This window comes from Bidens hawaiensis, unplaced genomic scaffold, assembly GCF_021521415.1.
Source record: "Bidens hawaiensis isolate Kalapana, Puna unplaced genomic scaffold, B.hawaiensis_p1.1 tig00036971_1, whole genome shotgun sequence".
Lineage (NCBI taxonomy): Eukaryota > Viridiplantae > Streptophyta > Magnoliopsida > Asterales > Asteraceae > Bidens > Bidens hawaiensis.
Window position 1 is genome coordinate 14,630 of NW_027505453.1, and position 72,089 is coordinate 86,718.

Here is a 72,089-nt window from a genome sequence, read left to right on the forward strand (position 1 = left end):
TCCGGCCAGATCTGCTTTTTCCGGCCACTGTAACAGATTTTTCCGGCGAATCACGTTTTTCCGGCGAGCTGTTCAGATCCAACAACCTGATTCGTTGTTACTGTAGCTAATTCGTTAAGGAGTCTAACGAATATATTGTAGCAATTCGTTAGGGAAAATTTAACGAATTAAGAGTTAATTCGTTAAGGTAATAATCACGAATTAAGTTACTTCGTTAAGTTAATTCTTTAAGTTAAAGGTAATGAATTAAGGCAATTCCTTATGCTAATTCGTTAAGGTATTGGTAACGAATTAAAATGATTCGTTATGTGTATGACGAATTGGAATTCTTAACGAATGGGAGGCCATTCGTGTAACTGTTATAACGAATTAGAATGGTAAGTTATAACAAATTGAGCAGATTCGTTAAGTATGTAACGAATCAGTGAATGGTTGACGAATGGTGGATATTTATAATGAATTGGAGTTTAATATTTAGCGAATGGAGAGCACGAACTAAGTTAACGAATTGAGAGGTGATTTGTTAAAAAAAAAGTAAAATGGCGGGTAAATTTTTCTTGCGCGAATTTTTTCCAGAATACTCCTCGTAAGTGAGTTTTCATTTTTGAAAATTTTGGCGTTAATATTTATTTTTCGAAAATTTTCGGTGAATTTTTTGCGGGAAAATCGGGAAAAATTTTCTTATTCGAAATTTTTCTGGGATGTTCCTAATGTATTGGGTACTCTTCTCTCAAATTTTGGCAATATATTTTCCGGCTGACTATTTATCCGTTTCGACTGGCCGAGGGGGAGATCTCATGTAATTTAAGAAGGAGTGTGTTTGTTTGTGAACCTTGAAGATTATTTAAGACCTTGCCGAATTTGTCAAGAAAATGAGGAGATAAAACTTTCATTTGAGATTATTTTGCTTGTATCTTCCTACGTTTGCAAGGTTTCTTGAAAAATTACTGCAATTCGGGTGGTAATTCATGACTACAAAGCTACGTTTAACAGAGTTCAAGACTGCAGTTGTTTTTTCGATTGGTGATTGATTTGTTCAAGATTGAAACCTGACTATGTGGGATACGAGTGTCTGTTCGTTTACTTCTTTTTGAGGGACTTTGATCCTGACTATGTTGGCTACGAGTAAATGGCGGATTACTTCTGTTGAGGGGGACGATTCTCGAACGGGTTAATCTTATTGAAGAATATACGAGTCTTGTCATTCGATTGAAAATTTTGATCATTTGGGGTTTATTAATGGAGGTTGAAACTCTGAATCTTATGCCCAAACATTAGTGCATCTTTGCGAACGGGGTGTGGAAGAGCTTCAAAGAGTATATTTGGGATACGCGTTATCAAGAGAGGGAAAACCGAAGTGAAAGATGTTGAATGATCGGGTTGTTCATGAAGATGTGTGACGAGGTTAAACGTAAAGATATGTTTTTCTTTACCGGTGCTGATGGATAGCTGATGATTTGTTGCTGATTGTTGAAAGATTGAACCATATCATACGTCAATGGATGATCGGGATGATCTCCAAGAGTTGCTCACGTTGAGGGGGTGATCTGATAGAGAGGCTACAAGTTGTTGGTTTGCTGAAAAGATTTAAAAATTGTCCGTCTGCACAAGCCCGAAAATCATCAGTCAAGGGGGTGTCTGTTAGTGCATGGTTTGGTGACTGGTGATTTGCGGTTAAAGTATTCAAGATTAAAGTATTCGATAGCTACGGAAAAGGGGTGTCTGTTAGTGCACGAAATTGTTGCCCGTAGCATTTAATTGTTTATTTATTGTAAATGGCTCATTCGCTGTGGTTTGTATAGCGAATGAGGTCCATTCGTTAGTAATCTAGGCTAGTTCGTTAATGTATCAGTCCATTCGTTATGGAAGCATAAGGAATGAGGGCTAGTTCGTTAAGTTAACACCATTCGTCATGGAATGTTGACGAATGGAGTCTAATTCGTTATGGAGGCATAACGAATTACGCTTAACTTAACGAATGGAGCATGTGGCCTATAAATAGGTGGTTCCATGCTCATAATTAAGGGAGTTCACACACATGAGAGATGTGAGGTTCTCCATAAGTTATTATTATGTAATTTATTCAATATTTATCAATAAAGTAATAATTTAACGTTTAGATCTCATGCATAACCGATGTATCGTATTAGCGGCTAGATCCGTGACGGGTTTCTACAATTTGTGCTCGTTTGTGTTCGTCAACCGTTCGTGAACATATTAATTTCCTTAACGAACAAACACGATCATAAAATCTCGTTCGGTAAGTGTTCGTGAACCGTTCATGAACACATTATTTTCTTAATGAACGAACACGAACAGGTTCGTGTTCGTTCGGTTCGCTTACAACCCTAAATGGAATTAAGAGGGAATGGAATGAACAATGAAATGAAATTGATCATTACCATTCATTTGTCTTGTTTGGTTAACCTATGTAAATGAAATGAATAATTACTTTATGTTGTTTGGTATAAGAAAAAAATTGTATGAATGAAATATAAATAATAAAAACATTCCTATCTCAAAATATATTTGTTTTTTTACAAAAAAAAACTAAAAAGGTGACGGTGGTGGTGGTAGCTCCGGCGACGAAAATGGTGGTGGTGGTGGTGTTGGGGTGGCGATGGTAGCATTGGTAGTGATGGCAGTGGTAGGGTGGCAGCGAAGGAGGTGGTGGTCAGGCAGCGACAGTGGTGGTGACGATTATGGTCAGGTAGCGGTGGTAGCGCTGGTGGGAAGGTGGTGGTGGTGGGGTGGCGATGGTAGCATTGGTAGTGATGGCAGTGGTAGGGTGGCAGCGAAGGAGGTGGTGGTCAGGCAACGACAGTGGTGGTGACGATTATAGTCAGGTGGCGGTGGTAGCGCTGGTGGGAAGGTGGTGGTGGGGGAGGTGGTGGAGACGGCGGCGGTGGTGGTGGCCGAGGTGGCGGTCAGGTGGTGATGGTGGTGGCAATGGTAGCAGTGGTGTTTGTTGTTAGGTGGTGGCGGTGGTGTTGAGAAAATATGGTGAGGGAGGAATGGAATGAAAAAAAAAAGAGATGGGAAGGAATGGTTTTGATGGAATGCGATTCCATGTGTAATGGTTGATTTCATTCCATTGAGCAACCAAACACCACTTTCTTCATTCCCACGTAATGAATCTTTCCATTTCCCTTATTATTCTTGCATACCAAATGCTACCTTATAGTTGACGAAGATCTCATTTTCAATTTAAGTTATTTTTATATAGTATATACAATTGACTATAAAAAAAAGGTTTTTGAATTTTTCAAATCACAAAATATTTATATGCATATAACATATTTAACAAATCATGTACATGTGACATGTCATATACGTGTATTTTCACATAAATATTTAATGTGACATATCATATGTATGGTTTACATAGATAATAAAAATAACAAAACATGTCATCTATACATTTAGGTACTCATCTTATACCTCCTAGTGGTTATGGTGTGCCAATTTTAACACGATAAATCCACTTTAACTACCTAAATTAACTTAATTTTAAATAAAATCTACTTTGTTTCATCTGGAAACTTAATTTTAACTTTATTTCATCTTGAAACTCAATTATTTTAAATTACCATTCTATCTAGTCTCATTTATAAAAAGGAATATCTCATAGAATAATAATCAACTTTCAAAAGTGTTTTAATTATGTCACTCATGCATATTTTTCTTAAATCGGGTCATTAAATCTTCAAATCGAGTCTCATCAATTTTTTTGTGCGTTAAGAAAAAATGGATAATAAGATGTGGGGGTCGGAATTTGCAACATATGTAGTTATATTTAAAAAAAATTAAAAAACGTTAATTATATTAAAATTCAAAAATAAAAAATAAAATCCACGTCGCCACTCAATGTCAACATAAAAAAAATAAAAAGATTTCCTATATGAAACAAAAAAAAACGCTAAAAAAACATGTTAAAACCTTTAATTTAAAAAAAATATGAAACTTGGGTAAGTTAATTGAAACACTTTTTAAGGTTAAATGACCTAATTAGAACACTTTTAAAACTTGGTAATTATTCTATGAAATTGCCCATTTATAAAAATCCATGTTTTATCAACTCCCACAAATCATGAATTGGCATTTGACATGTATCGGAATCAACATCCCAGAGTCTAAAAAATCATAAAAGTCCCGTAATTGATGATGAGCTACATAAGGAAATGAGTTCATAGAATTCAAATATAATCAAAATGATTAAAACCTCATTGATGAACATTTCTCAGTTTGTGTAGGTCATCTTTCCGCATGCCATCCTTGCACAGGGCCATCGAGTTTCAATTAAGCCTTCAAACTGGTTCATTGATAGGACTCAGGTCACTCAGCTAAAAGTCATCCTACATCAACACCCAAATCAGTATATTAATCGTCAATATAGAAAGCTAGATATGATGATTTTGCGAACACCTTATTTTGCCCAAATAAAAGATTCAGACTTCCAGTTGATGTAGCAAGGTAAGATTTTATTGCTACATTTGATACTAAAAGGCCTCAATATCATGCAGCAGAATAAAGTATGTCAATAAAAAAGAGCTTGAACATTCATAACTTTTTCTTGTAGTCAATATGACACCCTAAGCTTCAAACTTTATAAGAAAAAAATATGGTAAAACTATGAATAATCACTGTAATCAAAACTTAACAAAGAAAAGCAGCCTCTAATCAAAAATTCACAATACATATCCTTATAATTTAACTAAGAAAACACATTCATCCTATAAAATACAAAGATATTTTAAAAAAATCTCAGTCCTCATCCTGTTCTCTATATTCTTTATTATTATTATTAGAGTTAGTAGTAGTAATAGTAGCAGTAGTAGTAGTAGTAATTTCTCTCTTCAATTTACAATCTTAGCTTATAACTATTTTGTCTTATTATCTTTATTTTTTCTAATTTATAATAAATTTAATAGAACGGGTTTGGGTCAAGGTGAGTCCGTGTCTAAAAGGTGGCCTTTTGGTTTGGGTTCGGATGAGTCGACTTAAAAACAACAAAATAATGAAACTTTTCAAAAAATTATGAAAGCATATATACTCTGCCTCATTTTTGACAACAGATCATCCATGCATTAAACTGGAAGGCTGGAAGCAGCATATTTGTAAAAGTGATGTGTATATATAATACATGTTTGTGAACATACGGCTTGGTGGGCTGTGAATGCATATGCACGTTATCTCTTAATACAACTGACAAAACAAACTTAAATTTCAATCATAAAAATAATCCAGCATATTCATATTAAGCAACTAATCAATCACAATTATACAAAACAAAAAGTTAGAATAAATGCATAAACTGATCCTGGTAACCGCCTTGAAGAAACACTAAGTGAACCCTGGGCAGATTACAGATAATCTGGGGGTTAAATAATGTTTCCCACGAGGATGAGATCTAGCAGGGAAGGTTGTTCTTCAGGGGACCTGCAAAACAGACACCGTAAGCTCGTCACTGAGAAGGGGGGGGTTCCTCCTTGTGACCACCCTCCGGCGTGAGAATCAGACTAGATTGCTCTGAATATAAGTGTATATTAAGAGATTGCTAGATAAGATTGAGATATCAGATGATGTCCTTACCATTCCAAGGTGTTGGAGTATTTATAGCCGAAGGTAGGTTTCCTAGAAGGTACAGCCGGCTGAATAGTATTCATGTTCCACCAACAGTGGACTACGCACAGGCCATGCTGGTTGGTGGATAGGCTACGGCCAACAGTAAAGGTCGGCTGTATACTGTTCCTTTACTGCCGGCTACGCACTGTTCCACCAACTGTAGGCTGCGCACGTCCCATCGTAAGGGTTGGTGAGTAGGCAGCGGCTAATAGTGACAAACAGTACTAGAGGGTGCTCCTCCTCGTATTGTTGTCGGTGAGCTGTCACCCTGTGATTGGTTCATGGGCTGCTCTGGTCAATTTGTCTGTTCCGCCCATACCTTAGTAGGTATAGTACGAAAGACCTTCCAGAAGCATACGGACTGGCTCATTTAGGCGGGAGTATTCCTGCCTTGCTCATTCCTTCATGTGACTACTGAAGTAGCTAATGCCTTGTGCGTGTAGCCTTGCTGTTAGTGCGGGTAGCCTTCCCTGATGGCTTGTATCCGCAGCTGCGGGAACAGGCGGGGTACTTCACCATTGGGAGGCTTTCCCTGCGGGTACAGCTGGCGTACTGCGCGTAAGGTTCTTTGAGCATGGTGGGTCCTGCTGGAGCAGTTGGTCATTGCGCAGACGTCCCTGTTCAAGGTGAGTCTTGCGGGTCCAACTGGGCTCTGCTGGGACCTACCTCTTCAAGTCCCCCCAGTCCAATGTTCTTCTCATGAATTATTAATAAGTGAGGTGAACTTTTGGACTTAGCAAGGGGTTTTGAAAAGGGTTTAGTTTTTAGGTTTTCCGTGGTGATTCTTCCCGCGGTTTTCCTGATGTCACGCAGAAATTCCCGACTTTTCTGCTTGATCTTTGGGTATGAAGCGGGTAGGTTTGTAACCTCCTCGCACGTCAGGAGCGTTGAGTCCCACTTGTGTGGATTCTCCATGGGGTCTTGGTAGTTTTCAACATAGTGATCAATTATGCTAAAACCACCAATTCCATCTTGGAGTTTCAAACAATATAGTTCTCGACGTTCCCGTCATGCGGGGATGTTATTCCCGTTTCCGCAAGCATGGCCCAGAAGATCCTTCTTGGTTTGAATTCCCTGCAGAGTGCTAAGTATGTGAAGGGTTTTGCCTTGACACTGTACCCGCACTTGTCTTACGGTTACTTTATTTCCAAGGTATTCCTGGCGTCAATTCCCTGCGGGTGCTAAGTATGTGAAGGGTTTTGCCTTGACACTGTACCCGCACCTGTCTTATGGTTACTTGGTTGCCAAGGTAAGGGGTATTTTCCCGCTTACTTTTGAATCTTTTTGAATTTTGAATTTCGAAATTCGAAGAGTTGGTGGAAAGATAAGAACAGTCCAAACATCTGAAACGTCGTGCGACGGTTTCTTCTGACTGTGTCAGGATGTGCAGGAAGTTATGGTGACGTGACAGTACATGGTCATTCCAGACGCTTTTTCAGGCGCGTGGGCGCGATTTTTCGGGCGCGTGGCCGCGAAATTAATGGTAAGCGTCCTGTCAACAGCTGTTGCCAGCTTGCTTTTCGCCACGTGTCATAGTTTCATTGCACCTTCGTTTTCTCTCTCTTCCGCATTAATTTCATCGCATTAATTGCGATTAGTATATAAAGGGGGAGAGGGTTCTTTGTAATCCACACTTTCACTCTTCTCTTCATCTTCTAAGCGATTTCCGGCGAATACTCACCTTTTCAGGCAAGCATTCCCTCGAAATCGTTTTCTTCTTTCTTTTACAAGATGTCTCGTGATCTCGAATCTACGGCCGACGACAAGAGTACTACTGGCGAGTGCCAGTGTGCTCTACCTGGCGATCTGTATCGGTACGTCGTCAGGAAGTTCATGCTCGAGTCTCTCGAGCCTGAGTTTCCTGAACCCCACCAGACGGAGTACGATGCCCCCAGAGGCAAGATCGGGGTTTATGCTGCATTCTTTGTCTATGGGAATCTTAGGTTCCCATTGACAAAGTTTGTTTACCGTGTCCTTGAGAGGCACGGCGTTCATTTGACCGAGTTGCACCCCATGGCGATCGCCAAGATTCGCCACTTCGAGTGGGTGTGCCGGATTTTGGGCATTGAGCCCTATGTTGACCGCCTGATGACCTTCTATACTTGGAGGTGCATCCAGGGGTGGTATACGTTGATAACCCGGGTTAAGGGTTTGAAGAGTTGCGCGACCGAGCGCAGTCTTCGCGCGTGGAAGCGGGAGTTCTTCTTCATATCCGCTTGCGCCATCCCCCTTGCCATGAAGTTTAAGAACGGGCAAGCTCTTCCCAGCCTTCACGCCTCCAACTACGAGGAGGCGGAATGGTTTTCGAGGATTTCCCGGGTCCAATCTCCGGTTTACCTGTTTGCGGAGTCCGGGATGGTGATGTTGGGGATGAGCCGGGTGTGGAAGGCGGCGGATGCGCAAAAGGTTCCCATCGTCCTCGAATACGGTTCGAACTCTGTTCCTTACGGTATGCTTTGTTTCTTTCTGTTGATTCTGAATTTCTTCTAACTTTTTTCCTGTTTATTTCAGAGGGGAACGACTTGCAGTCACTCCTAAACCCGCGAGAGGCTGACGGTCCCGCACGGATGGGTACTCGCGCTCTAGACGAGAACGAGTTGCCCATCCTCGAACAAACTGCGGATCGGTTCGTGGAGGTCTACCCGCTAGGCCATGAGATCCTGAGCGCCAGGCGGCCAGGTAAGGCGCTATTCAACCCTCGACCCCTCAATGTTGAAACCTCTGCTGGAATTCCTCTAATCGTATGTTCTGATGAGGAATCCGCAGATGGTCCTCCGTTGGTGCGGAAGAAGAAGGCTGCCGGCGGGAAGGGAAAGGAGAAGGTGGCCTCCACTGCCGATCCGGCGCCTCGGTCTGATTCGGAGACCGAGAGCGAAGAGGTGGCGGGGAATCCCGGTGGTGATAAGACCACCGCTCCGGAGGCTGCGACTGTCACCTCCGGAGAGCTCAAGAAGACGACGGTGACCGGCGCAAAGAGGCCGGCTCCATCGGGTTCGTCCCTGCCTGTCCGTACCTTCAGGCTCAAGAAAACCCGTAAGTACAAACTTCTTGTCTTAACTTTATAGCTTTATCATTAACACTTTTCTTCTTTACGCAGGCGTGGATGTTGACGCATTCCAGGGTGGAGCGCAGAGGAGTACCTCTCCGCCAATGACGGTAGGCTTGGTCAGCCCACCTGAGGCGACGACCCAGGCGCCTGCGCCTGCTTCCGCTGGTTCAGTTGCTCACTCCTTTGAGCCGACTGTTCCAGCTGAGATGACGTCACCGCCGGCTGTGAGTGCAATTTTTACAGCATCTTTCACCGAGCCGGCGGTTACGTTTGCTGCGGATTCCGCGGCGGCGACCGCGGCGGCTGCTATCATGCCCCCGTCATCGGCAACGACGGTCGATCCATCAGGTACGCATGGGGCTTCTCGCCAATCTCTGCCACCTTCCCATCTGCCTGACCTCTTGGATGGATTTCCCTTGGGTTTAGGTGATGGGTTCGGCGGCTATCGGCCTGTTATTGACCCTACAGGTGCGTAGGGTTCTTTTGGCCCATTTTATATATATATATATATATATATATATTTTATATCATCTTTTCCTAACTGCTTTATGTTTTTTGCAGTGTCGGATTCCAATGAAGTGTATGTTCCACGATGGAACATTCGCCGAGGAACAACCCTTCGCACCCCTGTAGAGTGCGTGGAATGGGCTCGTCACGCTGCTCCCAGTGGTGCGTTGGGGGAAGCCATGGCTAGCTACCAGGAGGGTAGGCTAAGCAATGAGCTTCGGGTTCTCCTGGCCCGGATGCAGCCGCGCGTCGAGCTGCTTTGTCGTGAAAACGACAAGTTAAAAGCAGCTCGCCTTAAAGAAGTGGCTCAGGCGCGGGCTGTCCGGGAGGAGAACCAAAGGCTTTCCGCAGTGGCTGCGGAAAAGGAGAAGGCCTTCAAGGCCCTCGAGGTTGAAGTTCAGGCTCGACTCGAGGCCCGTTCCAAGGCTGCCCAAGCTGTTAATGAACAGCTTCGGCTGGCTAAGGAGACTGCGAGGAACGCAACCGAGAGGGCCACCAAGGCTGAAGCTGTTGCTGAGCCTCTACGCGTGGAGAATGAAGAGCTTAAAGCCAAATTAGAGGCTCTCCAGCAGGCTCATGATGCCTTGGCGATGGAAGACGCCAAAAAGCTCCAGGAGATCTTGGACCAGAGGGGGGTGCTTGACCATACTGAGCGGAAGCTAAAGGGCGTCGAAGAGGCTGCGGCTAAAGAAGTGTTGCTTGCCAACCTCAACAAGAGTGAAGCCGAACGCGCCCGTAACGAAGCTCAAGCTGCCCTCCAAGAAGCTCTGGTTGCCAAGGAATGGCTTCTTCGAGAAGCGTTGTCTCAGGTATGTTTAGCTTTATGTCTTCACGCTTTTCTTTGTAAAATAGAAAAGGTTCTGATACTTGTATTTTTTCTTTGTAGGTTGTGCATCGGGTCTTTTCAGAGACGTCTTATGACGATGCTATGAGCGCAGCCCTCAACGCTTCTCATGAGGATGGGGAAAAGGCCGGCTTCCTGCTTGGTCTAGGGTTCGTTGAGAAAGGCATCCCGCCTTCCAACTTCCCTTTGTTTGATGTGGATACTGAAGCTGTTTATGACCAAGCAGTGAACCAGTATGCCACCTTCCTGCATCCGGTGGTGGAGAAGGTGAACGAAGTCGCTGCTGCTGATGATGGGCTTGCTATCCTTAGAGCTTTCCTTGAACCACCACGCTCTACTGATGGAGCAGGTCCAATTGGAAGTGGTCCTGAAGCTTGATTCTGAAGATCCCTTTCCACCACTAGCGTAGATTTTTGCTTTTGTATAGCTCTGTAATATTTGAATTTTGATGAAATAAAGATTGTGTTTGTTCTTTGCCTTGTTTATTTTACGCATGTTTTAACTTAGCAATTTCTTTAGTACTTAGATAAGTTAACTTTTTAACGTGGTAAATTATAAGTTTGTTTCGCTTCCTCTTTCATGATTGTGCGGGTATGACCGTCACTTACACTTAGTAGGATGGCTTAACTTTACTTATATCTGACCTGCGTGGAAGTTTTCCTCATCTTTTCCTTTGAAATTTTCTAAGTGTTCAGAATAAGTTAACCTTTGAACGTGGTAGATGATAGGTTGAAGTTTTGCTTCCTTGTTCGTGATTGTGCGGGTAAGACCGTCACTTGCACTTACAAGGATGGCTAAACTTTACTTACATCTGACCTGCGTGTAGGTTTTCCTTAAAACTTTAACATTTTTAGCGTTGTGTTTATGCGGGTTTTGCCGCCTTCCACACGTAACGACTTACTTCTTCCCCCATTTATGCGGTGAATACCGGCACAATAGTGTGGGAAGTTCATAAGTATAAAGGTAAGGCTATCAACACATTGTGAAAGGAGAATCATTTCCATTAGAAGTGGCTCTAGGCCTTTTCTTTACAAGTTTGGAATTGATCTACATATAACATTTGCGTAATTGAGCTCCATTCCATGTTCTTGGGATGGTAGTGCCATCGAGCCTTTCGAGCCGGTATGCGCCCTTTCCCAGGACTTCTTTGATAATGTATGGCCCTTCCCAGACCGGGGCCAGCTTTCCCGGGCGTTCTTGGTTCGAAGCCTCGTTGTTACGCAATATGTAGTCTCCTACATTGAAGTTGCAGAGTTTTACCCGCGTGTTGTAGTACTTTTGCATTTGTCGCTTGTAGTTCTCTTCACGCACTGCGGCTAAGTCTCTGCGTTCCTCGGTTAGCATAAGGTCTAACCGTCTTTCCGCATCATTGTCTTCTGGCTGAATCAAGACCCTTGGTGAGGGTAAACCAATTTCGACCGGGACCATGGCTTCAGTGCCATAAGTGAGACTGAACGGGGTTTCTCCCGTACTGGCCTTCTTCAGCGTTCTGTTTGCCCAAAGGACGTGCGGAAGCTCGTCCACCCAGCCGGATCTGTGTTCCAAGAGTCTTTTCTTTATGCCTTCGACGATGCTCTTATTTGCTCTTTCCACCTCACCATTACCTTGCGGGTGTGCCACTGAGGTAAAGGTGTGGGTGATTTGAAGTTCTTTCAGCCACTGCTGTAGCTTCTTGTCAGCAAAGTTGGTGCCGTTATCGCTCACCAAATTCTGTGGAAGTCCAAAACGACAAATAATAAATTCCCAAATAAATTTTTTGATATGTTTCGCGGTTGTTTGGGCTAAAGGTTTTGCTTCTATCCACTTGGTGAAATAGTCGATGGCTACCACTAGGAACTGAACATTTCCTGCTGCTGTAGGAAATGGGCCTGTCACATCGATGGCCCACTTCTGAAATGGCCATGAAGAAGTGACTGGAACAAGTTCATTCTTCGGGCGGTGCGTGTTGGGTGCGTAAAGCTGGCAAGACCTGCATTTTCTGATGTATGCCAGTGCATCCATATGCATCCCCGGCCAAAAATATCCCGCGTTGTTTAGCTTAGCTACAACAGCGCGGGGACCTGCGTGTACTCCACAGATGCCTTCGTGTACTTCCCTTAGGAGGTAGTCAGCATCTTGGTTGTCCACGCATCTTAAGAGTGGGCCAAGAAAGTTACGTCTGTAAAGGATGTCATCGATGAGTTGATAATTTAGTGCTTTACAGCGTAGTTTTCTTGCCTGTGTTTTGGATTCTGGTAGTGTACCTGCCGCAAGGTATTTTATTATTGGTGTCATCCACGTTTCCGAGCTGGTTTGGATGACACAAATTTCCTTGTGTGGTACCGAAGGTGCCTCGAGGAGTTCAATGCGGATATCCTTTCCTAAGTGGGTGAAGGCTAATGATGCAAGCTTGCTTAACGCATCCGCAGATTTGTTTTCACTTCGCTTGACGTGTATAACTTTGCAGTCATTGAAATCGCGCATAAGGGATTTTGCTTGTGCGAGGTATAGGGCCATTGTGTCGTTCACGGCCGTGTACGTCCCGTTGATTTGATTGGCTACCAACATGGAATCCACGTGGGCTTCCAAGTTTTTCACCCCCATCTTACGCGCAATTCTCAGCCCAGCCAAGAATGCCTCATATTCGGCTTCGTTATTCGTACTTGGAAAATCCAGTCGAATAGCGTAAGTGTATTCTTGGCCTGCTGGGTTGGTTAGTTTCAGCCCTGCGCCTGAACCCTAGTTACTGGCTGCTCCATCAGTGTAGAGTCGCCAGACATCATTGATGTCTTGTGCTGGAGAGGGTTGAACCTCTTCCTGGCACTCTTTTTCCCGCGATGCAGGCACTTCTGCAATAAAGTCGGCCAGAACCTGGCCTTTTATGGCTGGTCTTGGCTTATACTTTATCGCGTATTCCCCCAACTCAATTGCCCATTTGGCTAGGCGTCCCGATAACTCGGGTTTGCCTAGAACGTTTGCAAGTTTGAAGTTAGAGAGAATGGTTATTGGGTGGCCCTGGAAATATCGTCTTAACCTGCGTGAAGCGTGTATAAGTGCTAAGACTAATTTTTCGAGGGTAGAGTACCAGGTTTCTACGTCTGTTAGGACACGGCTGACATAATAGATTGGCATCTGGATGCCTTTTCGCTCTACTAGCAGAACTGCCCCGGTTGCTCTATCTGTTGCGGAAAGGTATAGGATTAACTCCTCTCCCGCTTTTGGTGCCGTGAGCGTTGGGAGTTCGATCAAGCGTGACCGAATCTCCTGAAAAGCTGCTTCCGCTTCTGATGTCCAGCGGAAGTGCGTTTTCTTTAAACAGTTTCTCAACGTTGACACGAAGGGAAACGACTTATCTGCGTGGTTTGCCAGAAAGCGATTAAGTGCCACTAGTCGTCCATTCAGTGTCTGGGCTTGTTTGATGGTAGTAGGTGATTCCATTTTGATAATGGCTTCGACCTTTTCAGGGTTCGCTCTGAAGCCATCGTTAGTGACGATGACCCCCAAGAACTTCCCTTCTTCCATTCCAAAGGCACACTTGCTCGGGTTGAGCTTCATGTTTATCTTCCTGAGCGTGTTGAAAGTCTCTTCGATGTCCTTCAACATCGCTTCTGGGTCAGGGCTTTTGATGACCAAGTCATCCATGTAGACTTCCAAGTTCCTCCCAATTTGGGCATGAAACTGGTTGTCCATCAGGCGTTGGTATGTGGACCCGGCATTCTTAAGTCCGAATGGCATCATTTGGTAACAAAATGTGCCATCGGGCGTCCGAAAAGCGGTTTTGTCCTGATCATCAACGGCCATGTGTATTTGATGGTACCCCTTATACGCGTCCAGGAAGCATTTAAGGCGGAACGGTGCCAACGAATCCACCTTAAGATCAATTTCGGGTAACGGATAACAATCTTTGGGGCATGCTTTGTTCAAGTCCTTGAAATCTATGCACATGCGCCATTGTTTGTTATTCTTCGGTACCATAACGGGATTTGCAACCCAAGTTTGATATCTACTAACGCGTACGATGCCTGCGTCAAGGAGTTCCTTGACTTGGGTTCTACACGCGTTAGTTTGTTCTGGCCCCATTACTCTGCGCTTTTGTACGATCGGCGTAACAGCCGGATCGCATTTGAGCTTATGCTCTGCCTTACTTCGGGGTACACCAGTCATGTCAGCTGGTGTCCACGCGAAGATGTCAGCGTTTTTTTGTAATAGGCGCTTGAGTAAGGTGCGTGTGGGATCAACAATTGTCGGGCCAATGGTGACAGCCTGGTCAGGGTACTTGCCATTGAAGGCCCATTTTTCTGGTTCGGTGATGGTTGGTTTAGCCATCTTTGGTTTGGGTTTAGATGAGACAGATGCGATGCATACCTGGGGAATGCCGGTGATCATCGCTACACCCTCAGCTGTTGGCCATCCCATCATGCCGTGGACTGAGGATACCACGGCGTTGAATCTTGCAATCCCGTCTCTCCCGAAGAGAATGTCGTATGTGTGATGTGGCTTCCTCATCACGACAAAGTTCACATCTTCTGTGCGGGAGTGTTTCCCATCCGTAAGAGTGACGGGGAAAGATAGGATACCCAGGGGGGTGTTTGTGCTGCCTTCAAACCCTTCCATCGAAGCGCAGATCGTTTCCAGGCATTCCTTGTCTTCGTCATCTAACTTGTCAAAGAACTGCCTGTACATCACCGTTGACGAGGCGCCGTTGTCAGCAAGAGTGCGAGAAGTGATGTAGTGCCCCAGCTGGCTTTTGATGACGATAGGGCCTTCTTTGCTGGGTCCTCCTGGCACTCGCGGGAAGCGCACCTCGGCTTCCTTCCACGTGCATGGTTCTGTCGTTCGCCTTTTTCTTCCTCTGATCTTACCATGAACCATGTTGATACTGATGTCAACGGGCTTTCGTCCGTTGCCTCGGTACCGGTTGTCGTTTCTTCCTCCCTTCTTGATTGATGCCACCAGGTGTGCCAGTCTTCCATCCTTGACGAATGCTTCAATAATATCCTTCAAGGATGTACACTCTTCCGTACTATGACCTTTTGTCCCGTGGAAGTCACAGGATTTACTCTGATCCGCATTAGGTCGCTGCCGGATCATTGGAGCTTTTGGCCACGGTAGCTTTTCAGTGGCAAATATCTCCGTGACGCTTTTGGTGAGTGGCGTCCACCGGTGCTTTTGGCTTGAAGGGTGTGTGTGATTTCTTCCGCCAACAAGAGGGTGAGAGCTGGATGAGGTGTCAAAGTTTACCCTTGACTACCAGATACCTAGCTTCCTAGTTTTGTTCTGCCGGGCAATCCGAACATTGTTCTCTCTTGTCCTCTGCGTGTAGTGGTGTGTACTCTGGGGAAGATCCCTTCCCAGTTGCTTTTCCGTCTCAGCAAAGCGTTTTGCCGCCGTCATGATGGCATCCCATGTTGATGGCATGCCATCCTTACCCGTCAATGTGCGGATAAGCTCTGGGTATTCGGCGCCTTGGATGAAAGCTGCGCGAACAAGATCTTCACTTATGTTGCCGAGACTTAGCTTTTTGGAATTGAAGCGGGTGATGAAGTCTAGCAAAGATTCATCCTCCTCTCTAACGCAATTGAGGATCGTCCACTGTTCTTCAGTATATTTCCTCTGCTGGCTGAAGTGCTGGCTGAACTTATTCTGAAAGTCCGCCCAATCATAAATGTGGTGGACCGGCAAGCGATCGAACCATGCCCTGGCCGCTCCGACCAGAGTCATCTGGAACATGTAACACCACGTGGGTTCCGTCCAGTTACTGATGGTTGCCCCCGCAATGAACCTGTTCAAGTGGTCGTCTGGGTCGGATAGACCATCATAAGTGCCAATGTTCGACATTTGTTTGGCACTTCTCGGGGCGATTGCTTCCGCAATGTCCCTTGCGAACTTTGACTTTCCTGCATTTGTAGCAGTTGGTCTAAAGGTTTTGGAGAAGTCACGCGGGTTTCTCTCCGCATTTGTTGGTTTAAAAGCTTCCCCAAAATTCCTTTTTGGTTGAAAGTCCGTTTCCTTACGCTTCCCTTTCGTCTTATGGCGAGGGTTTGCGTCGGTATCGGATTCTTCCCTCTCGTCGTCTGAGTACTCGCACTCACTGTTCATATTGAGATGTTGGCGAGTACTGCCGAATTCGTCAGCCTGTTGAACTGAACGCAAGCGTTCATCCAATTCAGCTTGGAACTCTCTCTGACGTGCTTCGGCCCACGCCTTCACTTGATCTAGTGTTTGGCGAGGGACCCTCGTTCGTTTTTCCAACTGGGCATCAGTGAACCCCAGTGGAATATTTACTGCACTTGCCCCGGCTTGGGTAGCCGGGGTAGTGTTCGTAAGATTTGTATAACCGCCGGTGTTCCCAGTTACTGGGGTTGTGGTCACCGGGGTTTCTTGGTCACTTACTGGTCTTGGGACCGGAGTAACGTTAACCATTTCTTCAGAAACTTTGAAAAACTAAGAATTAGTTCTAGCTTTTTATGCACGGATGGCGCCAATGAAGAAACACTAAGTGAACCCTGGGCAGATTACAGATAATCTGGGGGTTAAATAATGTTTCCCACGAGGATGAGATCTAGCAGGGAAGGTTGTTCTTCAGGGGACCTGCAAAACAGACACCGTAAGCTCGTCACTGAGAAGGGGCGGGTTCCTCCTTGTGACCACCCTCCGGCGTGAGAATCAGACTAGATTGCTCTGAATATAAGTGTATATTAAGAGATTGCTAGATAAGATTGAGATATCAGATGATGTCCTTACCATTCCAAGGTGTTGGAGTATTTATAGCCGAAGGTAGGTTTCCTAGAAGGTACAGCCGGCTGAATAGTATTCCTGTTCCACCAACAGTGGACTACGCACAGGCCATGCTGGTTGGTGGATAGGCTACGGCCAACAGTAAAGGTCGGCTGTATACTGTTCCTTTACTGCCGGCTACGCACTGTTCCACCAACTGTAGGCTGCGCACGTCCCATCGTAAGGGTTGGTGAGTAGGCAGCGGCTAATAGTGACAAACAGTACTAGAGGGTGCTCCTCCTCGTATTGTTGTCGGTGAGCTGTCACCCTGTGATTGGTTCATGGGCTGCTCTGGTCAATTTGTCTGTTCCGCCCATACCTTAGTAGGTATAGTACGAAAGACCTTCCAGAAGCATACGGACTGGCTCATTTAGGCGGGAGTATTCCCGCCTTGCTCATTCCTTCATGTGACTACTGAAGTAGCTAATGCCTTGTGCGTGTAGCCTTGCTGTTAGTGCGGGTAGCCTTCCCTGATGGCTTGTATCCGCAGCTGCGGGAACAGGCGGGGTACTTCACCATTGGGAGGCTTTCCCTGCGGGTACAGCTGGCGTACTGCGCGTAAGGTTCTTTGAGCATGGTGGGTCCTGCTGGAGCAGTTGGTCATTGCGCAGACGTCCCTGTTCAATGTGAGTCTTACGGGTCCAACTGGGCTCTGCTGGGACCTACCTCTTCACGCCTATTCAACAGTTGTCCCTGCAAAACAACACAAACCTCAACAACATTCAAATACATGTTTCATAAATACATGGAATATCAGTAAACACAAAATACAATTTTCAAGCAAATATAACCACCATTTATGGTCAGGTGTCAAAATACAAATTAAACCCGTATAGAAGTCTAATCACTTTTGCCATATGTAATAACTAGGATTGTAAGTTCAAATCTAGCATTGGTCAGTTCTCTTCTTCTATGGTAAAAGTTCGTATACCATGGGTGTCAAATAAGATTAATATACAAATCAATTTCAAAAATCTTCAAGAGATGATGTAGTGTTAGTGGCATGGTTGAACCTTTTTTATATCAATTTCCCATCATAACCTCTTGAAGACCGCTTATCCAGCACAAGCTGTGATTAACCCGATTAGTAGTGTACTAGCATGGTCTAATGAGTTTTCTGATCACAGGTTCTTGTGACTAAAAAAATCATGGTCAATCTCGATAACAGGTTCTCATAATTAATAAAAAAATCATGGTCAATCCCAACCACAAGGGGATGGAGGTGAAGTGGTGGGGCCTTCATAAACAAATAGTTAAGGTTTATAACTTTATTTACATCTAGTTATGTTTTAAGATATTGTTTTTTAATTAATTAAAGTAAATTACATAGAGTATTCAACTATTAAATGTTACATATGTAAGCCCTTAGGTGTAAAGGGACTGAAATACCCTTTTATCTAACAGAGAAAGTTTTAACGATGATAGCTAAAAGGACTCAAATGGTTAAGAATTTAAAACCCGAAGCCATATATGACGAAAGAATATACATCATACTCAGGTACACGGAATGGCCAAACCTCTGGGACTCGGAACATAAATTTACTCAAATAGGTAAATAGTTTAGTTATGCAATTTTCTTGGAAACCTTAGCATAATTATTTATTTATATGTTTTCGGAAACTCAAGAGGCAGCCACGGTTAGAATATATAGCAATGTTCAGTTTTTTTTTATTTCATAAATACGGATCTAGATTTATTCACCATATCAAGTGTGTCTATTAATAATCTTATAACATGTATTTTATTCACCATAGAGGTGCACAAACCGGTTTAAAACTCAAAACCGATTTGGGTTAAAACCGTTTCCAAACCAGTTTCTACATATTCGGTTAACCAACTTTAATTTTTTTTTGAACGACCAACAAATTCATTCATAATGAAGAAAGAAACAAGATAGCTACAAGCAAGATGCTAGCAACAAAAAAACAACCCGAAACAAAAAGACGATATATTTTTTTGGAAACTCGAGGCAGCCACGGCTAGAATATTACATCTAGAATTTATTCACCATATCAAGTGTTTCTTATAGCTTTTAATAATCTTATAACATGTATTTGGGTCCATAATTCCATATATCTTGTTACCATATATTCCAGATTATGTAATGAACCCTTTACATATGAGGATATATGTTGCACCTTCTGTATGTTTTCTTCACGCAAAAGCTTCATATAAATTTTAATGGCGGGCCCTCTAAATATTATATATTCATCATCTTTCAGGTCTCTATCTACACCAATTTGTTTCTTCTTTTGACCACTTTGCATAATCCTTCTTTTAACTGTCCTTTGATCAGCTGAATAATTATCAACAAGTTTTATACATGTTTATAGTTATTGTTAGTTAGATCCAATGAACCATCATAAGCCTTCTATTCTCGGTATCCTGTCAATTCTCGTCTTGCTTTCGTGCAGCATGGAGTCGTTTGGTTGGCCTTTCTCAAGTGGAAAAGCCGGTTCGAGTAAAAACCCGTCAGAGTTTATTGAAACTTCTAATGATCATATTGTTGCTAAATTCTCCATGGAGTCATCAAATAGCAACAAGGGAGTGATGCTGGTGGAAAAGGCGAAGAGAAAGGCTGCTTTGTCGAATTCTTGTTGGCAAAACGCGTATCAGAATCTGTTTGCAGGATGTTCGGAGATTCTAGCAGCCGAAGAGCAACGGTCCAGGCTGGCATGGCATCTTAGTGATTGCTTTCAGAAGGACACTGGGAGGCCTCAGTTTCCGTACTGTGACGTGAAGTATCCGATGGTAAATTGTCTCAAGAAGTTGGATGAAGATGCTCATAGGGTTTATCTCGAGTTTTATCTTGAGACCAATGCCATATGTCATTAGTTACAGTAAGCAGTGTTTTAAAAACCGGTTCAAACCGGCCGGTTGAACCGGTTAAACCGGATTTCTTACAGTAGGCCGATATTTTGAGTCCGGCATTTTTGACCAGTTTGCTAGAACATCGTACCGGCGGTTTTTGTCTAAAATACCGGTTTTTACTGACAAACCGGTTTTAAGCACGGGAAATTTTTTATATTTACAGCCCATATTTTTTCAAACTAACTTTTAACCCAACAATTAACATTCAAACGTGTAAACTTTATTACTATTTTTTAAAATTGAGTGTTTTTGCATTATTTTTTTTAATATGGATTAACTTTTGAATTATATTTTGTTATAGAAATCATTTACTTTTGGGTTATTTTTTTTATTGAAGTTACATTTATAGAAAATTATAAGGTAAACAATTCAACCGGTTGAACCTCTCAGCATAACCCGGTTCAACCGGTTGTACCATTTTTTAGCCTAAACCGGTACAAGTAAAATACCGGTTTTTAAAACATTGACAGTAAGTATTTAAAATTTTTATGAAATTTTATAATATGATATTTTTGTTTTTTTTAAGTTATGAGGTATAATTTGACTTGTAGGAGTGATGCATTCAAGAGACAAACAGAAAGATTGGTGAATGAACTCAAAAGGTCGGCCGAATATGCAGAGGACAAGTTAGATAACATAGAAGAACAAGCGGAACGCGTGTTGCATACTTCGGATAATATTCATAACTCTTTATCTTCAATCGATGTCCAAACTCAACAACTGGCTCAAACATCAAAGAATGTTAAAGAAAGTGTTAATACTGTGTTAGCGCGTTCACAGTCGGTTTATGAGCAATCCGTGAAGATAGCGGACGCTCAAACGGAGTTACAAATTGGTCAGATGAATATGAATGTGAGGCTGGATGAAGGAATGACAATGCTGAACGAATCTGCGAATAAGTTGAGTGAAGAAATGAGTAAATTAAGGAATGAAGCGGTTGAGATTGAGAAAGAAGTCGGTAAAGTTGGAGATGCGATGTTCATGAAGATGGATGTATTACAAAGTAAAGCTGATGATATTGAGAACATAACAGAAACTTCTTTAGACCGACAAAAGGAACTTGTTAAAAGCCAGAGAGCGTTTCTTGAGGTTCTCCGAGATGTCACAACTTTTCAATCCCAAGCACTCGAAGAAAGCAGGTAAGATATATGTATATATCTATGTATGCTTATATATGTGTATTTATCATTCATAGACTAATATAACAACATGATGTTTTGAGTGCAGGGGCACTCTGCAACAGTTGATTTACTTGGTCAAAGTCAACAACAGGAACTTATAGAAAGACAAGAACAACTTAAACAAGCTCATGATCATCTAATCGAGAATTCCAAAACAATATTGGCTGCTCAGGTTCGCCTTATATTGTTTTCATGTTTTTCTTATATTTAAATATTCGTGTGTTTTATTATTCTAAATTTATTTCTTCATGTTGGATAGGAAAGTTTTGAGTCAAAGCAAGCTAGCATGTTTGTTGCCATTAAGAAGCTTTTCAATCTGCACAATGCGATCTTTCTAGAATCACGAGTCGTTAAAGCTTTACTTGTATATTGTATGTTAATCTTCATTGTCTACATGTTTACAAGCACAAAGCAAACCTACAGTATGAGACCTAGGCTGAATATAGGTAAGTAAACACTATTTTTCTCAAATTTTATGTTATTTTGTTTGTTTTTATGTCTTATAGTAAGCATTTTGTTTTTGGTTACAGGGTTATGCGTGACATTCTTGGTTGAATTTATGGTGCTTCGATATGGAAACGACATTGAACAACAATCATGGATCATAAGCATTGTGAGGTTAACATTCGTGATTCTTGCGTCATACCAACTTTTGTATGCCATTTACACTTACAGGTAAACATAAAACTGGTTCCATTTTTTCTCAAATTACATTTTTTTTACAAACTTTGCATTATAAGTTGCTACATTTTAAATTTATGCAGGGACTATGAGACATTGAACCACCATATGTTACAATCACTAATTGATAAAGTTAATGGAATGCAAGGAAACAAACTGTTGATATACGATAATGATGACGAAGATGATGATGTTGACTGGAATTCATGGGTTTAACTCAGAATTACCTGAAGATGAACCGGAAGACCTTGACTATACACTCTTTGAAGGAGTCATGGTGCCTTCAGTTTCTGCTTCGGGTTCTAGAGGATATAATCTTCGTAGCCGCAACTAATAGGTTTAAAATTATGCTAATTTTTATGCTAGGAGCATGTTAATATAGTCTTATGAGACTATTCGGTTTCATATATAAATTTACATACATATACGATATATATGATCAATATTAATCGTATTTAGTCAATAACAAACTTGGCATTCATTATGGCTTGTATTTTATCATTAGACCATGCGTAGTGGTAAGGGGAAGAATGGGGGAGAAGTGTGTCAAGTGACATGCAGTCAGTAAGAAGATGAATTGTATTTTAGGAGTGTAGTGGTGTGGGAGAGATTGAGGGAGAGATGTCACAATATGAATAAAAAAAATAATAACATTGAGGTGGCCCCACCATTTCAACCGAGAAATATTTCTCCATGGCTTCACTTCTCAAAAGAGGGGGGGGGGGGGGGGGTTCCTCCCCAATCTCGCCCTAGTTCTCCACCACTACAGGTGGTCTTATAGAGCTCTCATATTCTCAAGGCTCTTCATTTGTGAAACTAGAATCGATTACCTCTATAGGTTCACCTAAAGTTACAGCAGTTGGTTAACTAGCAGTTGTATTTTCACAATAATATCCGATACACAATTTGTACAAAATAGTTATATTTCTATCATTAGTGTGTCAAGTTAGTTATATTTCTATCATTAGAGTGTCAAATTTTATTACGACAATCCAAAATCGCAATACCATAAGCTAGAGTAGTTAGATACCCTCTAAACAAAATTCATAACCCCTAACCTTTGGACCAAACTCTAAGCCGATAATGCAATAACTTGATGATCCTGGTTGATTAACTTCTTTAATCTTTACTACACTGTATTGTGGACACGAAAAAAAAGTTTTATTAGTTAAAATAAAATTAAAGATAATAAACTGTTTCAAATCATAAAATTTCAAAAAAGTTAACGTATAGTTTTTTTTTTCTAAATAATACTTTTAAGTTGAAAATCACTCAAAAATAATACATATAATCAACCTACGATATATCATTAATAGTTTATGATTAAAAAAACACATTATCCGTATATGAAAAGATAAAATTAATATAGAGATTTACTTGTTTAGTTGGGTTAGAATGGTATAGCTCGTCCAAGATCGATCAGAAATAGGTTTTGGGTTTGGTTTATTAGAAGATACAGGTGAGGAGTCTTGAATATCCCTTCGGATACATCCGATAAAATTGGATTGATACAGAGAAGATTAGCATGGCCTTTGCGCAAGGATGACACACACGAATCATGAAATGTTCCAAAAAAAAATTTTCAATTGGTTTCTTTATCATTAGTTACATCCACACTCAGGTACTGCTTGATTTGATTTGTTATAAACTTGATAACGTTTATGAAAATTTACACTCTGTTGATTCGGCTTGTATTTGTGCAGAAAACTACTGGATAATGTTTAGACTCGGGTATGTTCGGATTTATTGAAAATGGAAAAGTTATGGATTATTCTGAAAATTTTAGACCTCTGGAACCTTAATATTTTTAATGGTTTTGTGACGGCAAAAAATTGGATAATGTGTTGGTGATCATCTTATTATTGCAAGCTTTTTATGAACATTCCATTGGATAATGTTTTCACAGAATTTGAACATTCTAACAGGAATTGGAAGTATTTCGATTTTATTTGTGTTCGTGAACAATTTGTGAACACATTCATTTTCTTAATGAATGAACATGGATATAAAATTTTGTTCGGTAATTGTTCGTAAACACATTATTTCATTAACAAACAAACATGAACAATGCCTTGTTCGTGTTCGTTTTTGTTCATTTACAGCCCTAAGTGTAAGTGTAGTGAGTATGTGAGTGGCGATACCATACTGATACTGTAATGAACAATATCGGTACCACGTCTATTCCAACTGATTAACCGAACACTATCGCCATTATCATAACCAGCACTGATATTCTGTAAAATACATGTCAAAACACTGTTTTGGACGTACCATAACTTTAATTTTGGTACTCTATCTTTTGGTTGCTATACCAAGTGTCGGTACCGTAATGAATCTAATCAATATTTACCAAATTTTCGAGACCAAAACAAGTAACCATAGTCTAAATAAAACAAGTGAAGACGGTCAAAGCAAAAGGACCCACTGACTTGACTTCATTCACTCATCATTGACTCACTGGTGCCTATAAATCAAGGCAGCCAAACAGTCTTGTTACCCACCCCCAATCCAGTATTTGATCAATGGCCTGGGGTCGCTTAGCTGCTCTGATCTTCACATTATCCGCCGTTACATCATCGACGGTGACTGCTAATTCCGATGTAGACGCACTTTCCGCCCTTCGCCGGAGCTTGAGCGATCCTGACAACGTCCTTCAGAGCTGGGATCCCAATCTTGTTAACCCCTGCACCTGGTTTCACGTTACTTGTGATCAAGATAACCGTGTTACTCGCCTGTAAGCCCTAATTTCACCACTTCTCTCATTATTATTATTATTATTATTATTTTTTACCTCAATTTTATATTTTACCAATAATTAAATATATGATTTAGGAAGTAGAGATTATAAATAGCAATAGCAGTGAAACATGAACCACATTGTAAACCCAAAACCCGACCCGTTAGGGTGTGGGACGGGTTTGGGATTCTTAATATGCCCAATTACCTGACCTCATAACATAGCCCCATTCCCCGAGTATAGTGTACCTTAAAAATTCTTATTTATATTTTGGTGGATTTTTTTTTGGGTAGAATTGGATGTATCATATGAAACTTTAAAGCATTAACTTGTTTATAGCAATTATTTGTCGTAATTGATTAATCATTGCCACCATTTTATGGTAATCATTCTTTGTAAATGATTAATATTTACTTACCGTAATTGACCAGTTATAAATTGTTAAAGCATGATAGATACCTGGCAGGTTTTCAGTCTGTGTACCCGGAACCTGCAGTTTTGTGATACCCAACGCATAGTTACCCGACGGTTTTGGGATGGACTTTACTAACCGGTTATGGGTTTGGGTACGCCTAAACCCGTTCCTAACCCGACCCATTGCCATCCCTAATTGTGAATATGTGAGATAGGCTGTTCAAATTTCAACCCTCGTTAGTCATTATTACAGAGCTTAATTTATAGTGTTATTATTATTATTAATTTTTTACAGGGATCTTGGATTTTTGAAATTGTCTGGTTCTCTTGTACCTGAATTAGGAAAGATGGAAAGCCTACAATATTTGTAAGTTATTTGTTTTGTTAATTTTAACCAACTGGAATTGACAGTCATATCTATGGTTTATATTAACTGTTTAATTAATGCAGGGAGCTATATAGAAATAACATTCAAGGTCCGATTCCTGAAGAGATCGGTAACTTGAAGCACCTCATAAGTTTGGACCTTTACAACAATAATATTACAGGAAAGATTCCGTCTACACTCGGGAACTTGAAGTCGATAGTGTTCTTGTGAGTTTGATTATATATTTATATACAACAATATCTATTACATTAGTTTCAGATAAAGTTATTAATGTCTTGTTTACAATCGGCAGGCGTCTTAATGATAACCACCTAACTGGAAGAATCCCAAGGGAGCTCAGTGGTGTTTCAAGCTTGAAAGTGTTGTACGTGCTCGTTCCTTAGTGTTTTGTAATCTTGTATTTTAGAACATGTGATTAAACAGTGTTAATAAAGTGATTTGTGTGTTTTGTGCAGTGATGTTTCAAACAATGATCTCTGTGGCACGATTCCGACCACTGGCCCGTTTGAACATATCCCTTTGAGCAAGTAAGGCTTTCCCATTTCGACATTTTTTTAATATTTGATAGTTTGTGTTGGTTTTGTTTTTAGCTTATTGAATTGTGGTATGTGTTTTGCAGCTTTGAGAACAATCCTCGTTTGGAAGGGCCTGAGTTGATGGGGCTGGCAAGTTATGATACAAACTGTTCGTAAAAGTGTTGTTTCTAGTTGCTTTGTATGGCAAGTTTGCTGCTTTTATAAATCCGTGTTTAAGTTGTCTTAACATATAACATCTGGGGATAGTTCATGATATTATCTGTAATTTCAATATGTTATTTTGGGTGTATGTTGTCTTGAAAAGTGTCATGTTTGGTGGTAAACAATCGAAGTTATCAGGGGTGCTTACAATCTGATTCAGCCGGTTTCAACTAAAAAATATAGGCCTAAGGCTAAGTGTGAACCATAGTTTTTTAAAATAGTAAACCAAACCAGGCGGGCTAAAACGGTTCGGTTTCACAGCTTAGGTCCATTCATTTTAAATCTTGAAATGTGGTAAATGTATATATAAAGACTACATATGTATGTATACTTTAAAAGTGAAGATTCATCATGAAGGACTGAAGGTAAATAAATAATATAACCCATACAATTATATAGGATGAAAAAATTTGATTAGCACATTACTTTTGTTTTAAGAAGGTAACTGATTGCAAGCTACAGTCAAACCCACAATCCAACATCACACTTTGCGCTTCTAAGTTCCATCATCTCGTTAACGACAATCATATATTTAGCGCACTTAAAGAAACAAGACTATGAATCTATCGTGTATATTCAAGAACTGCATCTGTGTTATATTATTTTTACAGAGAGACAAAAAACTAAGAATGAAGAAAACTAAAAAAACTTGTTGATAAATAATCAACCAAAACCATTAAGAACCATATAAGTTCAGCTCACTGGCCTTACAATAAATAATACATAGAACACCTTCCAAGTTGAACTTGAACATAAAGTTATGGCACTAAGTGCTCATCTTAAAATTCAGCACCTTAAGATGGTTAAAGGTGAGGTAAATTAAGTTAATGCAGCTAGCCACATATTAACAAAACAACTAAAAAGGAATTAATTTCCAAAATTAAACATTTTGATTGCTAATTACTCCAGGTTTCCAACAAGAAATCGCATAAATAATCCGTCCTTTCCACCCCTGCAAAAGCCAATGGTTATCTTCATCAATCAAGAAATCTTTATGATACAAGCTGACTTTCTCTGCAGCCCGTTTGACAAGAAACCGCGAGAACGGAATCGGAACCAACCCGACCCTCAAATTACGAACATGCCACTGCTTATACGTCTCGGGCCTCTCAATCCTCTCCCACCCCTCACACGCTATCACATTCAAAGCTTCTCTGCCAAACACCTCTGTTTCAAGGAGCATTCTTTCGGGCCGATCGCGGGCCACATTTGTTTCAAGCATATCAAACAAAGCCGAGAAATGAAAAAGAGCCTCACGAAAACGGGTCAAGAAAAACGGAGCATTGTATGACCCGTTTAGAATCCCATGGATAAAGATATCCGGATTAATATTCTTAATAAAGTTTAAAACAATATTTCTCGCACTATCAACCACCACGGTTTCATCAAGCAAGTTTTTTGCCCGATACATACAATTAACCACCAAAAACTCACCTTCATCGAGCATTAAATCCTCAACCGTCACATTTTCCCATCTTTTAGCAATCGAATGATATTCAAACGGGACTTTGAACAGTTCAGCATACGCCTCTAACCGCCGGCCCGTTTCATCAATTCTTTGGGCCGGTCTAAACCCTGGCTGAGGAAACTCAATTCCAGTAATCCGAACCCGTGGTGGCCCACCTTTTCTCGATGAAATCCGTTGAATAAAAGTGGGCCATTGAAACCCGTATAAGATACCAAAATCTATAATATGTACCTTCGTTGCATTCTCAGCTTTATCCATTATCGTCCTGTTCGAAGCAAAATTTGAAATCTTTCTAAACGGGGATGACGCCATGTATAAATGGTAAGCTTTTATATAGTCAGCAGCACATGTTTTCTTGCTGACTAATGCTTTGTGGATTTGACTACCCGTGCCAGCTAAGCGGGCTTCGAGCCCGGTAGCAAAACAGTGGGCTAATCTCTGAGTTCCGTCACCAAAAGGAGACGAGTGTTGTCTTATTTGTTTTAAAAGTTCATCTGCTTTTCTTCTATCATCGGATGCAACCGATTGTGCACATGTAACTAAAAGGGTTCTTAAATCTATAACTTCTTTTTTCCTGTTTTGTTTCTTACCGCGTGTTTTGCTTCTACTTTTACCATTACCTTTACCTTTTCCTTTAGTTAAACTTACATCTTCTACATCTATTAACGAGTCTTTAACTTTTTCTTCACGTAACGTGTCACGAAACGAGTCTAGAGCAACCTTACCTTCTCCCAAACTAGAGAGAAAGATCAAGTCCATTTCATCTGACCTCAAAGTTAAATCTGGAAAAACCGCAGCCTGCTTAATGTTTCTTTCTTGTTTTTCTAACTCAGTTACATCATCCACATGACTTTTTCTCGTCTTCGACCCTGTTAACGAGAGTCGGTTTTCTCCTCGCTTCTGATCTTGACCTACATTCGAAGAACTCAACAACTGGTTGACACTCGGAAGAAACTTATTAGCTTCCTCAAAACCTTTCCTAAACTGCCACATCATCTGGTTCTCACTACAAAGATCATACGTGTCAGCAGTGCTAGCAGGCGAATCCAACCCTCCATTGATCGAAGATCCAAACGACGCATTCTGACCTCCAACATTCTTAACATAAACACTATTTCCCGATTGGTCAACAGAAGTCAAACCACTATCTGACGAACTCGGCGGCGGCCAGGGGGGCGGTGAGGGAGGATACTTCTTCCCAAGAACTTCATAAAACGGTCTTTCAGCAGCCTGAAGATCTAAAGACTCTTGCAACATACAAGATCTATCCTCCATATCTTCTTCCATAAGCACCTGACTAATAAACCCCAAAATCGCATCCGACAAGTCACAGTCTTCATGAAGCTCATCTTCAAGATTCGCAGTCACGTCAGCGACCGGAGGATCATTCAACGGCGGAAACTGTAAACCCCTAAAGTTTGTATTTTGATACATACCACCATTATTAACTAGATCATAAGTCAAAAAACTGTTGTCATATACTTGACCATTGTGACCATTGTTTATAATATTCCTATTATTATTATTATTATTAATATCTTGAAACTCAGGCAAAGTTGCATAATTTCCATTTCCAAACTGAAACCCATTTTCATTTCCATTAACAGAACTATAAAGTGTACCGAATCTAGGATCCATCTGGGTCAATTTGATTCTTGATTTTCAAAACCCTAAGTTTCAATAAATCCTATATGGGCAACAACAAGAATAATAATATTAGGGGTTTAGCATAATATTAAGTTAGAGATTGAAAGAGTGAATGAATACCTTATGATTTGATAACAGAAGTGTGGAGGTAAAATGAAAGCTCGAAAGAATCTAAAAATGGTGCGTTTATAAAGTGGACGTCAGTGTGCAGAACAACTTTTGCATATAATGTTATTATTGTTTTATTATTTATTTTATGATAATAAGAAAATAAAAGTAGGTAGTTTATTTAATCAAAAAACGAAGGTTGTAGATACTTGATTTCACATGTTCCTTAAAAACATTTTTTTGGGCGGCGTACTCAGATTTAGTTATATGGATTTGAGTTATAATAAAAATTTAGTTTTTTTTAGGAAGGATAGAAAATAATATTGTTCATTTATTTGAGAATTGAATGATTGAGATTAGATTAGAGAGATCATCAAGTGTAAAATAAGGGTAAAGGCATAATAGGGATAACACATTTGTTGACTTCCTCTCTCCACATGCAAGACACATGTCAAATTCCCTATCATTTTAAAACGTCCATAACTTTTTTATACGATATTTTTTTTTCAAAACAATTTCACCATAAAAGCGAGTGTTTTTTTATCTTTTATATGAGTGCCATATTGCTTTATAAAAATAAAATAAAAAATTCATGGGTTTTTACCAAGTGTGTTTTATCATAATTGTGTTTTACAAAATTGTGTTATATAAGTGTGTTTTATTTTTTCATAGTGTTTTTTTGCATTGTGTTTTTTACATTGTGTTATTTAATTATGTTTTCATTATGTTTTTATCATTGTGTTTTTATTTTCATAGTGTTTTTTCCATTGTGTTTTTTACATTGTGTATTTTTCATTGTGTTTTTCATAGCGTTTTATTTTCCGGCGAAATTTTCCAAGACTTTTCCGGCAAGGTGGTGGCGGTGGGTGGCGGTGGGCGGTGGTGGTTGTAGGAGATAAATGAAAATTTAAGTGGGTTTTAATTAAATGGGTTTTTGAAATTAAATTAAGTGGGTTTTCAATATTAAGGTATTAGACAAAAATAACCTCCTTCCTAGCCTTTTTAGAAAAATCAAACTTCTTATTTGATCATTTCTCTTAGTTATATAATTATTAATTATTTTTATTTTCGGGTTTGGGATTTGTATGATATTAGGTTATACGTGTTTGAATTATTCGAAAGTGATCACAACGTTGCTTGCTTGTATAATAATACTAGACAAGTGCCCGTGCGATGCAGCGGGAAACATAAACTTTGTAATCGCGTATCAAGTTTATGAGTATTCATTGTTTGGTTTGAAACCAACATAATTCAAACCGATAATTGGTTTGATTTCACGGCTGCTTTTTTTCTTTAGGTTTTGGCTAGTTGTTTTCAACTTTCAATGGTTCGGTTTCGGTTTTCGACGACAAAAAAACCTTACTAATAGTTTAGTTTACCGTTTAACTTGAAACCTATCAAAATCAAAACCATACCACAAACACCCATACACAAAAAAATATTTTTTAACTGAAAAAAACTACAACAATATGATACTCAAATTAAAGAGAGAAATATGCTCGTTTTTATGGTAGAATTTTTAAAAAAATATATTAACGTATGATAAAAGTTATTAACGTTTAAAAATCATGAAGGAAGTTGGGTTAAAATTGAAAATATAATTAAAATATGAGTAAAGTTAAAGTGTAATAATTATAACTATATATTAGATTTACAAAAGTTTACTATAATTGAGGGGAGGAAAGTGTAACTGTTTTAAAACAAACTAAGAAACACGTGAGTTTTGATGTTATAATGATATTTTAGCCCTTGTTCAAAGTTGTACATTTTAGAGTATTTTAGAGTTGTTAAGTCTTGAAACTAAAATATATAAATTTCTCTAAGATCGTAGATAATTTAAGCCGGTTTTAACCCGGATTTTGATTTAGGATTGGGTTTGAGGTAATGAAAACATGGAGGGTAACTTTTAACCACGTAAGTTTATAGCATGGATATCCAATCATCCAATATACCCATAAGAAACTCAGGGTGGACCCACATAGAGTGGGTCGATGTCTCCAAACCCCAATTTTTTTAAAAAACTTAGTAAATTCGGTATATTATTTAATTTTGGGAAAATTCCCATAATAGCTCATTTAGATAATGTGTTTCCAAGATTATCCCCACTAATTCAAGTTTCCAACTTTGTCCCTTTGGTATCTCGTTGCCGACGACATAATAGCGAACACCGACGATGCGTTACTGAAACAAATAGGATAACGACATGTGGTCAAAATCTGTGTTGACGATGCGTTATGTTGCTAACGTAGGGTAGCTACGATGCGTTATGTTGCTAGCGTAGGGTAGCAGCGATGCGTTAGTTGATAACACATCGTCAACCCTGTGTTATGTTAACACATCGTCGTTGTTCGCTAACATGTCGCCGGCGACGAGATACGTTTATGTTGCTAACATAGGGTAGCAGCGATGCGTTATCAGCTAACGCATCGTTGAACCCCTGCTTTAAACATTAGCGCATCGCTGCTACCCTATGTTAGCAAGATAACACATTGTCAACCCTATGTTATGTTAACACATCGTTGGTGTTTGCTAACATATCGCCGACGACGAGATACCAAAATGACAAAGTTGGAAACTTGAATTTGGGGGGACAAACTTGGAATCACATTTTATAAATGGACTATTTTGAAAATTTTTTCTTAAATTTTTCAATAACCCCATAAAAATAATTAGTTGGACCACATAGTGAAGCGTAAAGGTTTGTGTGGTTGTAAATCCCCTTGTTTTTCAAGGAAGAAGACATGGGTTCGAGCCTCACAACTTGTTATTTGTATTCTTTTTTAACTAATTAAATTAAAAACAAACATATGGTTGAATGCAGGAAACACATGAGAAATTTAATAGAGCAACTCATGACAAGTTAATTATTATTGCATTATATGCATTTTTCTTGCGATATTGTGCATTTTTTGTTGTCATTATGTTTTTTATTGTCAATAGATAAAAATCTTGGTTTGAAATATATTTATGTTTGTTCAATTTGTGCCATGTATTTTTTTCAGTATTCTTTGCATGCTATGAGTTTAAATTTAAAATTTGTGACTTAGTTTCTTAAAACTTGAGTTTTGATGTCTAATTATGCAATCAATGAAAATAAAGTTTTTGACTTCAAGAAATAGGAAAGTAGGTACATTTGGGCCTAATGATTTGTATAATGTACAAAAATAGATAATGTGTCAACAAATAGAAGCTTTTCTTTTGATTAAGTTTAAACATTCATGTGCCAACTTCCAAGCAAGTATGATTGATACTTTCGATTTAAATATTGAGTTTACACTTTTTATGATATTGTTAATGTTGATGAAACTTTAAATGGGATTGAAAAAAATGTTAATTATAAAGATAAAGCTTTGACAACTCTATACGGATAGAGAACTGGTTTATGATGTGATATGTGTAATATGCAAGAAATATCGTATGTTAGGTCATTACTAATTAGGCATGTACATAATGATATTAGAACCTTCATTTATTTAGTAAGATTGAACACTGCACTTAGATTGTGTATTGTTGTAATCATATAACTAAATGATCTTTCTCCTCTAAAGCAAGCTCACATGAAGTAACCACACTCTTTATAACTGTCAATGACGTGGCAGTCAAATAATTTTCTCATTAGATTTCAATAGTTTTACTGTCAAAGTAGTTCTAGGTATTAATTCATATCATTTTTAGAATTCGTGTTCTAAGAATGAATAATAATCATTTAAGTCTTCTTTTTATAACAAACCAGGCATCTTCATGATGTGAAACTATTTGGATGAGAGTGATCAAATGGATATTATTATTTGCAAGAGAGTGACCAAATCAATCTTATTATTGGAAGAGAGTGATCAAATGGATGCCATGTGACGTATAAAAATGGTAATCAAGATATCAAGAGTGAAAGATAAGAGAAGAATAAGAAGAATTACAGAGGAGGAAATAAACTCGCTAACAATCACTAATTGTTCAGTTCCAAGCATCATTTAAGTAATCGATTATTCCGACTTACATGGACAACCCTCATACTATGCTACAATAACATACCCTTTTTACTTATCTGACATGTAACGTTATGGGGTAGAATTAGAGCGTTGCGTCATGTGTGCGTGTATACACATAACGAAACTTAGGAGCTAGTGTATGAAAAGTGGACTCCTACATATTCAAAATTTTAATATTTAAGTTTCATCTTATTTGGTTGTTCTCACATAGATACATTGAATGATTAAAATACATAATTTTCTAAACTTAGAAAACATGTTTAGTTAATGGAAAGTTATCTTTATTGAATTTAATTTTCTATTGCATATTGTAAAGTGAAAGGACTTATATAGGTTTTGGCTTTGCACTACTAGTTGTAAAAAATATGGGAGTTCGTGACTATAATTTAAAAGCGTAGCATCTAAATTTTGTTATGTATTATGTATTGAGAATTATAATATTACAATAACGAAAATAAATTCCCACTTGTAGTTAAATAGTTGGTGCGAATCCAAATTTTGCTATGCATTATTATGCATTTTTTTTAATTTTAATTGATTCTATTATTTAAATAACTAAGAATTTGAGAAAATAATTTTTGGATAAAAACAAAAGTAAGAAATAGATGAGATGTTGATGTTTGAAAGGGTACGCATTAGAGAGAAAATGAATGTTTTTGAAAAATAGATGCACTAGAGAGTTTTATGGGAGTTAAAATAAAAGTAAGCAAGATAGAAGTAAAAATAGCTGATTTTGAAATTAAATAGCGTATGAAAGAGGATGCACTAGAGAGAAAATGAATGTTTCTGAAAAATGGATGAAAATCTGTTGCATGAGTTGAAGTGGCGTGTTTGCAAGAGCAAAAAACTAAATGTAAAAACTAGATGTGTTTTTGAAAGAAGATGAATCAGAGAGAAAATGAATGTTTATGAAAGATGAATGAAAATCTGATGTAAGGTGTGACGCCGATGTGTTTGCAAGAGTTTAAAAGAGATGCATTGAAGATGCTATAAAAAATGCTCACAAATCAAATCGATAAACAGTTTCATAATTTTGGGGTCCTACTAGAGACACCCCCCCTCACGCGTGCGCGCGTATAGCTTTATATCGGGCGTATAGAAGGGTATGTGGTGTCCCTAGAAAACCACTAATTTTTAACTAAAACTCTTTAAAAGTGTTTTGATATGGGTTTCTACCAAGCACTACAAGTGCTAATGATCTGGTTTCATACCTACTAGACAATTAATGAAGTGGCATCCCACCCACAAGGCAACAAAGTGAGTATTGAATAAACAAAATAGCTTGCGATCAATCACACTTTTATAAAACGAAGCATCATCTGTTTTGTAAATGTGACAACCAACGAACCCACATAAAAAAGAGCAAGAATCAATGGGATAGAGGCACCAAGAAAATAGATGTGGGAACACATGTTCATAATAACAACCAAACATAACCAATAAAATTTCACCTATATCAATGCTATTGATATGGTTGTAGAGTGTAGGATAAGGACAAGCCTTAAAATAGAGACTTAGAGAGGTTGCTCCTTATGCGAGCCCCGTCAATTTTTATGTACTCCCCACCAATTTTTATGTCAAGACATGCCAAAGCAAGACTAAGACTAAAACAAATGGAAAAAAATAAAAGCAGAGTAACGGGTCATGACATATAAAAACAAGTTCTATACACTCCTATAAATCCATGACCTTAATCCGACGCCTCCAAGAAATCATATCCCCAACCATGTCCTTAGAGAGCTGCAAGTCTAACAAATCATGTCTAAAGCCTTTCATCCGATGCTAGTTTTGATTTGCATCTACCTCTCTGTCCCTCGACTATGTGGGTTTCCATGGTTCTCACTAGAGCCGTCATGTCCATAATAACACATACTTGTAAAAACGAATACTTAGACCACGCGTAATGTAGGTGGACCGCATTTCCTCTCCTCTATCATATTCTTCTTCTAAGCATGCTTATCACTCACTCTATTCTCCTCATGTTCTCTCCATCCGTTTCTATCTCTTCCACTTCAATCCATGGCCTTCACATACGAGATTAACGAGAACATATATAAGCTTGGCTAGCATGTGGTAATTATACTTTTAATGCACATAATTGTATTGTTTATTTAAATCTAAGGTGAATAACTATGCACGTACACTCGATATGTGGTTAATACATAGTGAAGTATACATAAGGGCGTACAGAAAGATTTTTGGTCATCTATAGTTTGAATGGTTATGGAATAATTATGTTGGGAATCTAAGTGTAACATGATTCGTTTGGTCGGATTTAATATATATTTTATTAAAAAGTATATTTAAACTAAACATAAACATATATCACTAACCAAATTACATATAAAGTATTACATGTTGACGTTCACACGTTAAAGTAGTCCAATATATATATTCTTTTAGCGTCTTAAAAGTTTTTTTAAATTAATTTTTTATAACCATGAAATATGATTGAAATATAGTTGTAAGATGATCAATAATCTCATTTATTTTTTTTTATTTTTTTTCTATTGATCTTAAATCGCCATCAAATTCAACTTGTCTAAAAAGATATTGGTGATACTCATAGGTTTCTTATTTATTTTTTAATTTTTGCTGCTGTAAATGGTGTATTTTATAAACCCATGATGCATGAAGTTTAAAACAACTGTTTACGAAAATAAATACCATGCATAATTGCATCTATTAAAAATAAAAATGGTTATTTATACAATGTTAAAGCAAAAGAATTAAGCACCATGCAAATGTTTTCCTTTTATCGTTTCGTGAAGCACTGGAAGTGTAATTGAATTAAATGTTGACATTTTAATGTCACCAAAGTTATAAAGATGTGAAAAATTATACAAATGGCGTGCTATACATAATTTTTTTAAATCAGCTTCCATATATTATTGCTTTATTTGGACGCAAATGTTTTCACAGTCGGAGTCAATTCAAGAATATCAGGAAGCATTCATAAAGAACATATTCAAGCCTACTAACAGTCGAAATGGATTGTCGTTCCTTTCAACAGTCTCAACTTTCGTAAAGCATTAAGAAATCATAGACGTCAGAGTTAAATAATTACGTCCCCGATTTGAACATGGACGATGCAGGTTTCTCAACTATGAAGAGTCAGCAAGACCACATGGAAAAAGGGAAGAAATTTGTGCAAGCGACATTATCATTTGATCAACAAGAGTCGTGAAGATCATTTCTAAATTTAACATGTCGATGACCAAAGCGAATTTGTTCGAAAAATTTGTGCGTCAAGCATGAGGAACAAAGGGTGAGGTGCATTGAAGATCAACAAAAGGAAAACGGTTTGAATTTTCCTAAAGTCGCATGATAAGTTGACGAGACCGATGTTAAATGTGATGGTTGGTCGAAAGTAAAAAAAATAGCCAAATGTTGGGGTTGAGAGTTTTATTATACTGATATTTATCATTTTAGTGTTTTTAATTGTATTTATTTTTATTTAACCTTGTGTAAAGGAAGTGATTGGAGAAAAACCGATGTTACACTAACATGGAGGAGAGCGAGTTGTGGAATGGGAGTGTGGGAAAGATATGTGGAGTATACAAGGTCAACCATTTCATGGTGTGTGTTTAAATAATGTTCAAAACTCATGGTGTGTGTTGGATTAGGGGCGGGTCATTGGCTCATCCGATCACTTCTATTTCACCCTTGAAAGAAAACCTATCATAGGTTTGAAAATACATGGCCCAACCTAAAGCAGTAAAGCCTCAATTTCGTTGTCACGAGTTAGACTTAAACATAAGATCATTTTCTTTTTAAAAATGAGATTTTTTAATGTCTCACTTTAATCATAAGATCATTAGCAAACATCAATTTAAATGGCTTAATATTTTTATTTGATGCAGATGTATATGTTTATCTACTTCAGACTACTTAACTACTTTTCCAGTTGTATGCCAATGAAAACAAAGGTTATGTCATCACCAAAGCTTTACTTTCTGTCGTAGTTTTAACAACCCTTTTTACACGCAACAATGATAAATAAGTAATTTATAGTTAATAAATGTAAAACATTTGCATATATTAATTTGCATGCATATTCATATTTTCAAAATAAAAGTTATTCTTTCAAGTTATGTGATACAAAAGGCTCCTAAAAAATAAAAGGAAGAAGAATTTCCTTTAATAAACTTTTTGCAATTAATTTCTTCTAATAAATTTAAAAGATGCTATTAAGAATAACTAACTTAGAAATATAAAATCTCCCATCTCACATATAAAAGGATTAAAGTCTACAAAATTGCATACGTTTTCATCTAACATTACGAGAAAAGGTGATAGACAAAACCCAAACTTAGCATATGTGTTAAGAAGTTATTTAAATTAAATTAGTGAGACTGAACCCGCATGTTATGACGGTGGCACGATGAAAATTGGTTTCTATCAGTTCGGTTTCTTATGGCATTGAAAAACCCTAAATATAAAGTCGTGATATGCATAAAACCATATTGATGCATATTTTACATAATTTTATTGATTGAAAACGATAAAAGTGAATACCAATAATAGCTTTAACCGATGTTGTTTGATCAAAATTGGTCCGTCACAGTTACGACACTACACCGACGCTCGCATAACGATCTATTTTATTGCCCATGTGTAAAAGTACGTGTATAATTAAAATTAAACATTAAAATTAAAGTAGATGCATTGTAGACAAGTACAAAGACATAAGAAAATTACTTTTAAAAAACTTTTCTATTCTTTTTTACATGTTTAGACTCTTTAATATCTTAAACTTATATTCAGCAACTTTTTCAAGAAAAAGTACAAAGATATGCTGGTCTTTTTTTTTTATAATATTAGATTTAAAGATGTAAAACAACATGCTTTCACCTGGAAAAAGAATGTCAATTTTTCATTGTGAGAATAAGTAAGATTGATTTTATCATTCAAAAGGTAGCCGCGACGCATTTTGTTTCCCGCATACATGTAACTGAATCCTTTTTATCGAAAATATTAAATTTATTTTATAAATTTATTTCTTTTTGCTGACAGTACATAATTATCTATTTTCTTGACCACGTAAAAAAGTGCATGCATAATTATAATTAACCATAAAGATTGAAGTAGATGCATTGTAAACAAGTATAAAAAAATTACTTTTAACAAACTTTTTTATTCTTTTTCATGTTAGACTCTTTAAAATCTTAAACTTAGGAGTCGGTGATGTGGCACACCACCATCGGGTGTGGTGGGTGATGAAAATGAAACCACCCCCTCCCCTTATATTCAACAACTTTTTCATGAAAAAAGTACAAAGATATGCTAGTCTTTTTTATACAATTAGATTAAAGATTTTAAACAACAAGCTTTCATCCGAAAAAAAAAAGAATACAAAGAAAGAAAAAAAGGGCAATTTTCCATTGCGAGAATCAAATCAGATAATTTTATGTACAATTTCGTAAATTTAGTTGTCTTATTTTTGTAAAGAATTAAACAACAATAATTGGATTTCTGGTTCTATGTCAAGGGAATGACGGTTTAAGTTTGAAATCTTTAAAGTTTTAAGTTTAAAACCTGACTTACGTATTTTTTTAATGTGATGGATTTCCTCATTAAAGTTGACACCCGTTTCAAAAAGAACTAATAGAACACTCGGGTATTAAGCATAGTTTCAACACATTATTAAAAAAATAATAATAATTAAACAACTTCCGAAGCCTTCTTTACGTTTCCAATTTCTACCCACTTGGCATCACAATTTCCCTCCCCCAATTCGTGGTACGATTCTTGAAAAATAAAAACTTCACCACTTTGTAACACCAATAATATTATTATTAGGCTGAGGGGTGTGGGGGGCTTTAATGGGGCTCCAACCAATAATATTATGACGTGTGGCAGAGAGAGAAACTGGATAAGGGGGGTGTTGGAGCCCCCGTTGGAGCCCCTGGCCCTGGTGTGGAGGGGCTCCAGCAGGGGCTCCAGCGAATTTTTTTTTATTTTTTTATAAATATATTCAAACAACGTATTATTAAAAAACCTCATAAATTATTAAAAAAAACACACAATAATAAAAAAACACATTAATATCTAAAAATAAAATAAAAATTAAAGTACTAAAAAAAAACATTATTCTTATTCTTCGGCTTGGTCTTCTTCGATCAACCTCTTTCGGATACGTTCCTTTTGCTTTTCCATTAGCATTTGATCGACCGGATTTAGGTTACTGAAGTCTCTAGTAAGAAAGTCCAAATCTCTCATTCGACTTTTTTCCTTTTTGTCATTAGAGACCACCTCCATGGTTTTGTTGAATTTATTGAGGGATTCAACAAGATTGGCGATGTTTACGGCTTCCCCCTCAGCCGGTTTTTTCCCCTTGGCGTCCCTTCCCAATGGCCGCCTCCTCGGCGGTGAAGACGTTTCCTCCTCCGCAATGTTTAGGTCAAATCCAACGCGGCAATCCGACCCGGTTGAAGTGCTATACGCTCCAGACGAACTAGTTTTAGTCCGTTTCGGCCCTACTTCCGCATCAACGTCCGGCGCCACCAGCTCAACCCACTTGGAACACCTTTTCAACCTATCCCACAACTTTAAATCGTCTCACGTCTTCACCGTCCCATACCTCCGCAAACACTCCTGCTTCCACTCTTCGACCGTGAAATTGTAAACCGCCAAATCATCACTGCCACTTGGTCTCATACGACCGTTGTTCCTGTTGAAAAGATTAGTAAACAAGCCGACAAATTTTCTGATTTCGGACCACCGACCCGAAATCATATCGGCGTTCCGCTCTGTACTCCCAACGAGCATGTAGAACGTCTCCCTAACCTTTGTCCAAAAAATCTTGCTCTTTTGGTAGTCGGCTGTAAAATGAATAAATAAATTAGATTTCCATTTAACTTTTTTATTTAACTTTTTTATTAAAAATCATTTTTAAAAACGTTAAAACAATTACCGCAACGCCGATCCTCAGAAATGACTATCCAAGCCCGACACAAGGCTTCCTTCTCATCCGATGACCACGGAGTGGCTTTCCGTTTCGTCCTCGGAGTCGAAGCCGGTCCCGACCCGTCCGTTGCAACTTGTTTTTTCCGGTGGACGCGTCTTTTTGGTCCCGTAGCTTCACCGTGTGATTCTTGTGTCTCCGAAACAACAAAGTTAGGAGACGGTTGTGTGTTGGATGGTTGAAAGCCGGTTGATTCTTGCGGCTCCTAATAAAACATCGGTTGGTGCGGTGACGACCATAAATCGTCGTCAATATAATCTGAATCAAGGTTTGGGTACCAATTTCCAGCCATTTTTTTTTAAAAAGTTGAGAAGATGAATTGATTTTGGGTGAAGGTTTGAAGTTGTGGTATAAAAATGGGTGAAATGGGGTATTATATAGAAATTTTTTTTTTTAATTTAATAAGAGACCAACGGCTCTTTTTCTAAAATTCAACAAGCTCCTCTCTCTCTTCTCCCGCTAACAGGCTCACGCCTGCATGGATTTTCGCGTTAGCGCCCCGTTAGCGCCCCAGTGGTGTGGTGTTAGCGCCTGGGGGCGCGAGCGGAGGGGCTCTAGCGCCCCCGTTGAAGCCCCACACCCCTCAGCCTAAGGCTGAGGGGTGTGGGGGGCTTTAATGGGGGCTTTAGTGGGGCTCCAACCAATAATATTATGACGTGTGGCAGAGAGAGAAACTGGATAAGGGGGTTGTTGGAGCCCCCGTTGGAGCCCTGGTCCCTGGTGTGGAGGGGCTCTAACAGGGGCTCCAGCGAAATTTTTTTTTTATTTTTTTATAAATATATTCAAACAACGTATTATTAAAAAAACTCATAAATTATTAAAAAAACACACATTAATAAAAAAAACACATTAATATATAAAATTCAAATTACAAAAAAAAACATACTAAAAATTAAACAAACAATAATACTTAATAATAACACTAATCTAATACAAGATCATCGGGTCGTCTCGCCCACAAATGTTCAACCAACTCTTGTCGAAGATTCCCGTGTATCTCACGGCTCTTGATATTTGCTATGTTATGAAGTCTTTGTTGATCACTGATTGTGGACGGTTGTGGCGGAATGTCACCTTGGTAGTTTTGGCAGATAGCTTTGCCCTCGTCTTCTAACGTCATGTTGTGTAGGATCACACACGTGTAGACGACGTCCATTATCCTCTCCCGAGTCCAATAACGTATCGGGTTCGCCAGTACATAATATTGTTTTTTCAGAGCTCCATAAGCTCTTTCAATATCTTTTCTAGCAGACTCTTGCTTCTTCGTAAAATACTTCCGTTTGTCGGCGATTGGATCTGTAAAAGCTTGAACTAACAAAGCCCATTCGTTGTAAATACCATCGACCAGATAGTACCCGTACTTGAAGAGTTCTCCATTTGCAACAAAAGATTGAGGTGGTTCAACCCCGTCGATAAGGTCGTTGATCAAATGTGACTGATCGATAACATTAAGGTCGTTATTTGACCCAGCAACACCAAAAAAGCATGCCAAAACCAAAGATCCTGTGACACCGCCGCCTCAAGTATAAGGGTCGGCCCTTCATGATCACCACGGTGGAACTGACCTCGCCAGGCCGTTGGACACATAGCCCATCCAACATGCGTACAATCGATGCTACCTAGCATCCCAGGAAAACCATGTTTTTCTGCGTGCACCTCATATATGCGTTGGATGTCATACATTGTAGGTTTACGCAGATACCTCCGAGAGTAAATCGATATGACTCCTACTTATATAAAATAATCTATAAACATATAATATATATTACAAAATGTAATAAATATTTAATAAAAACTAAAATTAATGTTTTTTACCTTGGCAGAAAAAATGAAGGGATTCACGTGCAACCCTTTTCGACATCTGTAAATCTCATCCAAAGCGTCCGACGAGATGCCGTACGCTAATTGACGGATAGCAGCCGTGCATTTTTGAAGAGAGGTAAAACCGGGAAGACCCCTAGCATCCTCCCTTTGTTGAAAAAAGGGATACCGTGCCTCTAAATCACTTGCTATACGCATGAACAATTGTCTGCTCATTCGGAAACGAGTTCGAAAATCCGACTCCTCGTATACCGGTTGAGGGCTAAAATAATGCCTAATCAAAGTATCGTTAGCACCCGATCGATCACGATCACGAGGTGGTGCTCTAACTCTCGGGACTCGAGGTTGATGGGTTTGATTTTGCAAGAGATCCACCACGGTTGCGGTCAAAACTCCCCCTACATGAAGAAGCAAATCATCCTCTTCGGAGGAGTCGGAATCAGACGAGTACCACGACATTTTTTTTGTGTTAGTTTTGAGAGGATTTTAGGAGGAAAGGTGTATAATTGTGAAATGAAGTATATTTTATAAAGGTATATATTTATAGTTTAAGAAAATATTTTTTTTTAATTTAATCAAAACCATCAACAGCTCTTTTCCGACTTCCTATGCAACTTTACTCTCTCTTCTCCCGCTAACTCCATCACGCCTGCATGTTTTTTCGCGCTAGCGCCCCGTTAGCGCCCCGGTGGTGTGATGTTAGCGCCTGGGGGCGCGAGCGAAGGGGCTCTAGCGCCCCCGTTGAAGCCCCACACCCCTCAGCCTTAAATTATTCTTTGGGAGTACGAGAATCTCTCTAGAATGTGAGCATATGTTTCGTCTCTGTTGGATTTAATGTAACCCATTTTATATTTTATATTCATAAATCTAATAATAATAATAATAATAATCTTCCACACTCGTGTTCAAAATCTCTGATGATTCACTCAACCTATTGTTTGTCTTGTCCTGATCCCATTCATTTCTACTGCATGGATCAACAACTCAATTCAATCATCTGGGTTTTGTGTTTCCGGTGAGTTCTTCATCAATTCGTCATCATTATCTCCGATTCATATATTATTAGGTTTCAATCAAGAAACTGTAAACCCAATTTCGAATGCCGTGGATTCAATATTATTATTATTATTATTATTATTATTATTATTATTATTATTAATATTATAGGGTTTCGGAGTAACAACAGTTCTTGTCTCGGTATTAACGAAAGGGGTTATAAAAATTTGATCTTGATTTGGTTTATAAGTTTTTAATCCAAGTGATTGATTGATTGGTTAGTGGATAGTTTGAAAATGGGATCGAACGGGCGGCATAAGTCCGGTGAATTGGCGAGGCAGGGATCGATTTATAACCTAACTTTAGATGAAGTTCATAACCAATTAGGCGATCTTGGGAAACCCTTGAGTACTGCTGAAGATAATATGAATCTTGAGTACGCTCACGGTCACGGTACTCAGCCCGCTCGCCAACCGAGCCTTAGTTTGGATCAGGATCTGAGAAAGAAGACGGTCGATGAGGTGTGGCAAGATATTCAACAGGGTCAGGAAAAGAATGATGATGTTGTCGGTAATGATGATGGTAATAATAATAATCGAGAGAGACAGGTTACGTTAGGTGAGATGACTTTGGAGGATTTTTTGGCAAAAGCTGGGATTGTTTCGGGATCTGGGAAGAGAAATGTGGAGGTGAATGTGTCGGGTCAACAGAATATGAATAGTCAACAGGCGCAGTGGATGCAGTATCAAGTTCCACCGATACAGCAGCAGCAGCCTGTGTATGTTGCAAGTCATCATCCGGGACAACAGTCTTTGGCTATTGGGGCGGGCCCGATGATGGAGATGGGTTACCCGGAGGCGCAAATGGCAATGTCGCCTTCGCAGTTGATGAGGAATTTATCGGATACGCAGACGCCTGGAAGGAAGCGGGTTGCTTCGGGTGATGTGGTGGAGAAGACTGTGGAAAGGAGGCAGAAGAGAATGATTAAGAATAGAGAGTCTGCTGCACGTTCACGGGCAAGAAAACAGGTATGGTTTCAAAAAGGTTAAGTTTGATTTAAACTAGGTTATGTAAACAAGTTGTGACAATGGTTGTTTTTGGTTAAATTAGGCTTACACACATGAACTGGAGAACAAGATTTCACGCTTGGAAGAGGAAAACGAAAGACTTAAGAAACAGAAGGTATGCTTGTTGCTGAACATCCTTTTTTATTTATAAAGATTTACTTTTTATGAGATAAAGTTGTCTGAATTCACCTAAAGATTATTCAAATAAATATTTATATCAAGGCTACAAAAGAAGATTATTCAAGATTGACTATCTTGGAAATATAGAACTTCCTTTTCATGGTTTAGGGTCAACAACCAATGTTGATGAGATTAACAACATTAGAGCAAAGACGAAGTTATGTAAGAGAACATTTTAGATAGTTGTTAGTAAACATCTTTTTCAAGTATTATAAATTTCTTATTGCCTTTAGATAAGTAAAGAGTAGTCTTATTATACATTAGAGATGTAACATCTGATTGATTATCAGATGATTTAATGAAATTTGTTACAAGTTTTATCATTTCTTTAGCGAAACCATCCCGCTTAGGTGAAATTATAAATCTCAAGAGATTCTTGTCTGTTGCTTGCATTTCCAAATTACATTGGTTGTTATACATTGGAGAGTGACTTGTAATTCACCAAGTTTTGTTGAACATCATGGATTCATCTGCATTTTTGGGTTCAGAAAACTGCATGGTGAAATTATAACCTGTTTCGCTAAACTATTGTGGGCCCATGTGCAGGAGGCAGGGCAGGTATTGCCAAGCGCACCGCCACCCAACCCCAAGTACCAGCTCAGGCGAACAAGTTCAGCTCCTATCTAACAAGATCTCTGAAACCGTGTCAAGAATTATGTTATGTAGAGGCGTTTTGTCTTGTTTTTATTTTTTCAGTTTTCCTTAGGGCCTTGTCTTTGTTAGTGTTTGTTTCTTAGTTTTGCTAGTGTATTGGGTCAATATCATGGGCAATATATGGACTCTCGCCTGTCGGTCTCTTGTATTCCCCATGATTATGATTGCTATAAGACACGAAACACTTTTTCTTGTATGTATATTGATGTGTGCTGCGCGTGCGTCTTAAATATGATTGATTGGATTATTTAGCTTTTGCACAAGATCGTGTTTTAAATTTATAAAAGTGATTTCTACAAAGACTAAACACACACAAAATAGGCAAGTGTACCTATCGTATATGTAGAATAATATTGGTAAGAACCAAGTATCGATCCGTGGGCACAAAGGTTTCTAATAATAAATCGTTGTTTTGCTTTAATCGGAGGTTTTAATTATTTTGAGGTTAATTTTTGAACTTTTTATAAAATGTAAATACTTATATATAATATATAGGTGACCAAGATAAGAAATTCTAAACGAGTTGTTCAATTATGCGAAGGTTACTATCTAAGATCAAGAATCCACTCCATTTTAGCATTGATAATTAATATGTAGACATGTGATAAACTTACCATAGCAATATATGATAGATAGCTCCTTAAACCTTAAGTGAGCATCTTTGGCAATAAGGAGATGATATGCGCATTTTAAAGTCCACCATTTCCTAATGTCATACCATCTCAATGATGTCAATTTAAGTTGGCAAGTAGTTTCGTAAAGTAGAAAGATTAGGATTGACTTCAATTTCTCGAATACCAATTCTAACAACTTTGGGTGGTTGTAGTTCATCACACAACCTCCCCTTGGTTGATTTAAGTAGGTTATAATTACACATTCCGTTAACATATGGTTTCTTTAACTAATTTGATATCCTAAGCAAAGCCATTTTCGGATTACCAAGGTTTAGAAAAATACACCATAACTTATATCTCATCATTTCTAAGTACAATATAAGGATCCATGTTTCGATAATGTATCAAAGTATTTCTATCTTTCAAGAACATGAATCGATCATGAACGATTGCCAATGAGATTGACAACCACCAACTTTGAATTAGTAATTTAAGATGATGAAAAATTTCTCATCAAAAGATAATTGCAATATAATCATGTACTTTACTAGACTACATCACATGTCTTGATTAATTATCAAGTAAAACAAAGCTTCTTCATAGATTTTAGATGGTAAAAGGAGTTTAGCTCATAATGAGCATGATGATAAACATTAAGATGATTGATAATAACAAACACATGATTAAACTTGGAACAATCTAACCAACTGTAGATGAATCTTTCTTCTTAATGATGGTAGTGATGGTTGATGATGATGATTAGTGGTGATGACCTCCAAACCTTCAAACTCTTCACTAGATCTTCAAAGTGAGTCTTAGTGTGTGTTTTTATAAGTGAAAACCGGAGAGAATTCTTTTCAAGGCACACTTGATGAATGCAACATGAGCCACTATTTATAGGCAATCTGGACGGTGAGGCACGACCCCGTGCATGATGAGCACGGCCCCGTGTACTTTTATAACATGTGCCAGATTTGTTTTGTCTTTTGTGTGAGGTGGCAACGGCCCCATGGTTAGCAGACACGGCCCCGTGGTTTTTAGTGACATGTGCCCAATTCTTCTTTGTCTTTTCTGCATTTCCGTCCACGGCCCCGTGCATGCTTAGCACGGCCTCGTGCTTTTGTTCTCAGATTTTGTCTTTTCTTGTGTCAGAAGCATGGGGGCGTGTTTCTTGAGACATGGGGGCGTGTTTCTTTGTTTTCTTGTGTTTTCTTCTGTTTTTCTTCGTCTTTTTGCTTGTTTCTTCGTTTGGGGTTTGGTTTCACCTGAAATTATGTTTTATTATGATAAGTAGCCTTTTATGCTATGTTATTAGATAGAAATTGCAGTTTTTAGAGATTATTTGATGCCGAAAAGATGTATATTTCTATGTACATCAAACATCCCCACACTTGAACATTGCTTGTCCTCAAGCAATCGTCTTATAAATGTTCTCTAAAAACAGCAAATTTAGATTATAGTTATTCCTTAAGCGAGCTCCAAGAAGATGAAACAAAATAACCAATCTATATGTTAGTGATAAATGAGAGAGAACTTTTGTTTTTATGAGCTTCTGTTTATGTAAAACGTCACATTCTCGCAATGTTCACTCACACTCAGTTTTATATCTGATTATACCTGTGATGTAGGTATGTGAACGCTCTTAGCCAAAATGTAACCTGTGATAAATAAGCTTGTAACAAGTTCAAATCTCCACCTTTTGAAGGGTTGCATAGATCCAAAGGTAAAAAAGGGGTTTTGGTTTTAGTGTGAGTGGGAATTGGTATTTTATGGTGTTTCAAGGGTTAATGGTAAATACAACTTTCACTGTTTTTCGGGAGTTTTGAGATGTCTTCAATGGTTAGCTCCTTTTCTTCGAGTTTTTTTTATTCCTAATGACTCTTTTAAGGTCAGATCGTCAAGACCAGTTTTATCAAGGATGTGGATTAATTCATCCTCAATCCTATTCTGAATATAACTTCCAACTCTAATGGATCGTTCGGCTTTGAGCCTAATAGCCCACACCCTCATTAGTTCGGTATATTCATGCTGAGACTGAGTTTGACTTTTTGTACATCTTCCTTCGTGGGACCAGTTTCCGCAACCTAAACATCGTTCATATCTTTTTGCTCTTCTCTTCATTGCGTTTTTGGAGAATACACAGAATGGTGGCCTTTGTTCGTTTTGGCGCCACTTTTTCCTCACCTCATTGCTAAAGAGAAAGATTCTCTCCCTAAGTTCTGGAGGCAACCTAGGTTTTGTGAAATGTATGCAGCAAAGGATATTGAAATCGAAAGAATGCATTTCCAGTTCTTAAGGGTCTACCGGTAAAAGACCAGTGTTGTATTTTACCGGTGAAAGTGGATAAGGTGATCGGATTTTTGGGTTTTGTAATTTTGGTAATGGGTTTGTGTAAATATTACCTTCTTCTTTATACAACGCTTCGTGCGGTCTCGAAATGAATAATTGCGACAAGATCTAAATCACACGAAACATATGACTCACTCAAAGCTTCCGAAAAAATATTTATATGGCATGAGGTTTGTCTCACAGTAACGGAGGAGTTGGGTATTAACGCCATATTTTGCATAAACTTATTCTCAATATTACAAAACTTCTTCTTACTTTTCACTTTTATGTAATAATGATTCGTTATTTGCAAAAAAAATTTATTGGTTTTATTTTTAGGTTTAGAATAATCTTTGTTTGCTGCAAAAATATTTGTTTTAGAGAATTTTTTATAATTAGTTGGACAAATAATTTGGTCAAGTAATTCCCCTCCCCACGCTTGAATCTCACATTGTCCTCAATGTGACAAGATTCATGAAAATATAAAAATTCTAATTGAGTATTATGGGTTAAAATGGAGAGTTACTTCCCTATGGGTTAACGAAATTTCGACAGAGCGTCCCCTGTTTTTCGTCCGTTTTCCTGTTTTTGTACCTGTATAATATAAAACTGCAAACAACCACAAACAACCAAGCATAAATTGCTGAAAATTGGGTATAGAATCATCAATCTCTTGCCCTATCGGGCTAATTAAGTACCTAGCATAATGTCTTTGGCACTCACGGCCATAAAAATATCCAAACCAACATAAAAGCAAATAAACAAGTACGATGAAAAGTAAATTGTTTAAAACACATATAATAAGTTCATAAAATACTACCAACCCATGCTCGTGCCCGACCTACCAGTGCCGCCAGTCATCAGTTACCCGCATCCGGGTCAAATGGTCCCCACTGCCTGTCCATGCGATAGCCCAAAGGATCAATCTCTCGCCTCGTCTCGGCGTATTCAGCCGTTCTCTTTGCATCCGAGGCAGCCATCTGCTCTGTAATCCTGTTAAATGAGGCGGTAGTGTTAGCGGAGAATTGATCAATAAGTCCAAATATACCCTCGAAAGAGTATCGGCTATCATGTGACGAACTGGGACCGGCCCCTGATGAAGATGGGCCTCCTGTCTGATGGTAAGTTCGACGGCGGTATTGTCTGGGCAGTGACTGTCGTCTCTCATGCACATCCTGAATCATCATCTCTGACGGGTCCTCTGGGTCCCAAACCTGGTTGTACTTGTCACAAAATCTACACACACCCGGGCTGATTTGCTGAACCATCTGCATGCTTTCACAGTAATCAAAGTTGAGAGCGATCGTTTCTGGGCTTGGAGTTCCTTCTGTGTCTGCACCATAGGCCTGGTAGAGGTTGTAGATCCAGGGACCACCGAAGATCGGGGAGTTTCCTCGGGCAGTAGCATTTGTCTTGAAAAGTTTTCAAAATAGCATAGTGATATTGCATGGTATTTCGTTTTTCATGCAGTATAATGCCCAAAGATCCTTTAGGTTAACAACCCCCTCACTCTGTCCTCTAGCGTTTACGGTATGACTCAGCAAACGGTGGATGTACCTCAACAGCGGGTCACGCAGGGCTGTGCTTTTAGAGAGGCTTGGTTTATACGTTGTTGTTCCATAACTTAACTGTTCCCAATCTTCTTCCCTTATGGCACCTGCTACGGCTTCATCATCGTCACCTTCATCTGTAAATGTTGTTTTTGCTTCGAACCAGATATCGGTGTCAGTTTCTTCGGCCGTATAAATACCCAAATCAATTCCCAGTTGGGTGACAGAAGTTGTATGCCAAACACCCTCACAACGAAACTCGATTGCCTTTTTATCCCACATGTCAAACTTTTTCTTCTTCATGTTGAACGAGGCTAGGAATTCTTTTGTGAGTTCCGTCACTGAATCCCCTGTCTGGTTAAAAACACGTCTCCAAGGTCCCCTCACAATGCTTTGATAGCGGTCCCATTGGTTCACGTTTCTTAGGGTGTTCTCACATGCACGGAAGTGGGCTTCTGGATATCTGTTGTTGAGATACGTTAATCTTTCGTTTGCCAATCGGTCCTTTGTCTTGCGGTTTCCGAAGACTTGGAACGCATGAAAATCTTCCCCATACTCAGCCATCTGCAATTTATACTTTAAATTAGTCAAAACTCGTTTAAAATTTCCATTTTGCTGAAACATAAAGCAAAGCACGGTGGCGTGCTTCCAAAAGCACGGTACCGTGCTGCTGCTTCTGGTTCAGTTCCTTTGATGTTTGACTTTTGGTTGGCCACGACTCGTGTTGTTTTGGGCACGGCTCGTGTTTCTAATATCGAATTCTAACTTACTCAGACTCAAACCCTCGTTTCTAACTGGTTATATCAATTGGGTTTAATGGTGTGTCGGGTATTTATGCAAAAACCCAAAACCCGATTTGTTTCTTTCAATCAAAACCCTAACCATCAATCATTCAACAATCTATTCATCATAATCAAGCATAATAACCCATACCCTATTCGGGTTTTAACCCGATTTGGTCGATTTGAACAATTTTAGGGTTAATCTAAACCTAGAATGATGAATTTGGACAATATAATTGTTAAATTAACATACCTTAGGTTTAGAATCGAAGATTTGATGAAGAAATTCGTAAAATGGTTGAAGGTCGGCGGTTTTCGGTTCGGAATGCAGTGAAATTAGAGCTGGTTATGTTAGAAAGTTATTTTATTAAGTTAAAAACTCGTAACTGCCCTGACACCAAAAACACGGCCCCGTGCTTTTAGGAGCATGGTACCGTGCTGCATAGTGCAGACAGTACTGTTTTGTCGAGCTAGTTTGTTTTTAACTGGGTTTTTATTTTCTGGTTATTTTAAACTTGGTAAAAACATCCTAATTTTCATTAAGAACATAAAAGTAAAGACATAATTAAAGATAGATGAAATAAAAAGTACAACAATTCTCGGGTCCTAACACATAGTTCTAGCGGAAACAACTTAAACACGAAACGAAGTCAGAACTTCAACGGCCACCACTCCCGAACAAGTCCTGGATGTGTGGTGGTGCTCGCTTGGCTTCCAAAAGTTCGTCAAGCTTTTTGTTGAGCGTGACGATTTCTCGGTTGAGAAAGTTAAGTTTGGAAGTCACATCCTTGTGGTGGCCATTCACAACATGGAAGTTCTCGAACCTAAGCAGGTCGACTTTGTTAATCAACTCGACTACTCGAGCTTCGGTTTGGATGTTGCTCTCGACTTGATCTCTTACGATGCATTGGAGTCTCATGACTTGTTCCTCGAGGAAGGAAGATTCATGTTGTTTCCCCTTTTTCACTGGCTTCCATTCAACCCATTTTCCTTCCATTTAGGTAATTTTTTGTTTGGTGTGAATGGAATAGTGAAATTATTCATGCATTATATAGAGACTGGAAAGTTGAACACGGCACCGTGTTTTTGGAAGCACGGCCCCGTGCTGTTAGAAGAATAAATGTTTCTGAGTCAGAGAATTGTACGGAGTCAGCGCGTATCATGCTGAAGATTCTAGGGTGACCATGGCGCCGTGTTTTGGAAAGCACGGCCCCATGCTTTTTGTCACAGTGAATTTCATTTTAATTTTCAACATGATTCGCGATTCGGAATTTTTCGAATGACGTTTATTGTGATAATTTGGAAGTTTGGTCATCTAAAAATTACCTTTCAATAATTAAAGATCCTAGAACAATTTCGGGATAAGCCCGGGTTTCCTAAGAAAAGAAAATAGTTGGGTTAAGCCCGAAGTCCTAACACATTGTGCTTAATTTACTTGAATACACATAAAAGCATAAAATTAAGTTTCCTAGAGTTCCCCGAAAGGCTCTCCTCCTCCGAATGGTCCTGGTGGTGGAAAATACGTGAAACCGAGAACTTGAAACTGGAGTTGCTCGTTGATTTCTCGGAGTTCCATTTTCATGTTTTCCACCGATTCGGTGAGTTGCACGAGACACATCTCCGCAAGGAGATTCATTTCGGTGAGTTCTTTCACGAGTTCTTGAAGTTTCAAGAGAAGTTCGGTTTTGGAAACATGGCAGGCATCGTTTCTCGGATGTCGGGAAACGGGGATTGCTTCGTTCATCTCAGTTGGCATGCTGAATTTTCAGAGGTTTTTGGTTTGGTTTTGGTTTGTGGAAGGAATGCAATGACACAAGGTGCCTTCTATAACCAATCAGGAAACCTGACACGACACCGTGCTTTTGGAAGCACGCCCCCGTGTTTTTGCTCTGACAATTCTATTACAAACCAGTCTGACTGAGATTTTTGCAGCGTAGATGCCGGCCCGCATTTTAGGCACGGGACCGTGCTTTTGAGAGCACGCCCCCGTGGTTTTAAGTATTATTATTATTATTTTATTTTTTATTTTTTATTTTTATGATAAAATATTTACAAGGCCTAGTTTTTGAGAAGGTCTTGGCCAGACCTTATTTCCTTAATTTCTTAATCAAAAAGTTTGGAGGGTTAATACCTCCAACACTTCTTTAAGTGGGTCGTCGATATATGGTTTTAATCGATGTCCATTTACCTTGAACTTCTGGCCGTTTGAATTTGAAATTTCGATGGTTCCATAGTCAAAAACTGTTTCGACTATGTATGGACCTGTCCATCGGGATTTCAGTTTTCCTAGGAAAATATTTAAACGAGCGTTGTATAACAGTACACGATCGCCAGTTTGAAATTTTTTGTTTCCTTTTAAATGAGCGTCGTGTATGCGTTTAGTCTTTTTTTTGTAGGACCAGGAATTTTCGTATGTCAGTGTTCTTAGTTCCTCGAGCTCACGAATTTGATCTTCCCAGTTTGTTCCGGCGGACGTTAGATCAAAATTAACTGCTCTGAGGGCCAAGTAGGCTTTGTGTTTTAATTCTACTGGTAGATGACATGCCTTCCCATAAACGAGCTTGAAGGGTGTCGTTCCTATGGGAGTTTTGTAGGCCGTCCTAAGGGCCCACAATGCGTCATCTAATTTTTCTGCCCAATTTTTACGATTCATCCCCACACTTCTTTCCAGAATTCTCTTAATTCCTCGATTCGAGACTTCCACCTGCCCACTGGTCTGCGGGTGATATGGTGTTGCCAGTCTGTGGTGAACCCCATATCGTGTTAAGACCTTGTCCATCAGGGTGTTACAGAAATGAGTACCTCTGTCGCTGATGAGGGCTTTTGGCGTTCCGAATCTTTAGAATAACTTTTTCAGAAATCGTACAACTACTCGAGCATCGTTAGTGGGAAGAGCTTGTGCTTCTACCCATTTAGACACATACTCGACTTCTACAAGGATGTATTTATTTCCAAATGAGTTAGGAAATGGCCCCATGAAATCTATTCCCCATACATCAAAGATTTCACAAATTTGAATGCCTTTTTGAGCCATCTCATTTTTTGATGAGATGTTTACGGATCTTTGACAAGCATCGCATGCTTGGATCAAAGTATGTGTATCTTTGTATATAGTAGGCTAGATAATCCTGCATCAAACACTTTCCTGACCGTGGTGGCGGTACCGTGGTGTCCGCCTGTTGGTCCTTCATGGTAGTGTTTGAGAATGTCGAAGGCCTCCTTGCCTGCTACGCACCTACGAATGACTTGATCCGCACCTATCCTAAATACGTATGGATCTTCCCAGAAGTAAAACTTAAGATCGGAGAAGAATTTCTTCCGCTGTTGATGGGTAAGTCCTTTTCTGAGAATCCTACAAGCTAAGTAATTTGCGAAGTCGGCATACCAAGGACTTTCGTCTTTTTCCTTTATCACGTCTTGAATGTGCATGAGGACTTCATGTGGGAAATTATTATTGATAATATCTTTGTGAGGTTCTTCGGGAGTTGGACATTCTAAACGTGAAAGATGGTCTGCTGCTACATTTTCTGCTCCTTTCTTGTCCTTAAATTCGATGTCGAATTCTTGGAGTAGTAGGATCCACCGGATGAGTCTAGGTTTGGCATCTTGTTTGTTGAATAGGTATCGTGTTGCGGCATGATCGGTGTAAACTATGGTTTTGGAAAGAACTAGGTATGATCTAAATTTTTCAAATGCAAATACTACTGCTAGTAACTCTTTTTCTGTTGTGGTATAATTTTCTTGTGCATCGTTAAGAGTTTTACTGGCATAGTAGATTGGGTGAAAGTGTTTTTCTTTGCGTTGTCCGAGTATGGCTCCAACTGCAAAGTCACTTGCATCGCACATGATTTCTAATGGAAGGGTCCAATCGGGTGTGGTCATGATTGGTGCGTTGACAAGTTTGTCTTTTAATGTGTTGAATGATTCAACACACTCCTCAGAGAAGACGAATGGTGCGTCTTTCTCCAGAAGTTTAGTCATAGGTCTTGAGATTTTTGAAAAGTCTTTTATGAAGCGCCGGTAGAAACCTGCGTGACCTAGAAAACTTCTAATGGCTTTGACTGAAGTTGGTGGCGGAAGTTTGGATATGATTTATATTTTGGCCATATCAACTTCTAGTCCTTTTTGAGAAATCTTGTGTCCTAAAACAATGCCTTCCTTTACCATAAAGTGGTATTTTTCCCAGTTGAGTACTAGATTTACTTTTTCACATCTAGCTAACATTTTGTCTAGGTTTTTCAGGCAATGATCGAAGGAGTCTCCAAAGACTGAGAAGTCGTCAATGAAAACCTCCATAGAGCTCTCGATCATTTCATGAAAAATGGCCACCATGCAACGTTGGAAGGTGGTCGGAGCATTACATAGTCCAAATGGCATTCTTCGGTAAGAGAAGGTTCCGTATGGACATGTAAAAGTAGTTTTCTCCTGATCTTCAGGAGTAATGGGAATCTGAAAGTATCCGGAAAATCCATCAAGAAAACAGTAGAACATTTTTCCAGATAATCGTTCGAACATTTGATCTATGAAAGGAAGTGGAAAATGATCTTTTTGTGGCATCATTAAGCTTACGGTAATCGATGCAAACTCTCCAGCCTGTGATGGTTCTCATTGGTATTAGTTCGTCCTTCTCGTTCATTACGACCGTCATTCCTCCCTTCTTAGGTACTACCTGAACAAGACTTACCCAAGGTGAATCTGAGATTGGGTAGATTAATCCGGCATCAAGCAGTTTGATTACTTCCTTCTTCACCACAACTTGCATGTTGGGATTGAGACGTCTTTGATGATGAACCACGGGTTTGTATTCTTCTTCCATGAGGATTTTGTGAGTACAAAAGGAGGGACGGATGCCCTTGATATCCATGATCTTCCATGCGATAGCCTTCTTATGGTTTTTGAGAACCTTAAGAAGTTCGTCTTTCTCTTCTTTGGAAAGGTGAGATGAAATAATTACTGGGAGTTGAGAATCTTTCTCTAGAAAGGCGTATTCGAGATGTTTTGGTAGTTCTTTTAACTCTAAGGCTGGTGGTTCTTCGGTTGATGGTTTTGATTTTTCATTGTTTTCAATGATTTCACATATCGTTTCTGATTTTCTTGGTGGTTATTATTGAGATTTTCGTTTTCAAAAATGGGTTTGTTGAGTGTTTTGTCTAAGACTTGCGTTTATAAGGGAGTATTGATGGAGGAATCTCGCATATAGCAACTTACGATGGAGTTTATGATGTCAACACAATATAAAGTGTCATCGTGTTGTTGCGGATATTGCATAGATTTTCCTATGTCAAAAGTGATTGTGATGTGGTCTAAATTATATATAAATTTAATAAATATTTCCTACACTTTAAAATAATTTTTGGTTGGTTTTTATTAAATATTAATCTAAAAGCGGGTTTTGTTTTAATTTAAAGGGCCTCTGGAGACAAACATGCTTAAACAAGTAAACTTTTAAATGAATATTACCTATATTGGTTTTCTTTATAAGCTAATGTGTTTTATAATAAAATGATTATTTAATTCATTGATAATAAAGAAAAAAATGGAAAAACGTAAACTGAGTATGGTAATGTGAATGTTAAATGTGCATATTGAAGTATTTTAATATTTTAATATTAACACCATGTGAGAAAATGCAGATGAAATATCGTATAATTTCACCAATCAATTATTGGTATAAATGATTATATGGGCCAAGCATCGAAGATTATTTGGGGCTCCCGTTTAACTTCTCTACATGTGGGCCGGTTCAAGGGAAATTGGAAGTTGTTAGTGCACGATTTTGCGTCTTGAGTCTTTGTAATTATCGTTAACGTTTTGTTTATTATTTAATGTAATAATTAGTTAAATTATTATCTAGTTCGTTAGGTTTAAAGTCTAGTTCGCTAGGGGATGTTAGCGAAATAAGACATTAAGTGTATTCCCTCCTGATTCGTTAGGGGATGTTAACGAATCAGGGGGTGTTTCGTCTAAATTAATGTATGTAACGAAGCAGTGTCTGGTTCGCTAGGGATGTTAGCGAACCAGACCTCCTTCTATATATAGTGAACACTGTTCACTGTTAATTTAAGTTTTGAGAGTTAATTATCGAATCTCTGTCCAATCGTTCTCTCAATCTTCAAACTAATATTATACGAATTACTAGTATACATATACTGATAATATATAAACACATACAACACTAAATCTATAGTAATTATGAGCTAGATCTATATAAACGTATTAATCGATTATCCACATATCTGAGATCTGTTAGTGTTATAGTTATTGGATTAACAAGTGGTATCAGAGCTTTCGGGGCTCAATTACACTTGATTTGGTGTTTATTTAGAGTTTAAATGCTTAATTAGTTAATATGTTCTGTTTTGGTTAAATTTGAATCAATTTATGGATAATTGATTGATTTATAGTTGGTTTGGATTGGATTTCAGGTGTTTGATGTATTGGGAAGGTTCTGTGAATTGGAATTGAGTTTGAATTGGTTTTGTGTGGATTGATTTTGGTTTTGGTTTAAGTCCGACACAGAGGTCGGTTTTTGGTATAATTGAATTCGAGGAATGGAGTTATTGGTTACGAGATTCGGTGTTTTGAATTCGCATTTGGTTTGCGAGTTGATTGATAGGTTATTTGTGTGATTTGGTTAAGAATTGAGGTAGTATTACAAATTATGTATTCTGGGTTTCTGGGTTTAGTGTTCATCATTTCCAGATTTCTGGAATTTCTCGTTGAAGATTTGAAGATTCATGATGAATATGATTCGTTCTATTGATTCGCTATCCTGTTTACATTGATTCGTCCATCAAATTTGTTAATTCGTTATCCATTTCAAGTAATTCGTTAGCCAGTTTGTGTGAGTTGTTAAGTCGTGTTATCTGATTCGTCAATTGGATAAACTGATTCGTGTGACACGTGTCCACGTTGTGATTTGTGTCATAACAACCTTTGCCACATGGCATAAGGTGTCAGAGTTTGTTACAAACGGTTGTAACAACCTGATTCGTTATAGTTGATTCGCTATCAACTGTAGCTGGTTCGTTATCTCATTTCGCCAAGTTTTTCTTGGTAATTCGCTACTGATTAACTTTTAATTCGCTAAGCTGATTCTTGTGACTTACTTAGTTAATTCGTTAGTCTGAATTTTTAATTCGTTAATCTTCTGATTCGTTGGTTGATTCGTTAAACTCAATTGTGAATCGTTGACTGATCAATCTTAACTTCGTTAAGATTTGATTCGTTCACTGTTCACTACAACTGTTCACAGTTTGCTACAACTGTTCAAAGCCGGTATGTATGCATTAGCGTCTCAAAATATGTTGATGCAACAAATGTTACAACTTGATACCGAGATAGGTTCACATTCAAAATGTCCAAGATTGATGAAGTTCAGTGACTTTGCCAAGTGGGAACCTCGGTTTCGTGCCCATTATCCTGATTGTTCATACTGCTTAGATGAAGTCTATACTGTACCTATGATTGGATATGAGACTATCGGTTATACACCTAAATCCATTTCTCAATATTCAGTTGAAGAAAAGAAAGCACTAGAGATCGAGACAAAAGCTTATTCTACTCTAACCATGGCTTTGCCTGAGAATATTTTTCACCAAGTGGGTAGTATAAAAATATGTGCTTCTTTGTTTCAACATATTCGAATGAGAAGTATGGGTAACACGGCTGAAAGCAAAAAGGTGATGCTTAAGTTTCAATTCAGAAACTTTAATTTATTGAAAGGTGAGACGGTTGAAGAAATGACTACGAGATTCAATCACTTGATTGCTGAGATGGACAAGATGAAATTAGATGTCTCTGAGAGGGATAAAATTGATACTATTAAGAGTGTACTTCCAAGTTCTTATTCCACATTCTTAATGGTTCTCAAGGAGAATAACGATTTCTTGAATGAAGATTTGACTGATATATAATTCTTACAAAAAATTGAAGCTATGGAATATGATCTTAAGTGCCAGAAATCTTCTAAGGAAAGTCTAGATCCTTCTTTCTATGGTAGTAGTATGCCTCTAAGTTAAACTATTTCTCCACTAACTGCTTTCCTTACTCAAGATGCAAGTGAGAATGCTACTACAATGTATAATGATCCACGAGCCTGTTTCTACACAGCTGGAAATCCTGGATCTTCTGGTATCTCTGGTTCATCTGGAAGATCGGGAACTTCATCATCTACAAGTCAATTCTCATCTCAAACTAATGTAAACATAAAGGAAGCTGAACAAAACTTTGCATTTTTGTGTGCCTTTATGTCTTCTTACGAGAATTTGGTAAGTAGCAAGATTGCAACAAGTGATTTAACCGATGAAGACTATGATCAAATTGATCCCGGTGATCTTGAACTCATGGATTTAAAATGGAACATGGCAATGATTGTTCGTAAGGTGAAAAGATTTATGCAAAGGACCGGAAAAGATCTTCCTGGTCTGAATAAGAAGTTGGGTTTTGACAAGTTGAAGGTAAAGTGTTATAATTGTCAAGATTTCGGACACTTTGCGAAAGAATGTGACAAGCCAAAGAAGGAGTACACTGGTCCTCGTGGTCAAAATCAAAACTCTTCTACACCACGGGTCAATGATACTGAAAAGAAACCGTCTACTTCTGTGTCACACGCAGTGTTAGCTGATGGAGGTGATTGGTCACAACGACTATTGTGCAATGATAATCAAGCTAATCTAGCTATGTTTGGGTTTCCTGATTACACACAAGATATAAGTGGAAGTGAAGTTTCTTCTGATGCTGAAACTGAGTCTGAATCTGATAATCAAAGTGAATAGCTCCCAACTGGCTTTGCTTGTATGGCTAAGATCAGTGATTCTGCTACATCTGCTTGCATGGCCAAACAAAGCGAGGTTAGTAAGTCAAATTCTAAATTATCACGTGTTGATTATGAGTATAATAAGTCAAAGATAGACTCATTAAAACTTCAAAATGATAATCTGTTAAAAGAGATTGTGTATTTAAAAGATAATTATAGGCAATCCTTGACCTCTCAAATCAACTCGAGAGAGAAAATTGAGGCATTTACTATAAGCAATCATGATCTTAAAGCAGAGTTATCTGTGAAAATGACAATCAATGACCAAAAGTTTCAAGAAATCTTGAAACATCGTTAAAAAATAACCGAACTTGAAAATGAGGTTCTTGAGTTGAAGAACAAATTGGGTAAATTTCGAAACTCCTCGTTTTTGTTGAATGAAATTATTGAAGTTTCTGGAAAACAAAAGGATTCAAATAAAGGTATAGGTTTTGTTGAAATTCCACCACCATTTCACAATGATTATAAAATTAATCATTTTGCTCCAACTGAAGAAGATGTTATTCTTAAAAAGCCTGTGATTTCAGAAAATTCTAAACAAAGTAAACCTCATGTTAATTCTGAAACTGTTAAAGCCCAGTCTGTTCTCATGGTCAAAGCAACAAAGTTTTTGTTGAAAATGTTGACAAAGTTATCATCGAGGATGTGTTTGAACCTGAGATTATACACAAGAACAATAACATTCCAAGTTCTAATCACATACTGTGTGAACCTCATGAATTTGAGGAGGCTGTGTATGGTTCGCACACAACTAAGATGAAGCAATATGTGTTTGTCAAACCGGTGAAGGCTAAGAAACCAGAAAAACCCAAAATTTCTGATGAGGATTTGTTGCGTTTTATAAATCCTAATGCAATTAAGCCGTCATCTGCTCGTGTTTTTAAGTTAAAGGGGATGGATACTATGTTCACTGAAAAAGACATTCCTCTTAGTATCATTAAACCTGAACTGACTGAGAGTGTGTTTTACAATGAAACTTCCAAAGTTCGTGAACTTGAACGTCAATATGCTCAAGCGAAAACATCAGTTTCATCAGATCCAATGACAAGAGCAAAGCAAGTTTTAAAACAAGCTAAGCAAGTTAAATTTGTAAAGTCAACCGGAACTGACACTTTGAAAAGTTTTTCAAATTGTTTTAACTTAGATTTTTATTTGAAAAAGAAATTTGAGTTATCTGATGATTTTGCTAGAAGCATGACTAAAAATGTGAGTCATCAATCATCCTCTGTGTCACATGCTCAAACAAATTCTCAACATCATCATGTTGATATGCGAAGTTGTTTTCTTTGCGGTCAACAAGGTCATGTAGTGAGAAATTGTAATCAACAGAACAACCAGAATCTTCATCCTTTTATCAAGGATCACTCGAAACCGATTCCGTTGGTAAAGGAGATTCTGAAACGACCTGTGTCGTATGCTGACGATACTCATATTATGTTTTCGAACATACATCCTCGAAAAGTTGTTCATATGAATGAAACTCATGGCTCCGTTAAACCTAAGTTTATTCCTACTGAACCACTATGCAAAAATGTTAATTCAAATGTGGTTCAAGCTGCGTATCTAAGACGAAAGTCTAAGAAACCTGTAACTTATTCTCAAGTTGCTGAACAACAATTGAATGCAACTAAGGTTAACTTTTCTCAAGAAAACCAAAAGGTGCCCAAGACTGAGGCCTGGGCTGCCTTTTTGAACTAATCATTTTCTTTTGTGTGTAGGGTACATCCAAGACCATTTCTGATGAAAACTGGATTATGGACAGTGGATGTTCTCGTCATATTACATGAAATCTCAATCTCTTATCAAATGTGAGAAATATTCAAGGAGGTTATGTGGCTTTTGCTGGGAATTCTGGGGGTATGATTACATAGGAAGGTGATGTTTCGAATGGAAAGATTACATTTGAGAAAGTTAACTATTGTAATAAAGTGGACCATAATTTATTGAGTGTGTCGCAAATCTGTGATATGCAATACACTACAGTATTTACAGATAAAGAGTGTCTTATTTTGAAACCGGGTTACGTGATTCCCGAGGACATGGTTGTCACGCGATCACCATGATCAAATGATATTTATGTCTTGAATATGAATTCTAAAGTATCTACATCGATCGAAACGTGTTTTGTCTCGAAAGAAACCGAGAAAGACTCCGTACTTTGGCATCGAAGAATGGGTCACATACATGTTCGAAAGATGAATTATTTAATGGCAAACGATTTGGTAGAGGGGGTGTCGTTGAAAAATTTTAAGTTATCAGATCACTGTGTTGCTTGTAAAAAGGGCAAACAGAAGAAGAAATCGCACCCATTTAAGATATTGAATTCCATTGATACTCCGCTTGAACGACTTCATATGGATTTATTCGGTCCAGTGAATCATGCGAGTATTTCTGGAGACTGGTATTGTCTAGTCGTGACTGATGATTATTCGAGATACTCATGGGTCTTGTTTATGAGTTCAAAAGATCAAACGCCTGTTTTGGTACAAAATCTTATCACTAAAATCGAATCACTTTACAAACAAAAGGTGAGGAGAATTCGAAGTGATAATGGAACTGAATTCAAAAACACTATATTGGATTTCTTTTGTGTTCAAAAGGGAATTCACCGTGAATATAGTGCACCTTATGTACCTCAACAAAATGGTGTTGCAGAACGAAAGAATAGAACCTTGATTGAAGCTGCAAGAACTATGCTCGCTGATTCTAAGCTTCCTGTCCAATTCTGGAATGAGGCAGTGAACACAGCTTGTTACACGCTTAATCGGGTTTTGACTGTTAAACGACTCAAGAAGACAATTTATGAGCTCTTGAACAATCGAAAGCCTAACTTAAAGTACCTGGAACCCTTTGGGTGTCCTTGTACAATTTTGAAGAAGGATGCGGGTAAATTTGAAGAAAAAGCGATCGAAGGTTATTTCTTGGGGTATGCATCTCCAAAGAAAAGGGTATATAATTTTACATCTGGTTGTGTTGAGGAATGGTTCCATGTGGACTGTCAACGGTACACTACTCCTCCTCAAGGGAAAGGTCCCGATTGGATGTTTGACTACGATAGCTTATTTAATACATTTACTCCATCAATCGATCATCCAGATGAAGATTTAGCCCGTGCTTGTTTTGAAGAACATTTGGAAATTCCAAGATTTGCAAGTTCCAATGATGTTGAAGCTCCATTTGTTGCTCCAACTGAAGAACCTGATCATGATTCTCTTGTTCATTATGATACTGCTTCGTCTTCATCTAATGATAATGCAATTGTGAATGAGGATAATGTTTCATCTCCTGAATTGGGTGAACATTATACTAACTTATTTGAAGACGTTGCTATTTCTGAAAATCCTACTCTCAGAATTCATAATTATCATCCACAAGAAAACATTATTGGAGATCTTGATGTAGGGGTTCAGAAACGACATCAAATTGCCTCTTCAAGTGACAATAATGCCCTATGTGCTCATGCTGACTTACACGCATCTGAAATTGCAACTGTTGCTAAATTTACTTGTTTTCTATCTCAGGTTGAGCCTACAACTTCTCGTGTGGCTCTGCAAGATCCTTATTGGGTAGAAGCTATGCAAGAAGAATTACAACAATTTGCACGCTTAGGTGTTTGGGATCTTATTGACAAACCTGCTAGAGTCAAGAAGGCAATTACGACTAAATGGGTATATAAGTGTAAGAAAGATGATCGTGGAGTAATTATGAGAAACAAAGCACGTTTGGTGGTGCAAGGTTTTCATCAGCAAGAGGGTATTGATTACACTGAGGTTTATGCTCCAGTTGCAAGATTAGAGTCGATTCGAATCTTCCTGGCATATGCTGCTTACAAGAATATCAAAGTGTATCAAATGGATGTTAAGAGTGCTTTTCTGAATGGTGAACTTCACGAGGAAGTGTTTATTTTACAGCCTCCAGGCTGTGAAGATCCTGATTATCCTAACTGCGTTTACCGATTAAACAAGGAATTATATGGTCTACATCAAGCCCTGAGAGCTTGGTATGGCACGCTCGCCGACCATCTGACGGATAACGGCTTCAAACGTGGAACTGTTGACTGCACTTTATTTTATAAAAATATTGGTGATGATCTTCTACTCGTTTAGATCTATGTTGATGACATAATCTTTGGGTCTACAAACGACACATTGTGTAAGGAGTTCGAGAAATCTATGCAAACCAAGTTCGAGATGAGTTCGATGGGAGAGATGAATTTCCTTTTAGGGTTGCAGGTTCATCAGTCTGCGAAGGGAATCTTCATTCATCAGACAAAAATGTGAACGACGTCTTGAGCCGATTCAAGATTACTGCCGGAAAAATCCCTTCTACTCCTCTTCCCGTGGGTCACAATTTATCACCGGATGAATTGGAGGATACCGTTGATCCGACCCTCTATCGTGCCATGATTGGTTGTTTAATGTATTTAACTGCTTCTCGACCCGACATAATGTTTGCTGTTTGTTTATGTGCTAGGTACCAAGCTAGTCCCCGAGTGACTCACCTGGCAGCGGTCAAGCGTATTATGCAATATCTACGAGGTAATCCTGACATCGGGTTATGGTGCCCCAAAGATGATACTTTCGAGCTTACCGCTTATTCAGACTCAGATTATGGAGGATGCAAGATCAATTTCAAGTCTACTACAGCGGGTTGTCAATTCTTAGGAAGCCGGCTTGTTTCCTGGCATTGTAAGAAGCAGACAACGGTCTCCACTTCAACCGCCGAAGCTGAGTATGTTGCAGCCTCGAGTTGCTGTTTCCAGGTTTTGTGGATACAACAACATCTTCGTGACTACGGTTTGAAGTTTCTTACTACTCCCATATTGATTGATAATTCTGCTGCTATTAGTATCACCAAGAATCCAGTACAGCATGCTAAAACGAAACATATCGAAATTCGATATCATTTTATACGGGATTGTTATGAAAAGAAATTAATTGATCTTGAGAAAATGCATACTGATTTTCAAAAAGCCGATCTATTTACCAAAGCGTTTGATAAAACACGTTTCAACTTTTTGCTTGGTTTAAATGGATTGAAGACCCTTGCTGAGATCCTTAAATTAGGATAATTATCTTTATTTTCATTTTTATTCTTGTTTAAATTCCATTCTGTTTTTAGGTGTTAGGGGGTGAATTCTAGAAAATACAAAAATATTTTGTTTTGAGTTTGTATAGATAAAACCCAAAAACATTAGAAAACTTAAAAAAAATCAAAAATATTGTGTTATTTCTTGTTTTATTTAAAAAAAAAAATCTGAAAAACCAAAAACATTTTAAAATTAGAAAATTTCAAAAAGATTGTGATTTCTGTTTGTACAGAAAAATTCCTGAAAAAGTAAAAAAGAATGTGAATTTTGTTTTTGTTAAGAAAATTCCGAAAAGACAAAAGGATTGTGTTTTTTTTTTATTTTGTAAAGAGAAAAAACAAAAAGATTTTTGCTTATGATCGCTGAAAATTATGTCATTTGCTTCTATTTTGAAGGACATATACTTGTATATGTTTGGTCCTGATAATTTCTTGTAAATCTTCGGGTTAGCCATTTACCTGACGAATGGATAGTACTTGGGGCGTTCTTTAAGCATTCTACTTTACTTTTAGCTGAGAATTTAGTCAGTTATTTAAGTTTGTGAAGCGTGCTTGCATGTTTTGGTCCCGTTCTCTACTTGTAGATGAATAGGATAGCCATTAATTTATGAACTTAAATTAACTGGGGCAATTTAAATCAATTTATTTCATGCTCCTCAAAATTTTGAGTTTTTTAAGCAAAAAGAGAAAATGATAGTACGTTGATTCTTTGATCCCAAATCCAGAAAGAAATAAGCTTAAAAGACTATGTGCTTAATCATTGGTGCGTTGATAGGTCTTAAACAAGCTGCTAGAGTAAAGTAAGTGATATAAGCTGAAAGAAAAGCCAAATTGAAAGAGGTGTTAGTCTCTAGCAAAAGTCTCGGTAAAGATGGCAGAATTGTAATAACCGGTCATACTCAAGCCTTATAATTGTTGATCACCTAAAAATATAATAAAGCAAATAACAAGCGTTAGGATTCTGGACACTGTGAGTCTTTATGCGGCTTAATCATCTGTGTATTCATAAGCATGAATATTTCACTCGCTTTCTAGAGCAAACCCAAAGTCATTAAACTTGATCACTGCTGTATTTTGTACAATCTAAATTACTGACTTGATCAAAATCCACTGTTAGTCATACAATTGTTCCTCCCTTGCGTGCATCTCAATACCAATAAGTAACGGACCTTAGGGGATACAATGTATGTAAGCCAACAGATGGACTCGTGCATATTCACTCACATAAATGAAACTTGATGCATTGCTCAAATATTCAAAAATTTCAAATTTTGATCAACGTTATAATGGTTTAAGTCAAGTTGGGGTGATTTGGCAAAAATCAAATTAAGCTTGAACCGAGATTAGGGGCTGATAGTTTCTGATATTCTGTGCGCTAATTGAACCATAAATCATATCACAAAAATGCTCGAAGGTTTGTTATAAGATTTAAGTGGACAACTGATGTGTTGAATAACACACTTATATTTCCTTACAATTTTATAATGTTTTAATGATTTAATATCAAATTTATGTAAGTTTAGGAGGTTAAGTGCAAAGTTTTACAAAGTTGAAATGTTTTGTGTAGGTTATGGAAAGATGTGAAAAAAAAGGCAAGAAAAAGAGAACTTGGAGGGTTTAAGTGTCAAAGTTTCAAAGTTTAATCAATGCCCGACCCAAGCCCACATCTTAAAAGCCTTATATTATATTATATTATGATAATAACACAAGAAATCGGCCATAATTCATTCATTAATCCCGAAATACACAAGAACCCTAACCCTAACCTCAAAGTTCCGATCGGACAGCTTCATCAGCCGACGGCAGCAAGAAAAAAGAAGAGAAAAAGAAAGAAAGGAGGCGGCTGGTGTCTATTGGCGGCTGGAAATCAAAGAGGAGTCTTGGGGCTGCTGCTAGGAGCTTCAAACAATCAATAATATCAGCCATACTCTTAAGTAAAACACTCATAAACTTTAGTTATTGTCAAGAACCCTAACTTTGATTGATTTGGTCTTTTGTTTTACATTGTTTTGCAATTGATTGATAGATTGACTTATAATTGATTGTGTTTGGATATTGAATGAGTTTTATCATGTTTATATAAATGTTTATGATGCTTACTTTGATTGTTTATGGCTGTCCAAAATCTATGTTAGGCTAATCTTGTTTGTTCTACCTAGGATAGATGATTGTTGAATGGTTTTAACTTGTTTAATGGATTGTTAATGTTCAAGACTTAAATTATTGATGTAAAGTTTAACTAAACCATGAATTAGATTGTGTATGATGGCTGTGTTTTGTTTGTTATTACTTATAATCCTCTTGCGTTAGTTAACTGAATCGGTTTTGATTAATTGATTGCTTGTTAAACTCTTTACTTGGTGTTTTGGGTTTATTTGCGGGGTGATCAACCGTAGGGATAAGTGGGTAATATATCATCTAAAATTAGTTAAAATACACCTTCTTTGAGACCGAGAGGTGATAAGAAGTAACATTGTCTCATTGCTTTTACTTGTTATAATTAAGACCGCGCGAGAGCGGGTTTTTGTCGTGTCGAGTTTAAGTGTTTATGTGCAATTAGTTGGTTTAATTTGGGTTAAGTTAGATTGTTCCTCTATCCTTGGTTGCGTAGTATTCGTCTCCATTAGGATAGTGTGTCGGTGAGACCGAGAGGTGAGTCGACATTTGAACACGTTAATAATTGTTTGTCCGGTTTATTCTTTAAAATCAACTAAAATAAGTTAGAGTTTGTTAGAGAGACTGAGAGGTAATTTGACTTTCTTAAACAAGTTTTAGTTGTGTCATCTTTTATAACCGGTGTATTGAATATTTTCAATCCATTGTCTTGTTATTTCTGTCAACATGATTCATTCATAGGTAGACGTTTTTATCACTGCAGTCAAAGTTTTCAAAGAATTTTGTTAAAAGTTTTCTTTTAATTAAGTTAAGTAGTTTAATAAATTCTAAAATAAACCATTTAAATATTATTTTGGTGAGCCGTAGTTAGAGTTTTCTTAATCATAAACGTTTTCACGTGTCTTCGAGTTCGATATCCGGACTTTCCTTATCTGTGCTATACGCGATCGGTACACTTGCCGTTTGTGTGAACTAGGATAGATTGTTTGGTTTTTAAAGCTTAGTTGTGATTCGTTCTTTATTTATATTATACATTTTCACACATCAAGTTTTTGGCGCCGTTACCGGGGACACGGTTTGAAGCGTTTTAAGAACGACTCGAGTTAGGACTTGCCTTATTTACTATTTGTTTTCTTAATTGTTTTGTTTGTTAGTTTAAAATAGTTTAGATAATTATAATTTCTTTTATTTATTTTAAATAGTTGTATGCGACGTACTCGATCTCTAGGACCACCAGAAGTTGAAGGATTTTCCGAACCAGAGAGAGAGCTTCTTGAGAGACGTCGTACAAAACCGTCTTCTAGTTCATCTACATCCGTCGGTAATACATTCTCTTCTCCTACTTTATCTGAACCCATCGTTAGGGATAGGATTATGGCCGACGCACCACCGAGGAGGAAAGTCGCAGACCGGGCCCGTCCGGCCGATGCTGGCGCGAGATCCAGCATTGCTCCACCAGCTATAGGAGTTCAAACAACCTGGCAGATTCCATCGAACGTTCTGAACACCATTTCCCATTCTGCTCAATTTCACGGGTTGCTCCACGAAAACCCGCATTCACATCCACTCGAATCGCACGTATTTGCGACACGTTTCATCTTGCCAACGTATCCGAAGACGCCATCAAACTCCGCATCTTTCCGTTCTCACTCGTTGATCAGGCGAGTCTGTGGCTTGAGTCCCTCCCACAGGGATCCATTTCTACTTGGGGCGCCATCCAAACCCAGTTCCTGAAAAAATACGATCCTCTGGCTAAGGCCGCTCGTTTGCGTAACCAGATTCATTCTTTCCAGATGGAGGACACTGAGAGTTTCTACGAGACGTGGGAGAGATTCAAAGACCTACTTGCTTTATGTCCGAACCACGGCTTGCAGGACTGGGCGGTTGTTGAAAAGTTCTATAACGGAGTGACTTACGCGACTCAGAATATGCTTGACACTGCTGCAGGAGGCAACTTATTGACGACAAAGGATACCGATGAGTGCATTGCCTTATTTAACGGTTTAGCCATGAGTGGATACCAGCGACCACCTTCTAAGAGCACCAAAACCGTCGACGCGTTATCACGCGGCATACATTCAGTCGACACGAACACTGCCCTCGCGGCACAGGTCGAGGCGTTAGCGAAGATTGTGAAGGACCTGCAGGTAAAAAGTAAGTTATGCGAGATCTGCAGATGGGGACACGATACCGTTCAATGCCCCGTAGGTTTCCAGGAGGAGGCAGTCGACTATGTTAACAATCCGAACCGAAACCCTAATTCTTTTAATTCTTATAATTCGGGTTGGAGAGGTAACCAAAATCCTAACTGGAGGAACGGAAATCATTCCGGCTTCCAGCCGCGTCAGAGTCTATTCCAGGATTCCGGTGAAGGAGCGAGTGGTGGGGAGAAGAAGCCCACGCTGGAGGAGATGATGGCACAGCAGACTCAGATGCTGTCGCAGCTTATGACTCGAGAGGATTCCCGTCACAAAGAGACTCAAGAGAAATTTTGGGAACACGAGTCATTCATGAGAAATCAGGGGGCGTCAATTCAAAATCTTGAGAGGCAGATGGGAGAGATAGCGAATCGTCTGAATGAGAGGCCGCCAGGTACACTTCCGAGTAACACTGAGCAGAATCCGAAGGCTTTCGCGAAGGCGGTGACGACGAGGAGCGGTGCAGGGGCATGTAGTAAGCCAGTGAAGCAGGGGCCTGCGGTAGATGTAGAGGAGCAGGTAGACGAGGAGATTCAGATGGAGTCTCCACCGGCCAAGGTGCATCAGAGGCGAAGCCCAGGAAGTACAGCACAGGCCGAGGACCAGCCATTACCCAGCACACCACCGAGAGTCTACAAACCTAGACTCCCATTTCCCGGGAGAGTCCGCAGGGATAGAGATGAGGAGCAGAACACTAAATTTCTTGATCTCCTGAAGCAACTTCACCTTAACATTCCATTCCTTGAGGCACTAACTCAAATGCCAAAATATGCAAAGTTCCTTAAGGATATTCTTTCTAATAAGGAGAAGTTAGCTGAGGTCTCTTCCATCCCGCTGAGTGCTGGTTGCTCTGCAGTTTTGCAGAGAAAGTTACCGGAAAAGATGTCCGATCCTGGGAGTTTCACGATTCCCTGCATCTTGAGTGATAATACGGTTGTTCATGCACTGGCAGATCTTGGTGCCAGTATTAATCTCATGCCGTATTCCGTGTATCGCAAGTTGGGTTTAGGCGAGCCGAGGTCTACCCGTATGAGTATCCAGCTTGCTGATCGTTCTGTGAAATACCCCCGAGGGGTGGTCGAGAACATGCTAGTTCGTGTCGACAAGTTCATCTTCCCGGTGGACTTTGTCATCCTGGACATGAACGAAGATGATAGTGTCCCACTTATCTTAGTCCGACCATTCCTTGCCACTGCACAGGCGTTGATCGACGTCTGCGAGGGTAAGTTGATTCTGAGAGTTGGGGATGAGAACGTCACCTTTGACGTTCGACAGTCACTGAAACACCCCAAGTCTGCTGATGACTCCTTATACTTCATTGATACCATCATGGAGCATGTCGGGGAGTTTCTCAGCGAAATTTGTGGAGGATCTGCCTCCGACACCCAGATTCTCGATAGGGAGATTCCGGAAATTGAAATGGTTGCCGTAACCAATCAGTCCTTAGATGACGACACCGAGTCGTATACCCCTGAATCTGGCGTGTCTGCCGAGATCGTACGAGACGATCCGATGGACCGACCTTCGGTCGAGAGTCCTCCTTCTTCCTTAGAGCTTAGGGATCTGCCTGTCCATCTTGAGTACGCATTTTTAGATGAAGAGAGGAAGCTTCCACTTATCATTGCATCTGCGTTGACCGAGGTCGAGAAGGAGAAGTTGTTGAGGGTGCTACGAGAGCACAAGGAGGCTATTGCTTGGAAGATTATCGACATCAAGGGTATCAACCCTTCGTTCTGCACTCATAAAATCCTCATGGAGGAAAATTTCAAAACTGTCTTCCAGCCGCAACGGCGGCTTAATCTGAAAATGCAAGAGGTCGTAAAGAAGGAGATTATTAAACTCCTTGATGCGGGGATCATTTTCCCCATTTCTGATAGTGCTTGGGTGAGTCCAGTCCAAGTGGTTCCTAAAAAGGGTGGTATGACTGTCGTCACCAACGAGAGGAACGAGCTTATTCCCACGAGGACTGTGACGATATGGCGAGTCTTTATCGACTATCGCAGACTGAATGATGCCACCAGGAAAGACCACTTTCCTTTACCCTTCATTGATCAAATGTTGGAGCGTTTAGCGGGTCAGCAGTACTACTGCTTGTTGGATGGTTTCTCCGGGTATTTCCAGATTCTCATAGCTCCCGATGACCAGGAGAAAACCACTTTCACCTGCCCTTACGGTACGTTTGCCTACAAACGTATGCCGTTCGGACTGTGTAACGCTCCAGCCACATTCCAGAGGTGTATGGTGGCCATTTTCCATGATATGATCGAGGACTCCATGGAGGTATTCATGGACGATTTTTCAGTATTTGGGAGTTCCTTCGATCATTGTTTATCTAATCTTGAGAGGATGATGTCCCGTTGCGTCGATACCAACCTAGTCCTTAACTGGGAGAAGTGTCATTTTATGGTTCGTGAGGGCATTGTTCTTGGACATCGGATCTCGAGTGCGGGGATAGAGGTTGACAAAGCGAAGGTCGAGACCATTTCTAATCTTCCCCCACCCACCTCTGTGAGATCCATTCATAGCTTTCTAGGTCATGCCAGGTTCTACCGCCGGTTCATTAAAGATTTCTCTAAAATCGCGAGACCCATGACCAAACTTTTGGAGAAGGATGCTCCATTTGTTTTTTCCGAACAGTGTATCGAGGCGTTTGATCTTCTAAAAGACAAACTCGTTAGCACCCCGATCATGGTTGCTCCCGACTGGTCGTCACCATTCGAGTTGATGTGTGACGCGAGCGACTTCGCAGTCGGAGCGGTTCTTGGACAACGGAAGGATAAATATTTCCATCCGATCTACTATGCGAGCCGGACCTTAAACGGCGCACAGGAAAGCTATACCACCACCGAAAAGGAGCTATTAGCTGTGGTGTTCGCTTTCGACAAATTTAGGTCCTACCTGGTTTTGTCCAAAACGATTGTTTATACGGATCATGCTGCTATTCGTTATCTCTTCAGCAAGCAGGATGCCAAACTTCGTCTTATCCGTTGGATCCTGTTGCTTCAAGAGTTTGATATTGAGATCCGTGATAAAAGGGGGCTGAGAATGTTGCGGCCGATCATCTTTCACGTCTAGAAGGTGCTGAGTTAGGAGATTCGGGGGGCAGGATCAACGACCGTTTTCCGACGGAAAGTCTCATGTTCGTTAAGGCACAGGAGGAGGGTTTTCCATGGTTCGCTGACTTCGCAAACTATCTTGCTGATGGATACCTCCCGAAGATGTCTTACCAGCAAAAGAAGAAATTCTTTGCTGATGTTAAGTTCTACCTATGGGACGACCCGTATCTTTTCCGTGTTGGTGCTGATCAGTTAATTAGGAGATGTGTAGATGCAAAGGAGGGATGACAGATTTCGAGCCATTGTCATGTGGGACCGACAGGAGGTCACCACGGTGCGAGTTCGACAGCGAAGAAGGTATTTGATTCTGGATTCTATTGGCCTTCTATTTTCAAAGACGCACATGAGTTTGTTAAAAATTGTGACCGATGTCAACGTGTTGGTAATATCTCATCCCGGAATGAGATGCCCCAAAATGCTATTCAGGTATGCAAGGTTTTTGACATTTGGGGTATCGATTTTATGGGCCCGTTCCCGTCGTCTAGAGGGAACAAGTACATTCTTGTGGCTGTTAATTACGTTTCCAAGTGGGTCGAGGCCAAAGCATTGCCCACTAACGACGCCCGAGTTGTAGTGAGATTTTTAAAAGGTTTGTTTTCCCGTTTTGGAGTCCCGAAGGCCTTGATCAGTGATCGAGGTACTCACTTCTGCAATGCGCAGATGGAGAAGGCGTTGCAGCGCTATGGGGTCACCCACCGGCTTGCGACCGCCTACCACCCACAGACCAGTGGGCAAGTAGAAGTGAGTAATTGGGGAATCAAACGTATTCTCCAGAAAACGGTTGGTTCAAATCGTC

General features: G+C 39.0%; 2 protein-coding genes and 3 pseudogenes across 6 annotated transcripts; 4 read left to right on the plus strand and 1 right to left on the minus strand.

The window, feature by feature from the left end:
• The first annotated feature begins 18,860 nt into the window (after positions 1–18,860).
• On the plus strand, positions 18,861–21,848 carry LOC143613261 (protein GAMETE EXPRESSED 1-like; annotated as a pseudogene). The gene is made up of 6 exons (XR_013150081.1): positions 18,861–19,621; positions 20,204–20,791; positions 20,880–21,005; positions 21,093–21,279; positions 21,364–21,508; positions 21,598–21,848. The product of XR_013150081.1 is annotated as a protein GAMETE EXPRESSED 1-like (transcript).
• Positions 21,849–22,987: 1,139 nt separating this feature from the next.
• LOC143613265 (U6 spliceosomal RNA) lies at positions 22,988–23,097 on the plus strand (annotated as a pseudogene).
• A 918-nt stretch (positions 23,098–24,015) lies between these two features.
• Positions 24,016–25,924, plus strand: LOC143613264 (leucine-rich repeat protein 1-like). Its single transcript, XM_077087021.1, has 6 exons — positions 24,016–24,248; positions 24,961–25,032; positions 25,116–25,259; positions 25,346–25,417; positions 25,509–25,580; positions 25,673–25,924. The coding sequence occupies exons 1-6, from the start codon at positions 24,037–24,039 to the stop codon at positions 25,743–25,745; spliced, it is 645 nt and encodes a 214-aa protein (XP_076943136.1). The 5' UTR covers positions 24,016–24,036; the 3' UTR covers positions 25,746–25,924.
• A 501-nt stretch (positions 25,925–26,425) lies between these two features.
• LOC143613263 (scarecrow-like protein 9 pseudogene) lies at positions 26,426–29,100 on the minus strand (annotated as a pseudogene). Its single transcript, XR_013150083.1, has 2 exons — positions 29,026–29,100; positions 26,426–28,945 (listed from the first exon to the last, which is right to left on the minus strand). The product of XR_013150083.1 is annotated as a scarecrow-like protein 9 pseudogene (transcript).
• A 13,548-nt stretch (positions 29,101–42,648) lies between these two features.
• Positions 42,649–44,883, plus strand: LOC143613259 (ABSCISIC ACID-INSENSITIVE 5-like protein 2). Of its 3 annotated transcripts, none has more exons than XM_077087018.1 (4): positions 42,652–42,802; positions 42,955–43,811; positions 43,894–43,965; positions 44,577–44,883. In XM_077087018.1, the coding sequence occupies exons 2-4, from the start codon at positions 43,080–43,082 to the stop codon at positions 44,655–44,657; spliced, it is 885 nt and encodes a 294-aa protein (XP_076943133.1). In that variant the 5' UTR covers positions 42,652–42,802; positions 42,955–43,079; the 3' UTR covers positions 44,658–44,883. The 3 variants fall into 3 exon arrangements, with proteins under 3 accessions (XP_076943132.1, XP_076943133.1, XP_076943134.1); XM_077087019.1 differs by having other exon boundaries at positions 43,066–43,811; XM_077087017.1 differs by having other exon boundaries at positions 42,649–43,811.
• The last annotated feature ends 27,206 nt before the right edge of the window (positions 44,884–72,089 follow it).

What these genes read in the sequence shown, in the direction of transcription:
- LOC143613259 (XM_077087017.1), top strand. Translation starts at nt 43,080, where the DNA reads ATGGGATCGAACGGGCGGCATAAGTCCGGTGAATTGGCGAGGCAGGGA. An exon ending in GTTCACGGGCAAGAAAACAG is followed by an intron (nt 43,812 to 43,893) that starts GTATGGTTTCAA and finishes TGGTTAAATTAG; the next exon opens with GCTTACACACATGAACTGGA. An exon ending in AAAGACTTAAGAAACAGAAG is followed by an intron (nt 43,966 to 44,576) that starts GTATGCTTGTTG and finishes GCCCATGTGCAG; the next exon opens with GAGGCAGGGCAGGTATTGCC.
- LOC143613264 (XM_077087021.1), top strand. Translation starts at nt 24,037, where the DNA reads ATGGCCTGGGGTCGCTTAGCTGCTCTGATCTTCACATTATCCGCCGTT. An exon ending in GATAACCGTGTTACTCGCCT is followed by an intron (nt 24,249 to 24,960) that starts GTAAGCCCTAAT and finishes AATTTTTTACAG; the next exon opens with GGATCTTGGATTTTTGAAAT. An exon ending in GTTTCAAGCTTGAAAGTGTT is followed by an intron (nt 25,418 to 25,508) that starts GTACGTGCTCGT and finishes TGTTTTGTGCAG; the next exon opens with TGATGTTTCAAACAATGATC.